Source organism: Dryas octopetala, chromosome 1 (assembly GCF_963921425.1).
Source record: "Dryas octopetala chromosome 1, drDryOcto1.1, whole genome shotgun sequence".
Classification (NCBI taxonomy): Eukaryota; Viridiplantae; Streptophyta; class Magnoliopsida; order Rosales; family Rosaceae; genus Dryas; species Dryas octopetala.
In genome coordinates this window covers 23,055,883-23,127,971 of record NC_141366.1, presented here as the reverse complement: position 1 = coordinate 23,127,971, position 72,089 = coordinate 23,055,883, and the positions used below count along the sequence as shown (strand labels likewise).

Below are 72,089 nucleotides of genomic sequence, written 5' to 3'. Positions count from 1 at the left end.
TTGCCCTCACCCATTTCCATTTCCAAAGTCCTTGCTCAGAAACCCTAGCATTACATTGAGCAAGCGAACCAGTAAGAAAAATGGGGAACTTCATGAACAAGGAGCCACCACCGCCTATGGTGCTGGTCCTACTTTTCAATTTTCCTTCTCTTGGATTTTTTTTTTTTCTAAATAATTTTGATAGGGGTTGGGTGTGGAGGGGGAGGGGTGGCCTAGGTCAGGGAATGGGGTGGGGGCTGGGTGGAGGGGGGAGGTGCGACGGGGAAGAGGGGAGACCGGGGCTGGGTGGGGGAAGAAGGAGGGTCGGGAGAAGGATGGTAGGGAAATTTTTTAGTTTTTAATTTTTTTATATATTTTCGTTTTATTTTTTAATATTATAAAATGTTTTTATTATTTTTTCTCCACGTGTCACTCTACGTCACCAAAAAAATCCAATCAACAAAGACACGTAAGCATTTAACGGAAAATTTGACGCAAAAACTAATGTTGCATGATTTATGAAAGTTGGTGGACGCGCTTGAAAATTTTTTTTGTTTGTGGACCATCATAAAATCACCCCTATAGTTCGTAGGGGTAAATTGTAATTGAACATTTTTTTTTTGTGGCCACTTTAGAAATTTGGCATAAATTCAATTTAAACACATAACTATATAAACTATTTCAACGGGGTCCATGAACTTTAAAATATTTCAAATATACACCCGATCTATTATCTAAATTAAAAAAATGAATTTCTGTCCATTGATTCGTTGAGAGATCAGTTAAATGACAACTTGGCTTTTGCTGACCGGGATTACTTGGCGACGTGACGCTATCTCAGCAAACATTTCCCGCCAAATGAGCGACACGAGCCCACAATTTAATAATAATAATAGAGAGAGAGAGAGAGTTTGTAGGCCCGTGTCAGGGGTTAGGTGGACCCGTGTCGCTCATTTCCCACCAAATGAGCGACACAGGTCCACCTAACTCCTGACACGGGTCCACAAACTCATTATCTCTTTCTCGCTCGTTGAACATAAGTGATGGATTTATATTCGAATTTGGGGGAAAACGTGATTTTTTTGGAAACTAAATGGTCAGGAGAGCGTTCGAAGAGCAGGAAATAGGTGATGGGTGTGTGGGCCCGTGTCAAGTGGACATGTGTTGCTCATTTGGCGGGAAATGTATGTTGAGTTAGTGCTACGTCGTCAATTAATCCCCGTTAGCAAAAACCAAGCTGACGTTTAACTGATCTCTCAATAAATTGATGGACGAAATTTCATTTTTCAATTTACATAATAAATCAGGTGTATATTTGAAATATTTGAAAATTCGTGGACTCCGTTGAAATAACATATATAATTATGTGTTTAAATTGAATTTATGCCTATAAATTTTGGTAACATTCTATGAAATGGTTTTTCATTTTCCGAAAACAAATACACCAACAAAATGTGTTTGGTTGCTGTTTTGTGAAAACAATATTTCAAGGACACGGGATACAACTTTAAATTATGGTGTAAGTTTCAAAAATGTCTAAGGGAATCGTTTTTCTCGATTCTCAATCTACATCTCTCATAACTTTGTTTTCACCATACCTAATTCTTGATTTTTTTCTGAAATAACTTCATTAAAAGAGCCTAAATGCCAAACAAAATACAGGGAAAAAAGACTAAGGGGATGACACCCATGCCCACAGTCAAATTGAAAGCAACAAACTAACAAAAAACTATGCTGAGAGCCAAGCAAAGGCAATCTCCCACCAAAATTAAGAGCACAAAGGGTGATTCATAGCAGTCACAAAGCCGTAAAAAACCTAATTCTTGATTGTTGATAGAATTCTTGTGGCTGACTTGGTTTTCGTACTGTCTCAAGTTGCTTACTAGTTGCCTCAAGACAAAAAAAATTAGAATAAAACTTAATTTATTAATTAAAGATAAAATCAAATTAAATACACAATTAAAGAAAGAAGACAAAATTAGAATCATACTTACACATAAAGAAAATTAAAATCTCGACTCTCACATAGGCCCACGAGTTGCTTAATTGTAGTTTCTACAATGAACACAACCATGCCACGATCCCTTTAGCTTTGATTTCAACATAATCACCAACTTGGCAACTTCTATAATCAAACTTGAATAAATTGAAACATAAATGCCATGACATTGTTAGTAGTTTTGACAAGTTGTTGCTAGGGCGTGATAATGTTCAGTATTTTTTGTCGCTGCTTCATGCAATTGAGGATTACTATGTTTTTTTAATAAAGAAATAAAAACTTCATAATAAACATTGTTTTGTACAAATATTCAAAACAAAGTATTTTGACCAAAAGAACTAAACAAAAATGGTCGTGTGCATCATCTCATCTGATAATAGCTCAAATATACACATCTGTTATTTATAAATTCTATTTATTAAGCATTTTTACCTGATAATTATTATTAATATATGCATGTTTTGTTAATCAGGTAATTTCTTAAAGAACATTGAAAAAGAGGAGTTCAGGGCCCTAATCGCCAAAATCTAAGAGGAGAAGATGCAATAGAAATTTAAGTCTCAAATTGGGTTTACCACTTTATGCATGGTTAATGGTTAGCATAATATTAATAAGGACTTGAATTAACAAAGCAAAAAGAAGAAAGAAAGGCTTAGGCCAGTGAGACTAAATGGAATTGTTAAGTTGCTTTGGTGAATCAAAGAGAAGAAAAGTCCATTTAGCCTTGAAAGCATGCGGTGGTCTTTCCTTTCCAAGGAAGGAGAAATTATTCTGTATAACCGATACATTGACATGTGATATAACAATAAGTATTAGTGACCACCTCATTTGTCAATAGGCACCCCCAAATTTATGGGTGCAAAAAATAAAGGCCTTTGGCCATATTTGTTGTAGTGTGCAAATACAATATAACACTACTTAAATTGTGCCCTACGATTCTTCATAAGGTAAAAATCATCAATTATAGAATCATAACTAATAGTATCAACAATATCCTTTTCATGTGGATAACCATACAATCAGCAAGAAACTCATCACATATCTTGTTTCGAAGTCTAGTTTTAATAATTTCCATGGATGAAAATGCTCGCTTTGTTGTTGCCGTTGAAATAGGAAGAGTCAACACAAGACGAATCAATCTCTCAATCAACCAGTATATTTTTCTTGTTGCAACAAGTTCTTGACATAATTCAGAAATAGAGGACACATTTTGAAAAGCTAAAAGTTCATGAACCTCATACCCATAATGTTCCAATTGTTCTCTTAAAGTAAACAATTCATGCTCACCAAAATCCCTAGGATAAAATTTCTCAGCCAAAGTGCATATTTTATCGATGTCAAATGATTTGAACCCATCACGAGGATCCAATGCTGAGCTAAGGCTAAAAAGTTCCATTGTTTCCTCAGTGAATCTGCTATCTAATTTCATCAACTGAAAATCTATTACAACATTAAATATATCAAAATGATAATAATGCTCAACTGTAATAAAATATTATTGCTGACAACTTCGACCTGTACCCTCCATATGGTGAACACTCAAATCTGGGACATCAATGCCATATTTCTCACAAAAAGATACCACATTCCTAATGAACTTATCCCAACCACTATTTCTCAAATTTTGAAGAATAAATTTTGAACTTGAAACTAAGTTCATAGCGTTCCAACAAGGGATCCCTCATTTAGTATTAAATGAGGAATCACCCTGTGGGGCCCACACGTGTCATTTTATGTCGATCGTAACAGTCCATTTTTTACATCACCATTAATAAATCATCCATGTAAAAAATCAGTCAAATCAGAGACCGTTAATATATCTAATTTTAATCAAACAAATAGACGAACAACAAGTTCGTCTATAAACACCTAAACTTTGACCGCTTAATCAAATGGGTAACCGGTTTTCGATTTAACTGATTTTTTGCAGAAATGATCTATCAATAGAGATGTAAAAAATAGACGGTTGATCCCTTATTGGAAGGCCCCTATATATATATATATATATATATATCCTCTTGGGAATTGTAGTATGCTATTGAAAATCTTATTTGTTTTCTTATATTATTTTCTTAGGTTTGATTTCCATCTATTTGATAAAGTAATTGTGTTAAAAAAAGACATATTGTGTTGTGATACAACATACAATAATTTATAAATGAATTTTAATTTTTGTAGAACTAATACATGACCCTTAATTTTTTCTACATTTTTTTTTCATATATAAAAATATCTTAATTTATTTAGTTAACTATATAAACAAACAAACACAAAATTGTTTACAGGAAAAAGCCATTATTAGGATAAAAATCAATGGAGTTTTGATTCCCAAATTGAGGGATCATGTCATTCCCACTAGGGCCAGCAAACACCATATGCTCTTATGCTGGGTTCCACACTCCATATATTGAGGCCTCCCCATTATATAAAAATCATATTGCTGACAATATATTGGATATCAAAATCAATACCAGAAGATCGATTATGGTGTTGTATCTACGTTGGTGCAAATTTAATGGCTTTACTTGTATATGCAAGAGAATTAAACCAATCAAATATTAGAAGATTATGATAATGCTTTATATATTTATATTCATAAACACTGAAATTCTCGTTGATTTGCTCTATAAATTGACCATTATTCAATATATTTACCAAGATCTAAATTACATAAATGGTAGTTACAAGTGAGTTATTGGTAGGGAAATATGAAAACTATGCATGGGATTCTATTAGCAAAATCAAAGTAGAAATAAATGGTTCAAAAAGTATATTAATGTGAGTTGGTTGGATGTCTGTGGTAGGGTGCCTCAAAAAATTGTTCCCCAATGACATGGATTTTCCATGTCAATTAAAGTAGTTAAATTTGTTAAATAAATCTCATAATTGTCTACCTTTTTAAAAATATTACAAAATTAAAATTAAAAAACAATTCATCCTGAAATTAGAAAAACCTAAAGTAACAATATATGTTTGAAAAAAAAACCACACGACTTCATCAAAGAGGAAAATCTTAATTTATCTAGGTGTACTTTATGAATACACAACGAAAGAAAATTTATATCGTGTTTCGGACACTAGTTTTTCTCTTCATAAAGCACTTTCTTGAAATCATTCTTTATATGCTTTTATATATATATATATATATATTTTTCTTTGAATGACTTTGTCGATTGCTTGCATATTATCTTGGTCGGATGATATCCTATTGGGAATTGTAGTACGCTATTGAAAATTTTATTTGTTTTTTAACATTATTTGATTTCCATCTATTTGATAAAGTAATTGTGTAAAAAAAAAAGACATATTGTGTTGTGTTGTGATACAAGTCATACAATATACAATAATCTATAGATGAATTTTAATTTTTGTGGAACTAATACATGCATGACTTTTAATTTTTTTCTACATTTTTTTATATAAAAACATCTTAATTTATTTAGTTTAATACAGAAATTAACAAACACCAAATTGTTTACGGGAAATAGCCATTATTAGGCCAAAAAGCATTGAGGTTTTGATCTCCAAATGGAAGGATCATGTCAACCCCACTAGGACCAGCAAACCCCATATGCTCTTGTGTTGGGTTCTCACACTCCATGAACCATTGAGGCCTCTGCATGGCCTCCATATGGTTCATCTCCGCAGTCTGCCTCTCCATAGCAGCCTGTTTCTCCATCATTGCCTGCATGTTGTTGTTCTCTCCACTCCTCAGCACGCCACGAACTGGTGCAGCTGCAGCCATTGTTAGTGGTGCCTGGACTTGGTTATGAGCCTCTTCATTGACCCTCTTCATCCTGCTATAAATCTCCTTCAAGGTCTGGTCAATCAGCCACCTGAGGTCATTCAAGTCCACCATGCTTAGGCCTAGGGACTTCCCAGTCAGACACTGGAACATCACTCTCATGATCTCCTTCTCCTGGTTGTCCTTTCGTTGTTTCTTCAGCTGCTCGTTGGACTTCTCAATCCTCTGCCTGAGGAAGCTTTCCTGATTGACCATCTTCTTCCTTTGTTCTATTTCAGGCATGGTCCTGAAATGCGCAAAGACGCATTGGACTCCCAGAGCGGATGGCCAAACCTCTGGTTGAGGGTCATAAGGGCTATAAATAATAGCACATGCCTCAACATCACAAAGAGTAGCGAGTTCCCTCACCTTCTTAATCAGGCCTGTCTTCCTTTTCTTGAAAGTGGCCTTCCTAGCAGAGTCGTTGGTGATGTAGGCTAGTTTCACCTTCTTTCTAGTCATGGCTCTCAGAAATGAAATGCAAACTAGGGAAGAAGAAGATCGAAGAAAGTCTTTTTTTTTGCTTTCTTACCCTCGATCAACATCCTATTCTATATATAGAGTAGCAAGGGACACCTAATGAATACTAGAAGATTACATACAGGAGGGAAAATAATATTGCTGACAATGCATGAGATATCAAAATCAATACCAAAAGATTATGGTGTTATATATGTTTGCAAATTTAATGACTTTACTTGTATATGCAAGAGAATTAAACCAATTAATATTAGAAGATTATGGTCGATCATGTTGTATATATATATATATATATATTTCTATTCACAAACACTGAAATTCTTGTTGATTTGCTCTATGAATTGACCATTATTCAATATGTTTACCAACGTCTAATCACATAAATGGTAATTACAAGTGAGTTATTGATAGGGTAAAATGAAATCTAGGCAGGGGATACTATTAGAATAATCAAAGTTGTAATACATGATTCATAAAATATAGCAATGTGAGTTAGTTAGATGTCTATGCTAAGGTGCCTCAATGACATGGATTTTTCATGTCAATTAAAGTATATAGTTAAATTAATTTGTTAAATAAATCTCCTAATTGTCTACCCTTTTCAAAAATCTTACAAAATTAAAATTAAATTACAAAAGAATAAGATTAAAAAAATTTCATCTCCAACTTAGAAAAACGGGAAAAATTTACAAACATGACACATACTTTGATGGTTATTTCATTTCAGGACATTAATTTAATTTGATTCGTATTAATGAAGAACGCATACTTTTATTTTGTGTCAATTAAGAACCATGTTTTATCTCAAGTTTGGCCCGATATTGGACCTATCAAAACTCCACCAAACGTATACTTGGTTTAAAGCTATGTATCTCCTCTTTACAACCATACAAAGATCACTCAAATTAAACATCTACAACTCTAGATAATTGGCCTAAAAGTAAGGTACCCGAAACTATCTAATCGGACCTCTGGAAAAAAAAATTTGAAAAATCGAACAGTTTCAAGTGCCCTATTTTGAGGCCGATTATCTAGAATTGTAAAGATCCGATTTGAGTGATCTTTATATAGTTATAAAGAGGAGATGCATATCTTTAAACCCAGTATAATTTTTCTGAATTTGGTGAAGTTTTGATGGGTCTAATGTCATGCCAAAGTTGAGATAAAAACATAAAAAAACATGGTCCTTAATTGACACAAAATGAAAGTATGTGTCATTCATTAACACAAATTAAAATTAATGTCGTGAAATGAAACAAATGTGTTCTGTTTGTAAATTTTTCTCTTTTGGTAATAACTAATATGTCTTTATTGGTCAATTTAAATTGGGGTAAAATAAAGAATTATATGTTAATTAAATTGTTGGGGCTATTAATTAATTAGTTGGGTATGAATAGCATCACCCACATTAAAATGGTCATAGTGCGGTGTCAATAAATTCAAGCTTAGGATAAAAGCATGGAGAGGCCTCACATAAATTTTAGGGTCATTTATACTTTACACCCCTCAAGTATAGGTTATTTTTCACTTTGATACCTGATGTTCAAAACGTTTCAATGTGAAACTTAAAGTTTTTAAAAATTGCATTGTGCTCCTTCCGTTAACTTTTTATGTTAATTTTAATTGTATATAGCATGTGTGAGATTCATTTACACTAATGAGAATAGTAAATTTACACTATGTGCAAAAAAAAAAAAAAAAAAAAAAAACCAAATTAAAAAATCTAGCTAAACTTTTATAAGTTAAAAAAATAAAAATCAATTAAAAAATAAAAAAATTGGAAAAACAAAAAACTGAGAACCAAAGAGATAAGAGAGCAGGGAGAGGTAGGAATAAACGAAATAATTTTTTATATTTAGTTTTAATATTATCTTTTAATCTTTTTTAATATATAATAATTTAACTGCCTTTTTCTAATTTCTTTTTTGTTTATTTGGTTTATTTTATTTGTCCTTGTGGCGTAAATTTAGTGTCTACATAAGTGTAAATGAATCTCACACATACTATATGCAGTTAAAACTAATAGAAAAGTTAACAGAAATGATACATTGCAATTTTCATAAACCTTAAGTTTTACATTGAAACGTTTTGAACATTAGGTAAATGAATCTCACACATACTATATATAGTTAAAATTAATAGAAAAGTTAACAGAATTGACACATTGCAATTTTTCATAAACCTTAAGTTTTACATTAAAACGTTTTGAAAAGACCTATACTTAAAGGGTGTAAAGTATAATTCACCCTACTCTAGTTGAAATGAGATTTGCAAACAAGACATGTCTGAAATCTAAGGTTAATCATTTATAAAAGCCCCATATGTTTATTGGATAATAAGCCATGGAGACGGTTATTGCTATTGGTGACTATAAAAGGAACCTGGCTTTTTCACGTCCTCTCCATTTCAGTCTGAAGGTAAGGTCCACTAATCAATTAGTCTCTCCGACAAGTATTCAGGAAATTCACCTAGTATATTTCTCTGATAATTTATGGAAAAAAAAAAAAAAAAAAAAAAAACCTACACGATCCTTCTGCTATAGTAAAATTATTCTGTAATTTACAGTCATGTGCCTATACAGTGTCCAGTTTTAATGCGCAATACATTTGGAACTAAGATGGTCAAAGCCGAACAAGGATTAAAAAGGGCAGCACTGACATTACAGAAATGAACAGGTCCCTCGTGAAGTACACCATGATCTTAAGGATGAGGTTGATACAACAGTTGCAAATTGTTTCTGATTTCCCATTTTCCCTCACTGAGCAAAAAAATTAATCCTTTCTGCAGCAGGGTTTGACACAACACTTATTTCCGTCCACAAATAAGTGGATGGTCTGGTCCTTGATATGCCTCTGAGCTGAACCAAATCTTGATCTTGACCATGCAGAATACAATATCTCTGCACTTTGTATGGAGAAACCATTATTGCTAAGATCCAGTAATCGCAAATTCTTTGCCATACCAATGGCAGTTGAAAGCTCTTGAATAAATTCGCACTCGGTAGACGAGGAATTTCTTTGGCATGAGCTTGTGCAGCTGTCATCAGGTACAGATGCAGCTTCAACTCTAACTTGATCATCTTCACTATCAGCAACTTCAAGCTGACTGCAGTCGGTGTTCACATAGCATGAACCCTGTTGAGCATGGTCAACCTCCTTGGATACAGATACCATCGGAGAAGATTCAGATATATTAAGGTTTGGCTGTGAGAGTCCTATGCTCCCGTTTGCTGCCATGTCATATTGTGCAGAGCACTGTTTATCAAGATTGGCATTATCAGCAAGATTGAGCTCTTCAAGAAAACTATTGCCTGCTTAAAACATTGAACCAACAATTCATAAGTTCATTTCTAGGGACTAATATTCACAACTAAAGTAGGCTTAGTGTGTGAACCTGATAATGACTGGACTATTCGAAGAATTCCAGCAACCCCAAGCTGACACTTTTGAAGGACCAAAACTTTCAGACGACATTGAGAATTCAAAAGCATTGATGATAATGCATTGCTACCCTGAGTTCAAAGTTTGAGTCAGGACAGTATATAAAAATCCCAAAATAAAATTAAGAAGAATAACATGGACTACCCTTTCTTTTTTTCTTGGTAAGATATCACAAAGAAATTTCCTCATAGAAGAAAATTCTTCCTTTAGCAGATTAGAAAAGAGACAAAAAATGACAACATTCTATTAAGAGAAGGGAAAATTGATAGTAATCAGGTATTCTAACAGCTAGATTACGTTTATCAGTGAATTTTTTAATTTGAATACACAGACATTACAATCACAGTTAACTGATCACCATCCAACTTCCACTATGGAATTTACTACTGGTACTAGGAGATAAAGGTGACCTAGAGACTTCAAGAGCTGCAAGCAACAACAAAATCACACAAGAAGCAAGTATGCATATGTGAAAAAATCTGTTCTAAATTACATTAGATATTCAGACCAAGAAAAAATTACATTACATCAGATATATACAATCACAAACGGAGTCCTCAACTGCTAGTTCAACCCTGTGAATATATCACTCTTTGCAAATATCGAAGGGTGAAAGGAATGTCAACTAAAATTATCAAGACAGATGAATAGGGGAAAAAAGGAAAGGAAAATTGGTCTGAAGGTAAAGGACCATCTAGAAAATATGTGAGACAAAGCCAACTAGACGGAATTGGCCATTTATGATGAAACCCAACGAATACAGGGTGAGGAATGACAATTCACGTTGAAAGTGACACATGCACAATGAAGGACCAAGGACATGTAAAGGTGGTGCGGCCAACAATATATAAAAAACAGAAGGCTAGGAGAGAGTGGAATGACATAAGAATCATGTGTAGCTGCAATTAAATAACCTCAGGAATATAAGGGTTACATATCCACATGAATGATCGAGATCAGCTATTGATTGAGACAACTTAAATGCATCTGTCTTTTAGAAGAAAGTTTAGAGGTATTGAAGCTGTAAAACAAACTAACTGAATGTATTATTTTTAAAAATGTCTGGTAAATTGTGATAAGATCTAACATGGCCACAAATCAAAATAGGTAACCACAATTATTTGCTTCCTCCAGTAATATACAGAGTTTCTTTCAAGTTACAACAAAACCAGCAACCAGTAAAAGCATAATAAGTACAACAAGGGAAATTTTCAAGTAAAGATGTCCTTACTTTAAGAAAAGTAAAAACATCCTCTTTGGACCTACAATTCAATGATCGGAACCGTCTATATTTTAGAACATCATTCAAAGGTCACCTTTGCAAAAACTCAGCCAGATCGAAAACTGTTTAGCCAGTTTATTATAGCAAACATCATTTCAATTTTATCTGACGGACTGTATTTGTCTGCACAGTTTAGATGACCAAACAATCACCGATTTGGCTGATTTTTTACAGGGATGACCCTTGAGAAGGAACCTAAAAAATGAACGATTCCGATCATAGAACTGCATTTCCAGGTGTTACACAGAGAATATGTTCTTACTTTTCTTAAAGTAAGGACATACTTACTTGAATGGGCCTGAGTATAACAATTAGAAAAATCCGAAGTAAAAAGAACAAACCTCCTGCATAATAGGATTTCCGGAAAGGTTCAGCTCAAGAATGCCACAAACCGTAGAAGAATCAGTGCTTAGTTTGAGAGCATAATGAGATGTCACTCCACAATATGATAAGTCAAGTTTTACAAATTCTTCATTCCCATTGAACAATGACTCAGTTAACAATAATGCCCCATCCTGCAAAACAATAAATAAATAAACATAATTGCGAAAAAAAAAAAAAAAACAGGAGAAATGTATCTAGTGACTTCTGGAGTCCAACAACAGTGAGAAGTTATAAAAATGACAGTTCACTCACAATTCCAATACCAGTTTCCCCAAGCATTAATACTGACAAGGGCAAGGTTTTAGCAAGCTGGCAAAGGCTATCAACTACAGGTTTGCTTAGCTTCAACCCATTCAGATTTAATCTTGAAAATCTACAAAAGTAAATGCAATTTGTATTTTACATCAGTTGAGAGTATCTCTGTAGCCTATGCATACCGAAACAAAAAATGGTTTAATCCAATTTAAACCGTTTCAGAGTTCCAAGCTTGACTAGTAAATTAGTAATGCCACTTCCAGAAATTGGGTTGTTATATCCTGTGGAAAAAGATGAAATGAGGTAACCAATTCTGTAAAAGTGAAGGGTATAAAGAATAATGTTGATTACCAGTATGATAAGTCAAACATACCTATGCAAAGTTGCTCAAGTACAGATCCAGCATTTAATGCATCAGCAACCTTTTGAATTGTTCTAGATGTGATAGAGCAGCGCTCTATATTCAAGCTGCAAAGGGCTATAAAGCAAGGAGCACAAAAGCAGCAGAAACATGGAGACAATTAAGCCTTGCCTTGAACAATTTGTGTCAAAAATATATATATATATATATTTACAAGAAAGAAGCTCATATGCTAATTCAAATTTATTGAGCTGCAAGGAAAGCACTTTACCTTTGCAATTTTCCAAGATAGTAGAAAGGCAAGAGGAACATGCGTCAGTGAGACGGTTTCCAGAGATATTGAGCACTTCCAATCGAGCAAATAGCAGAGGGCATTCACAAATCTGATGATTGGGTCAAAGAAAATGGCTATAGTAAGATTATTATAAAGACAGGAAAATAAAAAAGAGTCCAACTGTATTCATGCTAATAGTGAAATTTAATATGCAATTCCCAACTAAGATTGATCATCATTAAATATAAAACTACAAACTACATGTTCACATATAACTCGATCTAGCAGCTACCAAAAAGAAATATATCTTTGTATCATGAGTTAATCATTTTTCTTTCGAAGTTTTCCAATAAGAAGAGTAAGAAATAGGCAAGATAATGGGGGTTAGCACTACCCCTCCCTAATTCTTTCCACTACACAGGATGAACTTGAGCCAGGGACCTCCATTTTAAAGTTTGGAACTGGGAGGCACCAGTAGGCTACAAAGACTGGTGGTCTCAACATCAAACTGTCATCTTTAAATCTTTACTGAGTTACTGCACAAGCACCATGTGTGTACTTTGTATTAAATCTTACAGGTTTCTTGGCCAATTGTCGCAGATAACTACGAGTTAATAATTAGGTAGAATATGGAGTAAGCCAATATTTGAATAAGGGGGGCAATCACTTGGAAAGTTTTAAAACATCAAAATTATTAATGAATCAGTCTTTAACTAGTTACAGATAAATTTGTTGGTTTACCAAGTTCCCATCTTAGGGCTAGTTTGGTATTGCTGTGTGAAAAAACAGCTGTGAAGTAAAGTCAGCTGTAATGTAAAGCAGCTGAGTGTTTGGTAAAGTATGTTTTCAAAAGTGCTGTAAGTGCAAAAAACAATATCAAATTGTTTGATAAATGTTAATGTAAAAGTGCTGTGACTGTGAATAATTACGAAAATAGACATGATGCTAAAAGTGTCTTTCACTTATTTGTTTAGTAAAAATAACAAGTGTTTTACTTGTTTTTTAAATTTTTGGCTACAAATTTTTATTAGCATTAATTTTTCTAAGAACAACATTATTAAATAAGTATGTCTATTATTTTTTTAGGTATATTATAATTTTAATCGTGCAAATAAAATATTATAATTAATTATCACAATATACAATATAACTAACAATGAACATATTTTTTAATTTAAAATAAACAAATTAAAAATATAGAAATCAATGAGGATATTATGGGTAAAATAAAATATTCATTGTTGCTGTGATTCACTGCAGCTTTCAAAAAGCACCTAGAACCTGCTTTCTGTTTTTGTTGTGGAGAGTTGAGAATTGTGGGAAAAAACAGTTTTTAATTTTTTACCAAACACCAAAACTGATGTAAGTGATTGAGAATTGTCATCCACAGCAGCTTTTAGGTCTTCCACCGCAATCCCAAACGGGGCCTTAAGCTATTAGGATGTGGGGTAACAAATATTTGATACTTGAATACCCCCTCTCACATGTGTGCCTCTGCCCACCACTAAAGGGCCCAACTTGTGGAATTCAACTTATATCAAGAGGTTATAATTATAAAGGTTCGAACTCAAGATCTCCTGGTTTTATTTTATAAAAAAATAAGGGAGACTTCCATTTAGATCCTTTAGTTTTATAATATACTGACTAAAGTCTTATGGCTTTTAAAATTCTAACTAAAGTCCAATAATATTGTAACCATTCCATGTTACATAATATTTGTGCATTAGTTTCTATTTTTTTCACACATACCAGGCGCCTAGTGCTCGGCAGCCATTTTCGAGTGTTTGGCAATGCATTTTTACTTATTCCTCAAGCTCTAGTTTGTCGGCTTTATCCCAGAGTTAAAACCTAATATGTAGCTTTCACAAACCACATTTTATACCCTAGAAAGGTATGAGGTGAATCCGTACTCTATACTCTCAAAAAATAAAAAAAATGACATATTTATTTGACAAGACAATGGTCAAAGGGCTTTATTTAGAAAAAACAAGGACTTTATTTAGGGAAAAAAAAAAAGCCATAAGGTTTTTTTCTAAATAAGAAATATTAGGACTAAAATCTAATTTTTCCAAAAAATAATAATAATCTCCTGCTTTGCTACCATAATAAATTTTTTGATTTACCATTGTTTCTAAAAAAAAAAAAAAAAAACATATCAATTTTTTACATTCTAACAGCTATCCTGTGGTCCATTACCATTGTTGTACCCACCTCATAGGAGATTCAAAAATGAAAAATAAAATTTAACCCAATTACCTCTTTTAGCACATAATATAGCTATCTAGCAACAAACAAAAAAGGGAGGGGAGTCAAAGTCCAGTCATTTTAACAAAAACATAACACTTTAGGAAAAACATGTAGGTTGAGTCCTTCAAATAGGTCAAAATTAAGCTTTACATGAAAATTGTTGCAAAGTTGGTTACAAACCTGAAACAAAGCAGTTGGACCAAATAAGTTGCAATGCAGATCCAATGTTAACCCACCATATTTTTGGCCTGTTGATGTGAGTACTTGCTGCAGTTTCTCCATTGTACCATTTCCTGGGGAACACCAAGCCAATAAACAGCTAATACTACCCAAAATTACAGGACTAATTATTTAATAAATGCAAGGAGAACTAAAGAGAACAGCTTGAGTCTAGTTGAAACATGTAAAAGAAAAAGGTATAGCATGTACTTTCTAGTCCAGAAGCAACACTTGAGAATCTAAATAATCATAGGCTAAAAATCAGCTGCTAATACCTAACAAATTGTGAGAAAGGTCCAGCATTGCAAATGTTTTATGGGCATGCAGGGCATTCAACAATGGAGTAATTGATACTTTCTAGTCCAGAGGCAACACTTGAGAATCTAAATAATCATAGGCTAAAAATCAGCTGCTAATACCTAACAAATTGTGAGAAAGGTCCAGCATTGCAAATGTTTTATGGGCATGCAGGGCATTCAACAATGGAGTAATTGATACTTTCTAGTCCAGAGGCAACACTTGAGAATCTAAATAATCATAGGCTAAAAATCAGCTGCTAATACCTAACAAATTGTGAGAAAGGTCCAGCATTGCAAATGTTTTATGGGCATGCAGGGCATTCAACAATGGAGTAATTGATACTTTCTAGTCCAGAGGCAACACTTGAGAATCTAAATAATCATAGGCTAAAAATCAGCTGCTAATACCTAACAAATTGTGAGAAAGGTCCAGCATTGCAAATGTTTTATGGGCATGCAGGGCATTCAACAATGGAATAATTGATACTTTCTAGTCCAGAAGCAACACTTGAGAATCTAAATAATCATAGGCTAAAAATCAGCTGCTAATACCTAACAAATTGTGAGAAAGGTCCAGCATTGCAAATGTTTTATGGGCATGCAGGGCATTCAACAATGGAGTAATTGATAAATCTTGCAATTCACATTCAGACACCGTAATTTCATCATCTGAAACCTGGTAGACAAATAAACAAAAACCAAAATTAGTAAATACATTCAAGCCTTCATGCAAGAATATTCAATAATCATCCTGCAATAGGTTGTGGAATACAGAAGAAGGATATTAAATTTTTGCCTCACTAGACTTGCCTCCAGTCTTACCTCCAGATCATATAGCTTCTTAAGCAACTTCATATTTGGTGTCTCAGATAACCTGTAGCAGCAATCGGTGTATAGTTTTATCAAGCGCTTTTGAACCCATCCTGTGGCGGTAACATGGAAAGTTGGTTCAACCAAAAAGAAAGAAAACTTGTGATAATAATCCATTTATTGAGAGTATTATGTTATTTCTAGCAGAAGTTTGAAATGGAAATATAGAGTGAAGCCAACTATGATGTGCACGCAATGCGTATAAACTCCAATTGGAGATTGACTCAAAACTGCTCAGCAATCTGCATCATCACTTGTATGCTCAACATTTTAAAACTACCAAGAATTCAGAAATCCAAATCAGCTCCGAAAACTTGTTTTGGAGGAATTCTCTAAAAATTCAGCATCATTTTGAAAAGTTACCAGGGACAGAAAATGATTAAGAAAATAATTCAAAATGCAAGCATCTGGTTTCTTGAGTATTATGATTAAGTAGTTAATATGGATTTCTGAAGTAATGATTTCGCAATTTGAAAAATCCCATTAGACAGATTAATAACTCTTTTGTCTCTTTAAGCATAGTTACACTAGGTCTTTCCCAGCAACTATTGAAATTGGGAAGACAGCTTAATTTGTTTTAGTTGTTTATAATTAATTCTATACCTTTTAAATTAAATAGTCAATTCATAAAAAATTCTCATGCAGCTCACCATTCGTAATAGATGACAAGCAAGGATACTTGTTATAGTTGGAGCATCCAACTCAAAACTTATTGGGAATAGAAAGAAAGGCCCATAACTTATATATATGAAACTATGAAAGTATTTCAGATCAAGGATTAGTATGTCGATTACAATCACAAATAGTATATTTGTCAGCAAATTATAAATGTTATAAAATAAATAAATAAATAACTCATCTGACTATGTAATGTGTTTCATATGAATTTAATAATTATTTTGTAAGCCTAATTTATATGGACGAATCAAATTTTATTCAATTAAATATTGCCTTCAATCATTGAAATGACTTAATGCATTTTGAATTAATACTAAGTCAACCTTTAAAAAAAGTATAGGACACAGTACATAGCTAAAATAGTGAAAAGGTGAAATAGACATTTCATATAAATAAAGATTAATTAAAGTAATATAAACACCAAAATGGGGCATGCTTATGTCTTCTGGAAAACAACTTCAAAAGCACTCACTAAAAATATTTAAAGAACTACTGGCTATTTTCAGAGAAAGTCATGACTTATTTATACTTTTCCCAAAATGTTAATAATAATTGAGAAAATTTAGACATCAATTTGAAGTGTGATAGTAATAGTACAAACGGTGCACAAAATTGAAAAAATAATAACAATAATAACATCAACAACAAGCTAAGGCCAAAAAGAGCTCAATACAATAGGTGAATATACAAGTCCAAAATTTTCTGTGGTTCAACTGCTCTTGTGTGTTTTACATTTTTTTTTTTTTTTTTGGGGCAAAACTTGTGTGTTTTACTAGAATAATATTATGAAGCATTTTTTATTTTCATAGTAAAAACACTCAAAGGTAACTTTAAGAGCCTGGTCCCAAGTCCATGATAAAGGTGCCAATGTCCAAACACTCAGCATATAACCTAGCTGTGTCTTCTGGCATGAAAACCGGGTCATCATTTAGACATGCCAGGATATACTACCAGGGAATGCAAACTGGGTAGGCCTTCTAGTGACATGGCATGTATGTTGGCAAATCATGTACCCAAAAATTATGATTGTCTCAGGACATATGAAATGAGCTTCAGAATGTTCAAACACATACCATCAATGAAAGCTTCAACCAAGACTTTTCCCATATGCTCCTTAAGTGTTTCAACTGCTTCTAGGGATTCTATAACTCTTTCACCACATTTTATTTTCTGAATTATTGGAAGTAGTCCTAATAATGCACAATCCAAGTATTAGTATGATCAAAAGTTGTTTCTGAAGGAAACGAATACTTTAACACATGAGAGAGAGAGAGAGAGAGAGAGAGAGAGAGAGAGAGAGAGAGCATTAATATACAATGATGTCAAATGCTAAGGATGAAACTTAGAGAAGTTCTAGCATTTACATCACATTATAGAAAAGCATTATTTTAGTTGGCAAAGGAAAAACTCTGGTGCCTCCAAAAGATAGACACATGCAATGAACAAAAAGAGCACAAATAAGTTTCACAAATACGAAGGTTTAACAGTGTGTGCCACTTGGCAAGAATTTGTGGTGGACCACCAAGACAAAGTAGCCTACTCTTTAATTGGGAAATCATCACCTTTTGATTAATTCTGCAAGGTTACTATAGTGCCATCATATGTTCCACGTTACCTATAACTATACCATAAGCTTATTTCAAGCACATTTCTTACTAGTTTTCATCTTGGAGGATAGTCAAAATTATGAAAGACCAATTGAAATGCTTTCCTGCTTTACGTTTAAAAAATTAAATAAAAAGATAAAATAATAAAAATAAAAATAAAAAACATTTTAAATAAATATCTTTGTACGCAATGACATATCAACTGCAACTATTAACCAAGTCAGTTGTGCAGCAGTGAATCACCTTATATGCCAACATTTTAGTGTTGTAACTACTAGAAACTAGAAACATGATAAATTCAGCAAATTCCTACCCTCTGATCTTCTTTCCATGGGAAGTTGCAAGTAGTACAAGCATGCCAGTTCAACCTTCACAGATTCAATGCTTAACTTAGCAGAAGCCATAAAAGAGCCAGTATCCAAATGTATTAGGTCTTTTTCAATCTTGAATGTAATACATTGCTGCGATTAGTACAAGAGACCATATGTTAGTAAAATAATTCAACTGTTATAGTATTAATGACAACAAGATAGCAGAATCATATGCCACCAGATAGAATCATCTGCTTGCAAGTATAATGAGTAGCACTCACATTGTGTTTATCATCAGAGGTAAGCAACATAAGATGGGTAGCATCGTTCTTATGCAATAGATTTTCAGAGACACCGATATCACATTTAGAGCCACTACCAGCAATAGGACCTTTATCAGAGCTTGAAGCACGAAAACCTTTGCCTTTTTGAGTGACCCCATTAAGAGTCCTGGATTTGCATGAACTAGAGCTTTCTTCAATATTATCAGGATTGCAAGACCTTGTGGTACGATTTGAGGTAAAGGCTGAGACATCCTGCAAAACCCATAGGGTTGACAACTTAAACATAAACTACAACCTAAACATAAGGGTGAAAATATTGTCCAAGATTGTTTGAGACTAGTTTACCTGAAATTTACAAGCAGGGTTGGCTGTATTACGTTTACTCTTAACTGTAACCAAGTAAGAGATACAATTAAGTAATCTGATTTTTAACTGTGGTTATAATTTGAAGATCAAGTCAGTTAATGATTAAAACTTACATTCATTAGATGTAGCAACATCTTCTGATGGGAGTTTATTAGGCCATCTTTTTGAGCATTCTACCTCATCATGCATTTCATCTTCATCATCAGAAAGGACTACACGAACACGTTTACGGCCAACAAATGTCTGCTCACTGGCAGCCGATTTAGACAAACTTTTTGGTGAAACAGATATGTTGGTGGAAAGATTTTGTTGTCCTAAAGCTGATTTCACCTTGGGTGAAGCTTTGGTAGAGCGGATGAGAGAAATTAAGGGTACATCATCGTTCAACTCTTCCACACTGGCTAAAGATTGTGATCTCCTAGAATTGGATTTTCTTGTCTCTGGTGAACAGCATGCATTAGACATACTATCTGACAGACGACCACTCCCTTCTGTATCAGATTCAGAGCAGCGATCCTCTGCTACATTTTCTGTTTCAACCCCTCTATTTTTTGACTGCTTCAAATTGTCAATTTGAAGCTGCAATCTCCTACACAGACGTATCCTTCTTTAAAAAAAAACTTATGGCAGACATAAACTCCATGAAAATAATGATACTACCTAAAATCTTATAGTAAATGAATTAACCATTTGGTATTTAGTTTCCATAACATCCAGAATTCCACTTCAGCTTGTATAGTTATGGAGCTTGCATGGATTACCTAGCCTCTTCAACATTGTCAAATCTTATCATGTGGCTATAGTGCATATTCTCTAGCGCGGTAAGCTTTACAGATGGAAGGTTAGCCTCAATAGCAAGCCTGCAATACAGTACAAAATGAGTTCAACATAACAGTTGAAAGTAAGTGAATTTCTTTTTGGGTCACAAAAACAAGTTTGCAAGGATGCATTTAAAGGCAAATCCAAAAATGAAGTCTATTTTGCCTTTCCAGATAGAATAATTACTAATAGCTCTTAAGATGTACAAACTCAACTTTACCCAAAATAATTGGGGTTGGTTACATGAGCCTTTCACAAACAACTTGGGGTTCTCAACATGAACTCTCCTCCTCCATCTGGACCCCCATTCAAAGCCATACTCTACATTAAGTCAAATAAATATATCCACTCTCACAAATAAATTTAAATTTGTTTTTCTTTTGGATTTTTCCTTTTATCTTGGTTGCAAGGTATTAAATATTGGTATAAATGGAAATTTCGAGGGTTTGAAAATAAGGAAAAAATCAACGGAAATATTAAAAATATCGATATCGGTACAAATTCAAAAGAAATTATGGAAATAAGCATGGAAATTTTGAATGAAACTTAAAAAGTTTTTTTTTTTTTTTTTTTATGGGTCAATAAACTTAAGAGGATTTTTATTTGATCAATTATCTACCATTTTGACAAAATAATTTAGCAAAATGTAGGTGCATAGTAAGTGTGTATTAGTCAACATAAATCTAGTGTGGGCTGACTGACATTTTGCTTCAACTTTTCCATTCACCTAAGCCATCTCTTTTATTCATTAAATATTTTAACACTTATAATAAAGCAGCTGACTTGGTGTGGTGGTTGGGTAGTGACTTGCTTATTGATGGACCAAGTTCGATTCTTTCCAGGCTGGACAAATTGTGGCATCGGAAATCAAGAGACTGATGCGCAATAAATGACAGAAATTCGTGATAATTTTGGAAAAATCAAAGAAAAAACAAAATATTATAAAAAGAAAATGAAAAAAAAGTTGAAGAAAAATCGTAAGCTGTCATTGTATCGCCTCAAGAGAAATTGCCTAAATGTTCTTTTTGAGTAAATTAGTCAATGTGAAAATAAAGTGCCTAGGAATGCAATTTTAACTCATGTCTCACACTCTCTAGCATTGACTCTATTAGGACTGGCAAAAGCAAGTTGGTTCTGGTTTGGAAAACTAAGATGTAAAATTCAAATGAACTGCAAAAATAACACCAAACACAATGCATACAGTTCTTAGTGGCTAATAGAAGATGCCCATGTTACATATTGCATACAAATTATAAGATAGGTATGAAAATGAAATTCAAGGCTGATTGTGTGAGCTTCTTTCAGGTGTTGGATTGGCTTTATTCAAGTGTTGGATTGGCTAATTCAAGGCTGATTGTGTGAGCTTCATTCTTGAATGTTAGCTTGATTGAAGGCTAATTCCTAGAGCATAATACTAGGAGAATTGATGTATTTGTGTTCCATATAAACACCTATGTACTATGAAAAGATGATCTTGCTAGTTTTTCACACAGACCCACTTCATCTTATGCTTCATCATCTCACATATATCTTCTTTTTTTGTGAGAAACAAAATTTATTAAAACAAACATAATTACAAAGGATAAAGATAGTGGACAAGATATCCACCTATCTTAACAAAACAGCAACCACCCCCCAACCCTTGCCAACTATAAAAGTAAAGAAAAACACATATAGCAACCTAGCAACAACAACACAAGACCCGAAACAGCCCTACCCAACTGCAGTTTTCCAATCCAACAAAATGATAGAAACTGACAGCTCTCTAAATACTGATGAAACTGAACACCATAAAGATTCCCAAAATCTAACTTTATCCCAAGAAGACTCCACATTGTCCCCCTTAAAATCCTCAAAGAAGACTCCAAGAATGAAGAGATGTGAGGGGGTGAAAGGAGGTGAGTCTTCTCCCAAGAAGGCTCCACATCATCTCACATATATCTCTTAGCCCACCTATATCAATTTTTCTTACATGTCAGCATATTTCATTTTTTTATTCTTATGATCCATTTCCTTATTTATTCTTATTTCATTTTTTATTCTTATGATCCATTTCCTTATTTATTTACCCATCTTTTCATTCTTTACCCATTTATGAAACTGCTGACACTGATGCCCAAAGAGATGCCCAGAAACAAACCCTGTCCCACGAATAATTCACCTCCTCACATCCTCAAATATCTATCTATTCCTTCTAGCCAAAAACCCAAATAATAGCCTTCACTGTACATCTTCCCAGCACCAAACCCCTCTTTCTTCCTCCAAAAAACTTGTTCTTCTTCCAAAATAATGCCTCACATATAGCTGGAATCACCCAATACAGATTGGTCAAAGAATCATTGCTATCAGACAACACAAAAACAAATGATCTGAACTCTCACCATGTTTCTTTCACATCACAAACCAATGTTAAGAGAGACAAAAAGATCTTCTCCTTTGAACCATATCACAAGTTTTAACTTTCCCAAGCTAACACCCTTACCTTTTGGAGGTACTTTGGTCTTCCATATTTTAGAAAATGGAAGGAAATGAGAAAGAGTGGGATTATCCACCAGCTGCTCAAATAAGATTTAACAGAAAGATTTCCTGAAGCCTCCAACATCAACCTCCTCCTATCCATCCTAGATGGGACAAGCATAACATTCTTTAACAAAGATAGTAGAAATGTGAGTTCCCCAACTTCCTGATTGTTAATTTCTCCTAAACCCAAAATCCCAACTCAAAGGAAAAACGAAGAGTTTACACGAAATAGAAGAAATGTGATGTTGTGATAATCTATACAAGCGAGGAAAAAAATGGCACAAAGCAGTTTGCCCCACCCATCAATCTTCCCAAAACTCACACTTTCCCCGTTACCCAGCAAGTAAAAACGAGATTGGACCCTTGAGATGTGTCTTTCTGGGGGCATTGACTTGAATCCCAAATCACAATGTTGGAGTCCCACCCATTTTCTTGCAGCCCGTACTTGCTCTTAATGACAGCATGCCATAAGGAATTTCTCTCTAGCTGAAATCTCTATAACCATTTGCCAAACAACACCTCATTTCTTTTCAGCATGTTTCTCACCCCCACGCCCCCTTTCTCCTTCATTTGGGAACAGCACCTCCCATCTAATCAAATGATCTTTCCTTCCTCCATTCCTTCCCATAAAAAATCCCTCATCAACCTCTCTATTCTTGAAGCCACACTACTTGATATCTTGAATAGTGAGAGATAATAACTCAGTAAGATGCTCAAAATTGGTTGACCTAATGGTTGACCTAATTTTAGCCTCCCCCCCCCCCCCCCCTCCACTGGCTCTCTCTTGAAAAAAAGCCTTCTTCCAACATTCTATCCTCCTCTCCACCTCCACCATCGGATCCCAAAAACTCACAGGTCTTGGATTTCCACCAAGTAGCAACCCCAAATATTTCATCGGCCATCTCCCTACTCCACACCCAAAACTAGTTAGCTCTATTATTCAATTGTTTAGGCTTCTCCCATATGTAATTTCTTTTAAGAAAAAAAAAAAAAAAAAAAAAAGGAAAGGGGAAATTACATGGACAATAGCTTTTCTTTTGTCTCTCTTATAGGTTAAATTGAATCTACTCATCTCTCCCAGATCTCATTTCAATATGCGATTTGATTTACTTCGATCCCTATGGTGACATATTGAACAAGGCTCTATGACTAGTACAGAATTGAAAGACTCTAATTACCTACAATAGGCCCTTTGGAATTTAGCTAGCAAACATATTCACTAAGTCTCTTTGAAAGCTACTTTTGACTCTATTGGTAGGTTGAGAGTATATTCCCACATCGGGAATGTTAATTCTAACAACTAGCAAGTTGGGAGCCGTTGATATCTATTTTCCAACTTGCGAGGGAGTGTTGGTAATATAGGTTCATTACAGCCTGTTAGATTGGAATAATTCAAGTATTAGAGTGGCTTAATTCAAGGCGGATTGTGTTAGCGCAATTCATTTCTGTTAGCTTAATTCAAGGTTGATTTCCATGGGGCATAATACTAGGAGAATTGATATATTGGTGTTCCATATGAAAAACCTATGTACTCTATTCATAAGCTATGAAAAACATTATCTACCTCTTAGGCCCTGCTAGGTTCGCGGATTGGGGTTTGGGAATTAGTATGAGCTTTCATTCCCAAGTTTGGTAAGCAAGCTCTTGGGAATGTGTTACCTTTTACATGGGTATAAGATACCCATGAAGGGGGGATTTGAAACCCTAGGGCCCCCTAGGGTTCGCTACTCTCATCACTTGGGAAAGCATTAATTGTCGGTTCTTATTACCAAATTACCCCCACTATGAATTGATAATATCAAATTCTTTTTGTCATTCATGTAGGAATAATTTTTAAGCATAATAAATGCAAGTATTATTGGAAAAACAAGTTTTGATTCCTATTACTGCACAAACCCAAACATTGGAATGGTAATATTTTGTTTGTCGCCATCCCAACACTTACAAACACTGGAATGGGAATAATTCTCGTCCCCCTGGAATGAGCAAGGGTATGACATTCCCAAAGAACTCATTCTGCGAACCAAATGGGACCATATTCTTTATAATTATTTTCAACATGTTGTATAAACAAAAACTACAACTTAATTCTTATGTGAACTTACAGTTTTATATTTTATTGTAATAAATAGTCAAATACTATGAGATAGAGCCAGACATATGAACAGCACAATAAAGCTATGTTGGCCACATGCTCAAAGAGCTTATGAATGCAGCACCTCTTAGAGAATCCATGGTAATTAAAGAAGTTCCTCCTCACACCATGTGATTCTCCAATTCCAATAAGAATGTCCACTAGAGAAACATACCTGTAGCTCTCTTTAAATGCATGCAATGCTCCTTTCCAATCACCACCACTGTCCAAAACATCACCTAAATTAATTTTTGTTAACGCCTGCCCCTGTGCATTACCATCTCCGAGTAAGCATCTACCAAACAGAAAAAGTACAGTAGACCCATCAACATGATCCACATGCATTAATGAAATCCAGATATTTCCTAATAGGACCAGCACCATCTTCAGTTAATTGGTATAGCATGCACCGAGCTTAACAAAGTCTACTAACAATTATAAGCATGTTTCTAAGTCTATTCTATTTCCTTGTCATAGACAATAAAATGCAAATCATTTTCTGTAATGTTATAGAACAAACACCACCTTACCTCCAAGTTACCAATTGACTTGTATATTTCCCAACTCTTCTTGTACCATTTATAGGCTTTCTTAAAATTTCCTAGGTTCTGGTATGATTCTCCAATAACCAAAAAAGAATCACTGAGCTTTTCTTTGTCACAAAGCTCACTTGCTATTATCTTCTTCTTTTTTGCAAATTCACGGAGCTGAAAAATAAAATTTCACAATAATGACAAGCACAACTTTTAATCACATATGAAGAATAAATTTGCAGTTCAAAATAACCATTACTGCATTCAACTTTGAAGGAATACAGAATTCTGATCAAATGATAAAAATTTGTTTTTTGAAACAAAAGTTGATGCTGTATATAATCAATATGATGCTCATTAGGATTTGCACCATCTTCATAATCATCCTAAAAACCTCCCTACATGCATTAAATAACTAGGACAAGATTCACCACCTGACACCACCGAATCCTTCCAACCAAAAAATAAAGTAGCATGGAAATGACTCATTAAAGTTTTTCAAAAAAAAAATTGATAAGAAGCATACTTTCATTAAATTAAAAGAAAAAAAAAAAAAAAGGGAAGTACATGACAGAGGACAAGGTGTCGACTGAGAAACAAAATCTGCTGATCAACACCCAAGAATAAATATATCCACCAAAGACCATCAAGAAAATTAGCAAAAAACACTCTAAGATGCAGCCACTGCCCAATCAGAAAAATTAACAGAAAAGGAAAAGTCCCTGAACTCTGAAGCTATAGATGCCCATAAGGATGCCCAAAACTGAACCCTCTCCCACAACTGATCCACCTCCCGACCCCTAACATCATCAAATATCCTTCTATTTCTCTCCCCCCAAACTGCCCAAAAAGTAGCGTGATGAGCACATCTTCCTAAGACCATACCCCTCTTCCGCCCAAAAATCTTATACCTATCACATGACAAAGCATTACATGAAGCTTGTGCAAATCAGATGGAAAGAAAACACCCAACCAAGCTAGTGTTGCACACTCATCCTCTGAGTTGAAATAATGACAAAACACTTGATAAAACACACTCTTGAAACCCATACCCTAACCCAATCAGTCTAGTGGAGAAAACATATCGAGATAAATATGTACCTTCAGCCAGGCAAGGATCGTCCTTGATTTCTCAATGAGACAATCAAGAGAAGCAATTTGCTTCAGCAGACACTTCCTCTCACGCGGTGTGCCTCTTGCAAAAACCATGTCTCTTGTTAGCTTCTTGAAATTCTGCTCTTCTTTCTTCAACTCATCCATTACTTTAATGGCTTCGTTTACAATTACAATATTTTGATCAATTTGACTGATTAAAGCATCCTCATCTTCCATTGATTGTGCCAGAACAAGTGCTTTTTGGTAGCAAAGGAGTGCCTCCTCATACTTCTGAACACGGTAATGCAATTCACCAAGATTGATGTACCCCTTTGCCTCCCCTTGACAATGCCCAATTCTTTTACATATCATAATGTCCTTCTCAATGTGTTCTCGTGCATTATCCCACATCCTTAGGTTCATGTAAACATTTCCAAGGTTGTGATGGAGCCTGCTGCGCCCATCATCATCTGCCATTACCTCTTCTTCATCACAGATCTCTAATCCTTTAGTTAAGATTTTCAGAGCCTCATCCAGATTATCAAGATCTATTTCAAGCATGCCTATGTTGTTATACGCATCAATATATTCCTTGAGGAAAGAACAATTATTATTAGGTGGGTTCTCCTTGATAGTTTTTGCAAGCTTCATAGCAGTCTTGAAATACTTTTTGGCATTCCGAACCGAGTAATGGTCATCCTCAGATTTTAAAAACATTTCATGGTAGGTACGACCTAATTGCGTATTAGCCCTTTGCTGTTCAACAAGGTCATTGGCATCCTCTGCAAGCTCTAAATGTTTTTTCTGCAACAAAGACAATAGATAAAGACTCAATTTTTCCTCTCAGAACTACAACAACTTATACATCCAGAGATATTTAATGACTTTATCAATAGAGCACTGTAGAAAAAAGAGATGCCAAAGAATTTGTTCACCTAATATTAAAACTATACAAGGTACTGAAATGTCAATGGTCCTTTGCTAAGACTATGCAACACAAAAGAATTTTAACGCAAGGCATTAACCAGATCTTCTTTATTTCTGATCAATTGAAAAATTCAAAAAATCAAATGTGTGTCTAACAGATTAAGCCACATTTCCTCAAAAATATTCATTTCTGTAATTTCAAGCATTTCCTAAGCAACCAAACAGATGCTAAAGTTGAAGCCTTCTATTTTCTTTAGACCCCAATATAAAATAACCCTCCACTGAACTCATCATTTCTGTCAATATTTATAATTTTACTCAAATCCCTCGTTTTATTTCCCAATTCCACGATGGAAAAAATCCACAAATTTATCGGCACTCAACAGCCACAAAATCCCCAATATTCCACATTCTTAAATACCAAAACTTAAAAAAAAAAACAAAACAAAAAAAAATTTAAAATAAAAAGATCCCACCATTGGAACCGCAGCAAATGAAAATTGAATCAAACTCAAAATCCGAAAATCCAAAGATACCTTCCTTAAAAAATAAAAATAAAATATTAAAATTAAGGGCCAAAATACCTGATAAAGAAGGGCGTGTTTGAAATCCTCAAGGCGAAGGTAGACCTCACCGAGAGACTGACAGGTGGGGAGGCAATGCTTTGGGGACAAGTACTTGATGGAGACTTCGTAGTCGATGCGGAACCACTTGAGGGCCTCCACGTACTCGCCTCTGTTCTTCAACATGTCGCCGACGACGTTTGCCCAGCGAGCCTCCTCCTGATGGTTCCCCGTGGCCTTCGCGCTCCGGTACGCCTTCTTCGCCGCGCTCAGCTTCGCTTCGTCCCTAGCCATTGCTGACTCTGCTTCGTCTGAGATTGAGATTGAGATTTTGGGAAATCTGCGAGTTTTAGTTTGGGGGCTTTTGGACATGGGAGGGTTCCAGCCTATTCCCGCCAAAACGTGAGAAGAGTGTGCTGGGCCGGGCCGGGCTACGCGTTAAAATTTTTTTTGATGGAAACATAGTTAACACGGCTTACTTATAGCAACAAAACTTTACTTTCACTCAATTAACTTTTCCACGATGCTCACTTTCAGTGATCATCAATTTTATTCGAATTTTGGTCAAATATATATTTTACAAGTTACAATCACCTAATTTTCATGTGCATATATTTGATGCAAATTTAAATATAATTGACGAATAAAACTAAAGTTTGTAACAAAAAAAAGTTGGTGAATGATAGAATTAAAGTTCGCAAACTCAAGTGAGTCTCGAGGTAAAGTTCTCGTATTGTTGGCATAATTAACTCATTTAATATTAAGAACTGTCAAAACACCGATTAGGGTTTTTTTTTTCATGTAAGGCCAAATGACATACTCAATTGATAACACAACTCACACACCTTGACACAATCTCAAGCAGACTAGTTTTTCGAAAAGCACATGCAGTCTCATAACATTTTACTTTGAAAACTTATAAAATTAAGACGATGCCATTAATTTCAAGTGCATGTGAAAAGTTTTTAATATGATCAAAACAAAGATGGCGGGTTCCAATAAATAAAATGTTTTTTTACACTTTACCTATTTGAACTTTTCACTTGTTTGAACTTTACCACCTAAAAATAAATTGTGCCAATGTACCACCTATATTAAATTTGTTTTGCAATGTACTACATGAGCCTGTTTCTATCGAAACATCCATTAAAAAAAATCATGTGTCGTGCACGTGCCCGTGCCCCCTTTTACAGGGGTTTTTTCGTCATTTTTTGCCCAATCGAAATATGAAATGGGTATGGATGATTTCTTTATTCAACACTATTGCTTTTCCAAAGAATCTCAATTGTTCTCTTAAGGGTTTCAAGGGAATCTCAACTTTTTTCTGGGATCTAGGTCAAAAATTCATTAATTAGTAGTGCAATTTGGGTGGATTTTGTGTCTTTTTGTAGACAGAGAACAGACTCAGATATGATGGGGACCCTCCATACTATAGTAAGTTGATCTCAATCCCTTTTATATGGTCCTTGTATTCGATGTGGGTGGTGTCGGCTTTGGTTCCTGATTTTAAACCATCTGCCTATTTATATTAGGGTTTAGCGCATAAAATGTGTTTTTTACTTCCAATGCATAGTTGTATGCTGGGTTATTTAGAATTGTTTAATCTGTTATGTGCATGTGTGAATGCAAGTTGTGGGTTTCTTTATTATTGTGTTTTGGACTGTTACCCTTTATTTTACTCTTTTGTACTATTTATGGAAGTGTATTGATTATATATAGTGTATGTGTTGTTGGAAAATTTGAATGTAGAGTACTGTAGAATGAGATTTGTGTATGGAATATAGTGTTTACTGTGTTGAATGTTGTCTTCTACTACATATATAACTAAGTGGATTAATTATAATGGTTTATGAGATTGATTATAGTGTTTTTCTTGTACTATAAATGATAACCTATATTATATGAAAAAAAAAAAAAAAAAAACTCTCTTTACACAACCCAAACCCATCACTCCTAAACCCCAACTACAACCTTTGAGACACACCCCCCTCCTCCTATAACCTCATTTCTTCATTTTTCATCCACTAAACCCTGAATTTTTTCTCTTTGTTCTATATAGGTAATCATATTGTAGAAAAATTTACTAGTTTTGAAAAATTAAGCCTTCACTCGTTCCTTATTCGTTTTCAAATGAGGTATGATAGTAAATTTTTGTGTTTTTTGAAGAAAAAAAAATTGTGTTCTTCATTTTCTTTTCGCGGTTCATTTGGAGAACCAGTGCCGAATGTTTTTAAAATGTTCGATAGATTCACACAGAATGAAAATCACAAATAATTATTAAAAAATAATATTGCGCGGTTAACTGTTGAATACCTTTCATAACATTCGGCAGTCATCTACCGAACTATTTACTTATATTCGTCAGAAACCCACCAAATGAAATTCTGATATTTTCTAGAAGTGATCTCATTTTGTATGCATCTACCAAATGTTCTTGTATTTATTCAGCAGCAATTTGCTGAACAGAGACACTTTGTTCAACTATCCACCAGTCTAACTGCATAACCGCCTCCAAAGGTTTAGAGGATCAAAACCCTAGGTCAACACTATTGTGACCTCTTACTCTCAGGTCATCCTAACAATTCAAATATCATAATAACATACCAAAACCACGCCACATTTGGCAATCATAAACAATGCATATTTATCATGCATCAATATCTATTAACATAATACATGCAATAAAAAAGGTTTTTAGTAGGGTGTGAGTTTTCCCTACCTGAAATTCTTCGCGCAGCTTTATACCAACAAGTATATATCCAACTTATAGCTCCTCTTACTTCACTGGATTCGTTAATTAGGAAACTGTAGTACTCATTATATATTAGTTAAACTTCTACCAAGAATTAAAGACTAATTAAAACTAGAACCTTAATAAAAAATTAACAAACTGAGTCCAAGATCAGGAAGCCTTACCAAAGGAAGATAATTAATCTAAGTGAAAGAGTGAAATGGGTTTGTGGGTGAAGAAATGAAGTTGTGGGTTAGAAAGTAAGGTTTCGGGTGAGAGAAATGAGAGAGAGCGTTTATATGGACAACCACTGAGCACTTGTCAAAAGGGCTGAGCTCCTGGTGGAGCTTGCTGAGCCCTCGGTGAGGCTTTCCACAATCTTCCACCGAGCTTCACAATACTCTCCTCGCTTCTCCATTCTTCTCCAGCCTCCTACTTCGCCAGCTGCCTAGCCATCTGTCATTGATGACTGGCATCATTTCAGCCACTTGATCAAATATGATCAATGATTAGGATTAAGCCACTTCAACCATTTTTAACTTCTTTACACTTTTCTAACTTCAAACACTCGTCAAAAATATTTTTCGGACACCCAAAAATGTCTTGAAAAATGTTACTGACTCGTAACAATGAATACTAATTTCCTATGGACTCAAAACCAACTTTTGATCTCTAGAATTTATAACAAAAATCCCAATATTTCAAAAAGAAGTTCAAAACAATCTCTGAAAAACAAATAACTCAAGACTAAAATGCGAAAAGAAATTACGGGGTCTCATAGTTGGGGCCGAGATTGTGACTGAATACTCACGTGACTATACTAATGAATTCACAAGAAACAAGGTATCCATTTGTGTATTTGGAAATGATGTTGTATATAGTGGTAGTTGATATATGTGAATAATATAAATTATATGTGTAGATATTTCATTCGAGAGAAACATTGGTTAACTAGGCACGTGCACAAGGAAAAAAGAACAACATAGTCATTGTCATTATGAGGTCTAATGCAACAGGGGTGAGGAAGAAGAAAGATATAGTATTATTCTTTAGTTGTGAACAAAGTGGTCACCATAGGTTAACCAAGTCTAATGCAGATGGACAAAAGTCTGATGCCAATAGTCGAATGGTAAAACATCCTAAAGATATTAGGGACTCTACTACGAAGAGATGTGGATGCGTATTCTCATTAAAGGGTGTGCACACTGGTAAGGAGGATGAATGAACAGTAAATGTCGTATGTGGAGTGCATAACCATAGGATTTTGGATTATAGTGAAGGACATTCATTTTGTGGGATGATTATCCGAAGGAGAGAGAGTTTTCTATTGATGGAAATGTCCAAGAGTTTGGTGAAACCGAAGGATATTTTGACCATCTTAGCGGAAAGGGATGAATCGAATGCAACAACAATCAAAACAGAGAATAAATGGATCTTAGTTGTAGTGGCTTTTGCTCTCTTTGCTCCATACCACTCACCAATGACATATAATCTTCAATTTCCCTACAAACCAAAACAAAACAAATTAATATATTAAACGAGATAGTGTAACTCTAATGGTTAAGAGCATATATTTTAAAAACTTAGACAAATTAAGAAAGCTTACCGAAAGTGGAAGTGGATTCAATGGAGATATCTTAGCACTGCAAAACAGTGGAGACTCTAACAGTGATCATTCCCTCTCCATCAAAGCTACTTTGAGCAGCACCATTAGTCTCCCTCCTTTGAACAAGCATGCCCCTGGACGACGTTCTTGGTTACTTCGAGCTCATGGTTGCAAGCAAATCAGTCCTTTAGACTAATCATTCTCACCCTAAACCCTACGTACCATTTTTAAAAATTTCTTCACTGCAGTGACAATAGATTTTGACCGGGCATTCCATATTTTGTTCACTGCGGCAGCGACAATAGTTCTTCGCTTGACCTTCCATATTTTATATATCCCTCATTGATCATCCTGCATGGTTGAAATGAAATGAATTGAAATTAAAAACCAATAATTTCAAATAAAAAACAAAAGTAAAAAATAGCAAACTTGCACCTTGGATAGAAGTCCATACGGTGCATGCGCATGCAAATGTTCATATGTTTCATTTGCCATGACAATGCCAAAGACATCTCTCTATTCCTGAATGGTTAAAGTGTATTCCTCCATCCTATAACTAATTTTATTCATCATTCATTTATGATCAAATTCAACCATTTTATATTTAACAAGTTAGCTTATTGTTTTGCCTTTATGCATGATGTCATATCTTGAATGCATAACCCATATTGAGGGATTAGAAGCGGATCCGTCCACCAATCTATATGAAGTTTGACCGACCATTCTTACATAATTGAATGAGAAATATACCAAATTGGGTATATTCTCTTATGGGTAGTGGTTGCCTGTTAAAGAAAAATCACAACTTATTGATACATCAATACCTCCACAAATTATCAAATTCAAAAAATTCAAAAACTATGAATGAGAGAAGAAACATACTAATTAGGTCTTTGGGGTGACATAGGAAGACTCTAGCAAGTCGTATGAGGCAACCGTCTCCAAGTTCATTATAAACCCACTGTCGCAAAATCACATTAGACCCACACATGCTTACTCACTCACATACGCAAAAGCTTTGTTCATTGTAGAGATTTTAGTAAGGCTCACGCAATATCTCTCTGGATTCATCACGTTTGTTTCATCAAGAATGTGGAAGTCACTTAGGGCTTAGAGTAGAAGGTGCAACACAAAACCCCACACCTGCCTACACCTTAAGCCCAAATCTCATAAGGTTCAAACCAAAATTAACCAATGCTAAAAGCACTATATCCTTAAAATCATTTATCTGTGACTGTCATTCAATCAAAATTCACTAACAATTTAATTCAAAATAAAATAAAACCTTACCTTTGTCTCAATTTTTCCCAGTTGCACATAGAAGAGTTCCTTTATATTTACTCTTTAAGAATGTGGCATCATGAATTTGATGCGCAAAATTCGTCACGCGATCAACTCAGCCTCTGACAGAGAACACTAAGCATAAGGAGGCACCAGTGTGATACCGGCTAAGGACCCTCCGACGCTTAAGTCAATAAACACACATTCTTTCAGAATATTCTAGAGAGTTAGGATTGCATATCATACATGAGGGCTATGGTGCCCTATTTATAGTGATTATGGTCGAGGTCTTCTAGTCCTTGTTTAATTAGGATTCATGATAGCTTGCCACCTAAGTTTAACTTAGCATAGGGTCATGACTTCTTGTTCAAGTAGAACACGCCTTCTCTTAAGCTATCATTTGCACGAGCTAAGCCTTCTAGCCAAGAAGCTCATCTACTCTATCCTAATTGCCTGCGGATCTCACCACCTGGGACCCTATGGGTCTTCAAGTGTCATCTTGGGCCAACAACACTGGTACTGGGCCATCTCCAGAGAAACCTATCTTCCCCAAGGCGTCCCTTGGGGTGTGGGCCTATGAGATGCCCTTTAAAATGAAGCCTTGAGCTTAGATCATTGAAGCTTGGGCCTTTCTTGAGTCCCAAGGCTAAGCTATCCTTGGCCTCGCAAGTTCACCACACCAAAGCCCATTCAGGCCTTGTGCCTTTATGATATCGAGCATTCATATCCATGGGGGCTAATCCATGGTCCACCACAGGCTATTAACCCGTGTCTTAAGCCGAGGTTAGTATAACCTCGCTTCTTTGGGTCACCAAGCCTCATTGGCTTTGGCCCATTAGTCGCCAAGCCCATAGTTGAGCCTTGGTCCCTGGGTCTCTAGTCTATTCTTGGGCCTCACCCTATTCACTAGATCTTTCGGGCCTATGAACACGTTTATAATCTCTTGGACTTCTTTTCTTAGCTCATGTTTAGGCAAACAACGATTCAGACTCCATTTAAGCCTCATCACTTCCATTTCTACAATGCGTAGTTTTGCTGGATCAATATGGGTATTAACAATGAAAAAGCAATAGCAAGTACCAAGGGAACCCAACTATGCAAGCACCAAAACATAGGAAAAACCTCCTAAACTGATTGTCCAATGGATTGAACTCAAGAAAGCAATGTGAACCAAGATTTGTTGACTTCACAACCTTAGCATACCAACATAACTGATTGTATGAGTTTGAGTCAAATAGTGCGCCTTAAATTTAGCCAACTCTTTGTCAAACCATGCACGGTAGTATGTCACATCCATCCTATAATATTGCTTCATTTGATTAATAATGTCTTTTAATTTAATTAACCTTGAATTTTTACGAATTTGGTCGTTAAAAACTGAACATATTAAAGTACTGTTCATCATACCATTTTTTGAGTCACGAAAGAGGCTACAGCTAGTATGAACATTTTCCAATTTTCTAATGTAGACAAAATTATTTGAAAAGGCTATACTTATACACACACCATGGATATCCATCAGATTTGTGCTTACAGCAGACCGCAATGACACGTTTTTTTATCATTAGCTACATACTTAAATTTGAAACCAACTTCTATAGCATACTTGAGCAACTTAAGACAGTAGGAGTACCAGCCATATGATATGAATCAGAAGATAGGAATCACGCATGTCGACTTATGTCATCTAGAATTTATGAGACATGCTATTCTCTCCCGATTTTGTAATCAACTGGTGGTGCGGATGGTGGTAAAGAAACTCTGAAAGCCACGAAACGTCGTCATTTTCGACCTTTCCAATTAAGGTACTGCTTGTTGCATTCTATTTCTGTTTAGTTTTACCATTAAGCAATCAAACACAGCCCCAAAGTTGGAAAACCTTGAAATTTACATCCTTTATAAATCGTAGTGTCTATTATCAAACTTTGTTCTTGTTTTGTCTTACCTTGTATTCTCTTTTCTTGATGTATGTCACTCAAAAATGTACATGTACTTTATACTTTGTGTATCAGTGTTTGTGTGTGTGTGTGTGTATGGGAAATGAACATTAATTTCACCAAAAAGGTTGTTTTGACTATTGTAACAATTAAGGTTGGTTAACATTTTTTGACAAAAAAAGGTTGGTTATCATTTGATGATAATTCAAAATTCTAGTACTAAGAAACGTGACTCGTGAGAACTAGCTTGAAAGTCCAGCCCACCTTATCATAAAATCCTAGGTCCGAACCTGATCACAACCATCCAAATGGTATTTCAAGCGTGTAATGCCTCAACTTTGAAAAGTATAATGATAAAATATGCATGTGGTTCCATACTTATTGCTTTCTACAGAAGTGGCATATTTCCATGCTCGATCCATCCTAGTAGTTCCACTACTACTCGTCATTTGAAATCTAACACTTAATATCATATAATTAAGGATTAAATATAAAAATAGTCCATAAACTTTACAGTACATCGCAATTTGGTCCACTAACTATATAAAGTGTCAATTTAGTTCACGAACTTTTTAAGTTGTACAAAAGCAGTACAAACGTTAACTTCCATCGAAAAATTTAACGGAAACTGGTCATGTGCACAACAAGTTACCACATTTTCAGGGGCATTTCAATCCGTTCATCACATTTTCATGTGATCAATTCCGTTAATTTTCGGATGAAAGTTAACGTTTGTACTGCTTTGGTAAAACTTGAAAAATTCGTGAACCAAATTGACTTTTTTTTATAGTTGGCCAAATTAAGAATCAATGTAAAGTTCGTGGACTATTTTTGTATTTAACCCTATAATTAATTGTATAACAGCTTAAGTGTATAGCTTATACAATAAACATGCTAACAACAGTAAGGTTATATAGTATTTAATTGTAAAACTTTAATTAAAAAAAGGCATGTCCAACACTCCAACATAAAAATATACCATAAACAATAAAGCTTTTTTTAAAAAATAAATAACAAATCTATAATAAAATAAAATAAATAAATAACAAACCTATAATCAAACAATAAACTATATAAGAGGAAATTACAGATTTAGTCCAGTTATTTTATACCTAGTTCAATTTTGGTCCACAATTTTTTTTAAGTTCTATTTTGGTCCATTAATTGTCCCACTTGTTCAGTAAAGGTCCAGATTTGTTTTCTCAAATTTGGTCTGCCTTTTACCCTATTAAATCTCACCCAAATTCAGCAAACATATACTTGTTTCAAAGTTATGCATTTTTTCTTTACAACCATATAAAGATCATTCAAATTAGAGTTCTAAAACTTAAGATAATTGACCCCAAAGTAGGGTACCCGAAACTGCCAATTTTTCAAACTTCACCTAATCTCAATTCTCTTAGATTCTAATACTCCAAATTTGTTTTTATGACTAATAAATGATGAAATATAACTTATACTCCAATTATAATTCAAGAAAACACAACCCAAATGACTTAAAGTCACAAATCTGGACTTTTATTGAACAAATAAAACAATTAGTGGACTAAAACAGAACTTAAAAAAGATCGTGGACCAAAATTGAACTAGGTATAAAATAAGTGGACCAAATCTGTAATTTCCTCAACTATATAAATACAAGTATTATCAGATTTAAAAAAAAACACACACAAAACCATCATACATTCTCTTATTTATTAATATTAGAATGTTAATTTCTATTAAATGATAATGTAGAATTGAGAATTTTTAAGAGTAAATAAAAAATTCTTAAAAAAAAAAAAAACTAGTAAAATGCCCCAAATTAAATGTGTTTATGTTTAATGTTTTTTAAAACCACTAGTTGTATAATTGTAGTCTTGTAGTACAAAGTTGGAGCCCGTACCCAAAACCAGCTGATCAATAAGTCCCAACACCCAATAAATCATCTCCTGCCTTCTCTTCTGTCGTTCTAACTTCTATCCCTTTTGCACAAACACCAGTGACCAGACGGGAGAGAGAGACAGAGAGACAGAGACAGGGACCGAAAAAGAGGAGGAGGCTCACCTTCACAAAGCTCGATCACAGCTGCTGATTGATGTTCCTGCTCAAAGTGTGGGTGTCGAAACTCTCATAATTTGGTGCAATTTATTAAGAGTTTTTGTTTGGGGTTGAATGGTAGATGAGATTCCTTTTGGGTTTTCTGTAGGCTGTGTATTCACAGTGTCGACAATAAGGGCTGAGATGTAAAGGTATGTCATTTCTTCTTATTCAATTATTGGGTTTTGATAAACAAATGTTAATTCATTGATTAGGTTTCTGAATTAGTAGATGGGTATGGAAAATTAGGGTTAATTTGGCTTAATTTCTCATTCTTCCCCCTCTTTTTTTTTTTTTTTCAATTTTTTGGTCTGATTTTCGGTGATTTCGGTACAATATCGGGGATTTCCGATATTTACCAAAATTATCGTCGATATCCGGGATACGGGTGAAGATTTTGCTTCACCCCCTATCGGTATCGCCGACTCCAAATAGCAACATTTAGGAATGTCGGCCGATATTTTGAACACTTTAGATACCCAGATATATATATATATATATGTGTGTGTGTGTGTGTGTGTATTTATGCGAATATATTTTTTTTATGGCTCAACTATGAACCAGTTGTGTGGTCGGCATTCTGTGCAGATTGAACTACTATTGCTCAGTATTAATAAAACACATGGGGCTGTGCTATTTAATTAGCTCAAAAAATAAGTATTATATTCTTTAGTATTACACAGTGGGTTTAATATGGATGTTGAAGTGATTGATGTGGAAGGGATGGGGCATCGTGGAATGGCAGATGATGGTGATGCTGAACGTAGTGAAGATGGGGAAGTGAATAATGCTGAAAATTCTGAGGCTCATGATGAGGATGGGATTTCCGAGCCATACATGGGAATGGAATTTAATTCGGAAGATGCTGCCAAGACCTTCTATGACGAATATGCCAGACGTTTGGGTTTTAGCTGTAAAGTTGGTCAATCTAGTCGCTCTAAACCTGATGGGACAACCATTTCTCGGGAGTTTGTATGTGGCCGAGAGGGTTTAAAAAGAAGGCATGCTGATAGTTGTGACGCAATGCTTAGGATAGAGTTGAAGGGTCAAGACAAGTGGGTATCAACCAAATTTGTGAAGGAGCATAGCCATGCATTAATGAGTCCTAGTAAAGTGCATTACCTTCGGCCTCGCCGACATTTTGCTGGTGCTGCGAAGAACGCGTCTGAAACTTATCAAGGGGTAGAGATTGTTCCCAGTGGTGTTATGTATGTCTCCATGGATGGAAACCGTGCCTCTGTAGAGAAAAACCGTGTAGTTAGGAATATTCCATCTGCAGAATCAATTCGGTCAGTCAAGAATGCTGCAACAATGAATTATGCTGTTAGGCCTTGTAGTCAAAGGAGGACACTAGGGAGGGATGCACAGAATTTGCTCGAGTATTTCAAGAAAATGCAGGCGGAGAACCCTGGTTTCTTTTATGCAATACAACTTGATGACGATAATCACATGGCTAACGTGTTCTGGGCAGATGCTAGGTCAAGAACAGCTTACTGTCATTTTGGTGATGCTGTTACCCTAGATACTACGTACAGAGTCAATCAGTATAGAGTGCCATTTGCTCCATTTACAGGAGTGAACCATCATGGTCAAACGGTTTTGTTTGGTTGTGCATTACTTCTAGATGATTCAGAAGCATCTTTTATTTGGTTGTTCAAGACATTCCTTACAGCAATGAATGATTGCCCTCCTGCGTCTATTATGACTGATCAAGACAAAGCCATACAGACAGCAGTTTCTCAGGTGTTTCCAGAAGTCCGCCACTGCATTAGCAAGTGGCATGTTTTAAGAGAAGGTCAGGAAAGGTTGGCTCATGTATGTCATGCACATCCCAATTTTCAGGTGGAACTTTATAATTGTATCAATTTGACTGAAACTATCGAGGAGTTTGAATTGTCTTGGGATTCTATCCTTGATAAATATGACCTTAGGAGAAATGATTGGCTTCAATCGTTATATAGTGCTCGTGCTCAATGGGTGCCTGTGTATTTCCGAGATTCCTTTTTTGCTGCTATATCTCCTAATCAAGGGTACGATGGTTCTTTTTTTGAAGGCTATGTAAATCAACAGACCATGTTACCAATGTTCTTTAGGCAGTATGAAAGAGCCTTAGAGAACTGGTTTGAAAGGGAAATAGAAGCAGACTTTGATACAATTTGCACAACGCCGGTATTGAGAACACCATCACCCATGGAGAAACAGGCAGCCAATCTTTATACAAGAAAAATTTTTGCAAAATTCCAAGAAGAGCTAGTTGAGACTTTTGTGTATACAGCAAATAGGATTGAAGGTGATGGAGCTATTAGCACATTCAGGGTTGCAAAATTTGAGGATGACCACAAGGCATACATCGTTACATTAAACTATCCTGAGATGAGAGCTAACTGTAGTTGTCAAATGTTTGAGTATTCAGGCATTCTCTGTAGACATGTTTTGACAGTCTTTACCGTAACAAATGTTCTTACATTGCCATCCCATTACATTTTGAAACGATGGACAAGAAATGCAAAGAATGGAACTAGAATAGATGAACGTAGTAGTGAGTTACATGGCCAAGAGTCTCTGACTTTACGATACAACAATCTGTGTCGGGAAGCCATTAGATATGCGGAGGATGGGGCAACCACTACAGAAACTTATAATGCAGCAATGACTGCTCTTAGAGATAGTGGGAAGAAGGTTTCCGTTGTGAAGAAAAATGTAGCTAAAGTTGCACCTCCTAGTTCTCAGGTTAGTGGGACTGGCTATGATGACAAGAAAAACTCTATATCAACTTCAGATATGACCCCTTTGTTGTGGCCACGACAAGATGAAGTAATGAAGCGATTTAATCTTAATGATGCTGGTGCACCTGCTCAAACTGTTTCTGATCTGAATTTGCCACGAATGGCCCCTGTGTCTCTTCACCGGGATGATGGTACTCCTGAGAACATGGTATGGGAAGGGATTCTTTGCTTTAATTATGTTCTTCCATATATCGTTTTGTTCTGAGTGCAAGTTAATGGTATTGATCTGGGCTTTTCTGTAGGTGGTCCTCCCGTGTCTAAAGTCAATGACTTGGGTCATGGAGAATAAGAATTCAACACCAGGAAATAGAGTAGCTGTCATTAACCTGAAGGTACGTGTATGACAAAGTGAAACCATAAAACAAGTTGTGATTTTTGTATCATCAAATTAGCTCAAGTTGGCAGTGCTGTAGCCCAGATATCACTGTATTTGTGCATGAAATCTTTATAATTTTTTTGAGGTTATTTAGGTCATTTTGTAGATATCTGATTTGTTCTACTTAATTGTGACCTATAGGATTGGGCTAGTGGAATGCTGTGCTTTAAACTCCCACAGCATAGTTTACAGAGCAAGAGTGTTTTTTTCCCTTCTCTTATTTTTTAAACTTCACTTATAACCTCTGCAGTTGCAAGATTATAGCAGGACTCCATCAGCAGAATCAGAGGTTAAGTTTCAGCTTTCAAGGGTATCATTGGAGCCAATGTTAAGGTCTATGGCCTACATCAGTGACCAGCTCTCAACACCAGCTAATAAGGTTGCTGTTATAAATTTGAAGGTACGAGAATCAAAATTTCAAACCTGTCTCTCAGACTTGCCCCAACTGTTTGATGAGCTATTTTTCTTATGCTTACGTTGTTTGTGTTTATTCTAAATTCCTTTTCCCCCCTTTTGGGTATAGCCAAGGGTTTTGCATTGGAACAACCCTTTGTGTTATTAGTTAAATATACTTAATGCACTCAGAATTGGGTCTTCTGCAACCGGAATGATAGTTTGTTCAAAATTCCGTAGATTGCATTAAAAATGTTTGGCCAGCTTTATCTCTCATTTAAATAATAGTGTCGGCTCATTTTGATGCCCTTGGAAAGACATTTTCAGGGCCTTTCTGTGTTCTGTGTTGTTTCTGTTAGAATATAAAACAATCAACATAATTTATCATGGTATCAAAGAAAGAATCCACATGTTGGGCTCTAGTGGCATAGAGAAGATCCAAATGTGAGGGGGTGTTAGAAAATAAAAAATTGTGTAAGGGAGCTTCGGAGAGCATTGATCATCTTTTTCTTCATAATCCAGTGGTTTTGAGACTGCTGTATAATCTGTTTCATGTTGCTAGCTTAAGTTGAGTGCTGTCCTCTTCCCGCAATTCTTTATTGAAGAGAGTTATTGTGCTTTTGGTGGAGGGGAGAAGGCAAAGTTCTTGTGAAGATGCAGTGTGTTAGTGATTTACAGGTGATATGGATGGATTTTAGGCCTTGATTTTTTTCCGGGTTCCGTGACTGGCCTTTCTTTATAATATGGATTGGGAAGCTGCCTTTTCTTAGGCTTTTTGTCTGTAGTTTGGCTGGTTACTTTTCTGTTTTCTGTTGGGATGGGTTCTGTTTTGTTATTTGTTGTGTTCTTGATTTTCTGTTTCTGGCGGTTTGAAGGTTGCTTCTTTTGTGGACTGCTGGCCCATTTTGATTGCACTTCCCATTTAATTTTATTCGTTCTGTTTCTTACAAACATTTTTGGAGTGGGCGGTGTTTTTCCTCCCTACAATAGAAAATAAAATAATTTTTATCAATATCAAAGAATCTCAACAAGGATTTTCCCATCTTATGCAATTCCTTCTTTGTTAGATTGTGCCAATTATGGCATGGATGGTTAAAATGGCTGTAAAATATTTCTACATATATCTGTACTTCAGAGGAAAAAAAAGGGTCAATGAAAAATTTTCATGTGTCTCCATTGTGTCAATTATGGGGAAGCTGTTGCAATGATTTGTTGGACATGGTTGCAGATAGGTCAGTGGAGCCATACTACAATTGTTGTATTGGAATACATGAAGTCGTTGCCTATTTCATTGGTTGTACAACATTGGTGTTAGTGGAGTGGAACATAAACTAGTACATCACAAGATGCAATAAGAAGATATAAGAAATACACCATTTAATTAGAGACTTCATAGGAATGGATGGAGTGGGAGATACATGAGGATGAAATGGGAACTGCAACATATAATTTTTTACGTTTTGCACCTTTTGAAACCCCAAAACCTACTAGTTTCCCAAACCCTTTTCTCCTATTAATCTTGATTCTAGCACTACCAAATCTTTGAAAAAGTTTCCGCCTAGAAAAACTCTGCAAACCTTTTTTTTTTCTCTCTCTCTCTCTCTCTCTCTCTCTCTCACACACACACACACACACACACACTCACTCATCAAATCCCTTTGAAAACATGAAATTTAATCCTTATTGATAACTTTTGTTGGTTTACCATTGTTCCTAAAGGCTTAAGCTATTAGGATGTGGACCAACAAATGTTTATATTCCAAACCTCCCCCTCTATGTGGGACTCCTCCCACCATTAAATAGCACAACAATTTAGAATTCAATTTATATTGAGAGGTTGAAATTACGAGGATACTCTGATACTGTGATAAGTTTGTTGGTTTACCATAGTTCCCATAAAGCTTGAACTGTTAGGATGTGGGATAACTGTTTATGTTCTGACACTTATTAATTTGAAGTTCTCAAATCAACCCTCTTAAATATAAATCTTACAACTAAAAGCCGTAAGCCCACGTATGTTTATTATTATTACTTTTTTGGATAGGAAATCAAAATTTTACAGAAAGAGGGAAACAAAGTACAAAAGGAGATGGACAAGAAGGCCATCTGAATCATACCACCGAGAAGAAAACATACCAAGCCATGCGTAGACCAAAACCAAACCAACCAAAATAATACAAGTAGTCACACTTGGTACAGAACCCCAGACCAGTCAAAATGAATGGCACCTACGCTGATTTGAGGAAATTTTCCTTTTCTATTTGGAAAGAGAGGCTTTCCCCATGTTTTAAACTTTCAAGTTCCTGAATTATTTTATTTCAGCAGAGAGCTCCCATGGTCTTTCAATCAACTGCTCTTGCATTTATTATCTCTCAATCCCGTTGGTCCTTAGTATTTTTTTTCCTTCTCAAATCATCAAAAGGGTTTATTTTCTTTTTCTAAATTTAAATTTATCACTTTATACTATTCTCTATCTGCAAACATGTTGTTATATGCTTTTACTATGAAGAAAATGCATTTTGGATTTTGTTTCTTTTTTTTTTTTTTTTTTTTTTTTCTGGGTTAAGGAAGAAGATAATTCAAAATTTCAGTAGCATGAACTTCACTCATAATAGGGATTCTCTCTCTCTCTCTCTCTCTCTCTCTCTCTCTCTCTCTCTCCCCCTCGTATAACATGTTGTTATAAGATTTTGTTAGCTCTTCAAGGGGTGGTGAGATAAGGCTCCAAAAATATGTTTATGTCATTGTACTAAAGAGTTCTATGGTTTTCTTATCTGACTGTTGGTACATAAGGAGTTTATCATCCTAGGATTAAGTCATTGGTGGGATCAAGTGAGCTCAGATCTGGAGAACAGGGATGGGGCTATCTGTGAAATACTAAACTGGAAGTGAGGAATTTGACTTTGAATACCTGTCAGCTAGGCATCAACATTATTTTATTTCGAGTGACTTTCTGCTGGTTCTTGTTCTGCTAGCAGTAGTTAATATGTTTGCATGTGCATATATGCATCGTGGTGCCTGTTTGCTCCATGCAGAAATTCATTATATACTTCATGTAGGAAACATTTAATTTAGGATAATTTATTTATTATATCTAGCTGATTGTATGATACAGAGTGCATCCTTGTCCCGTTCTTTCCAAAGGAGGAAAACAAATCTGTATGCTTTTCTTTCATATATATTTTGTTTTAATTAGATGATAGGAGTGGAAATCCCTTTGATCTGAGAGAATGGAAATCTCCATGATTGAGAAGGGTTCTGTTGTCCCTTTTACTTTTAATTGTTTGATAGATTAATATGACTTTTGTCCCAATTTCTTCAGCTTCAAGACACAGAGACAACTTCAGGGGAGTCAGAGGTTAAGTTTCAAGTGTCTAGGGATACATTAGGTGCCATGCTAAGATCAATGGCCTATATCCGTGAGCAGCTTTCAAGTGCTGTAAGCATTCTCTACCAATTCTCATTTTGATATTTATCATTTTCAGTGTATCGGCTACATTTATTCTGTTTTAAGGATTACAAAAATGTTCTGAAATGTTTATGTTCCCTAGTAAATGACTACTAGAATCAACATTTAGTGTGCGCTTACAAGTAGCTTACAAACCAAATTGTTTCCAAAACATTTAGGATGCACAATGGAAAGAGCATAACATTTATAAGCCCAAAGTGAAGAGAAAACCTATCCAATCATAGAAATAGTTCTGTGGTTTCCTTTTACTTGATGAACATCTTGCATGCGTATTCTCCCAATCTCATTGCTACTATGGAATTGGGGGCGAGGCATTATATTGAACCAAAGTATTTTACATTTTGACTGCAGGAGCACTATGCCTATGAATCATGTGGCAATATCTTTTTGATAGGTAACATAAAATTGTTTTAAATAAAGGAAAATGAATTAAACTAAAGCGAATATTCTTAAAATGTTTGGGTTTTATAGTTAAATGACCCAAATTGAAAATCACTATGGAAAAATGACTTCTTTTTTTCAAAAGTTAGAAAACTAACCCTTTCTGCATTGTAGATAGGCGACAATACATTCATCTCAACCATCTCAACCCACAGCTCGACACATGTAATACGAGTATAATGGTACTATCCTTGCAAAAAGGGGTTAACTTCTAACCTTTGAAAAAATGAGCAATTTTTGCATAGTGATTTTTATTTTAGGTTATTTCACTATAAACCCAAATGTTTTGACAATGATACCCAAAAGATTCTAAAATCTTATGCTTTCCCATAGAAAATCCACTTTCTCCACCTTAGTTTAGCATCAAAGATTCGTGTGCAACCCGACAGTGTATTTATGGTCTAGTACTACAATATATAATGATTATGCTTACTCCCATCACATTAATTATAAAAACCATAGGAAATACATGAAAATCATTCTCAAGGAGCTGCTCAAGTTCCTTGAGTCGCATAATACAATGAACGATGACAGACGAGGTAAACTATTGAAACGTTGAAGATACAGTTACTGGTGAGTCGAATATATCATAATTAGTAGACTTTTCATGCAATGAGGAACCATAGCAAAGAAGTTTCTTAGAGAAGGAAAAATGAGACGACAGTGAGAAGAGATGATAGATTTGTGTGTGTGTGAGAGAGAGAGAGAGGTGAATGGGAAAACAAAAACAAAAACCTGACCATACGGGTGCTGTGTTTTCTCTCCTGTAGGGGTGAACGGGAAAAGATTTCATGAATAGACAAACCAATACATAGAATTCGTGGTGCATTTATCTTGGATAAGACAATATTACAGCCCTCTGTTATGGAATTCTGATTCTCCCTTATATCTGTGCATTATACTAAATGAATGGATTGCTTGTGCATGCTTGAAATATGCGTACACAGAGAATGTAGTGTATCTTTGAGGACATAGAATGTCCAGTTGGTATTTTTTAATTTTTTTTATCTTGAAATATGCAGCTGTAGAACTACCCTTTCAGTTGTCTTTTTGGATGGTGCAAAACAGGAATGTGCATAGTAGAGATAGATTCATAGAGTTGATAAATTTACTACACGTGTAGATATATACCTTGCATATAGTGGTGTTTTTTCCTTCCCCTTATTAATTTAATGGACTTGGATTGCTGTTTTGCAACTATTTCAAGTAGGAAATTTCATGGAAATCTTATTCATCTTTCTCCATATATTGATCTTATGTTGAGTGATTACTCGTTGGTTCTGTTTTTACTGTCTTATTCATGGAAAAGTTTAAATTGGCAGGCTGAGGTCCAGTCAGAGTCTCTATCAAAAAAGCAGCGAAAGTAGGGGCATTGTATTAGTTTATACTTACCACACTGTAACCCTTAGGTGCATCTTCATGGGGAAAGGTGACCACACAGCAAGTTCGTGATGCTTGCAGTTGCTACATTTATCTTTGCATAGCCCTCCTTTCCTTTATGTGTAAGCTTGTTGTCAACATATTTGTACATGTATCGAATCAAATTTGAGAAACCAAAGCATCAGACAGATTTGATAGGACACCCAGAATTAGAGAGTAACATTGTTTGAACTGCTTGTTCAAGATTATCTTCAATAGGAATTGGTAGGGTTATTTCTGATAGCCGTAAGCTGGTATGGCAATTTCTTTCTGATGCAGTTCCCAGCTATTGGCACCATTTCAGAGTCATATGATAAAGGGAACTAAAAGCTGATTGGTGAAATTTGATCCACATCTTTTGTTTTGTTTCTTTTTTCCCTCTGGGTGGTATAATATCATAGAAAATGGTTTCTTTATCATGGAATGAATTTCATCACCCCTTGTGATTATGTCATAAGTTCTTTTTAAGTTTTCTTCTACTTGTAGGTTCAATAGGTTTAGTATTAACAAGTGGCTTGACTTAATTTAGTGAGTTTGATTTCCCTCAAGTAGCGTAGCTTTGTCATAAATCCTGGGATCCTTGTCTTGTTTTAAAAATTAAAAGCAAATGGATGAGGAAAACACTAGATAATTGTCAAAAATGTTTGTAAGTACTTGAGGAGGACTGAGGACCTCTTTGGGTACCTCTTCCTTGTCTAGGAGGAGAAGAATTACAAGTGGATTTGGTCCATATAATGTAGGGGTGGGTTCGGTACGGTTATCGAACCGGAAACCCCAAACCGGTGTACCGACTGAACCCCCTAGTTGCCCATTTTGGTTACCGAGTTTGGTATTGAAATGTCGGTAAAATGACACTCGGTTGGATCGGCATACTTGGTCGGCACGATTCGAATTGGGCCCTGATAGAATCGTGCCCTGACCGGCGACAATGAGGGAGATGCAACATAGGCGAGCGGTGACAGAGATCGGAAAAGGAGCGTAGAGAAAGGGAGAAGAGAGAGAGAGATTGCATAGAGGAGAGAGAGCGATCACAAAGAGAGAGGAGAGAGGATTGCAAAGAGGGAGAAAATAGAGAAAGAGAGAGAATGAGTGAGAAAGATAGAGAGAGGCGGTTGAGTAAGAGTGATCGCCGAAAGGAATGAGAGGGAGAGATCACAGAAAGGGAGAAGAGAGGGAAAGAGAGATAAAGAGAGAGTTTGTGTTTTTTAACTTTTAGTGAGTTTGGTTGTTTTAAGGTAAAACTTTTAACTTTTAAGCTTTGGATTGTGTTTTAGGGTTTGGTTGTTTTAATTTTAACTTTTAACTTCTAACTAATAAATAATAATATATAAACTAATTGTACACCCCTAGGCCCTAGTCTTCAATGGCTTATCATTTATTAAAAAAATAATTGTACATAATACAAAATAATATCATTCCTCTTAATCATTATATTTTATATTCTTAGAAAAAAAATGTAGTATAGTTTGGGGTTTGGACTTTGGAGTTTTGGAGTTTTTACTTTTTAAGTTTTTAATATATTACATATGTTTTAAAACATATTTTATAATTTATTTAATACATTTCTATACCCTAAATTTAAAATTCTTTTCTATATAATTTGTGTAATACATTTCTATACATATCTATAATTTATATAAAATATTTATATAGACTATAGTTATTAGTTATATATCAACTATGAATTATTGAATTATTATCAATACTAAACATTTCTATAGATTATAGTTATTAGTTTTAGACTAAACATTTATATAGACCATAGTTATTAGTTATAGACTATATCATATTATACCATACTAAACATTTTTATAGACTATAGTTATTAGTTATATACCAAGTTATCAACTATGAATTATTAAATTATTATCAATTATAGTCTTAGGGTATGTGCATGGTATATTAGTATAGGATATAAGCCTTATAAGATATATATAGGATTTAAAAATTTTTAAATACACAATAGGGTTTAGGGTATGAGATATAGGAATAGGATATAAGATTTAGAATACACCCATTTTTTTTCTTTTTGCACACCATTTTCTCCTACACACTTTTTACCAATTTTTAAAATATAAAATTTCTTTTTGACACACCCCTCTTATGACCAAAATACCACAATCTCACTGATATGTCTAAATTTCTCCTTACACACCCTCTCAACCCAAACACTACACACTCCCACAAACACATCTACACTACACACCCTGCCTACCCCACCCCACCCCACAACCAACCAACCAACACACATCTCACATTGCACACACTCAGCCTCACACCTCACCGGCAACCCAGCCCACCATTGCCGACACCCACCTCCGACTTCATCACCTCCATCATCGCCGTCGTCATCGTCGTCGTGAACGCCATTAGTGGTCTCATCACATTTCTGCCACCCATATCCCTACCATAGCCATTGGAAGTGAGTATGTCCTAACCTAAATTTTTTTATTTAAATGTAAATCTAATACTTTTTTTTATCTAATTTCAATTAGTTAATCCATCCCAATACCGTTTTCATCAGTTTAAAATGATTTGGAGTGAGGATTTTCGGGTTTTTTTGTTTTTTTGATTTCGCAGCTCGTTCGGCACTGGTATGCTGAACGAATTCATTTCATTCGGCAGTTAGCTATCGAATGAAATCAATTGGTTCGACAGTACTTTACCAAACGAATCCAAAAATTCAGTTTTAAATATTTTGGTTTGACAGGTGACTGTCGAACAATATATATTGGTTCGACAACCATCTGCCGAACAGTTGATAATTGTTTGACGAGCAACTGCCGAACCACCTGTGTTGATTTTTTTATTTTTTTTGCTTTTGAAAAATCTTATATTTGTTAAAACAATTTTCAATTTCTTGTTTGAAAATATAGGTATGAATAGAAGAAGAGGAAGACGTGGTGCATCTTCGTCTAGAGGGGAAGTCCCCGATGTTGCCGATGATGTCGATGTTGGACATGTGCACTAAACACGACCCATAGCTTCTGGGCGAAAAAGGCTAGTAGAAGCACGAGCTAGTCGTGAAGCAGATCCTGAAGAAGCTGAGGTTCAGGTTGAGGATTATAATGAGAATAATCTCAACGAGCTTGCTGACCTTTTCCCTGTTGAGGAGTTATAGAACTCACGTAGCTGCTGCCATTTGGAATAACGAGGTATGATCTTTAACAATTGGTATTATATGCTTGTGTAACTTGCAGTAATAATGAGTGAATTTTTTTTGTTATGTTTGAATTAGGAACGAGATCCTTTAAGGTGCATGTCCAAAACCACCAAGCTTGGTGAGTGAAAGTTGTGGGCCAGAACAGATAATGACCGGTTGAAAGGATATGTCATTAATTATGGGTTGACATCACTGGTTCAGTATTCTTACCGTACAGTTGATAAAGTGTTGGTGTCCGCTTTTGTTGAGAGGTGGCATCCGGAGACTAATACATTCCACCTGCCTTTTGGTGAGATGACCATCACACTAGATGACGTAGCCAACATTTTAGGCATTCCGATTGGTGATGCACCAGTGGCTACACTTATTGAGGATAACATTGATTCTGAATATCTACTAATTGCATTTTTAGGAGTTAGTAGGGATCAGGCATCAGAGCAGTTGATAGATTTTGGTGGTGAGTATGTACGATTAGAGTGATTACGTACGTGCTTTAGTGATGTCACTGATAGCGACTCTGAGCATGAAATCCAGTGTGCAGCCCAAGCGTATTTGTTGTATTTATTGGGTTGTACCCTTTTTGTAGATAAGATTGGCACAAGGGTACAAGTCCAATATCTCAGACTGCTCACTAACCTTGATACCGTTAACCATTATGCATGGGGCGCTGGATGCTTAGCTTGGTTGTTTAGGCAGTTTGGATTTGCCTCTTAAGCTGGTGTTAAGAAAATTGGCGGTTATATGACACTTTTAGAGGCTTGGGTGTACGAGCACATGCAGACCATTCAGTCCATCATATGATATGAATTATTCTGAGAATTCACCTCGTGCGGTCTGTTGGACTCCAAGGCGGGATAGTGAAAGTGATCTTGAAGCGGTTCAGTCACAATATTATTACCACCAGAACATCTATGCCACTCAAAGTATTTGTGTTCAGGTAACTTACTTAGCAAATATTGTATTTCGGTTTTTCCAGCCTTCTCTTTCACCCTATGGCGGTGTCTGACATTGTATATTGTTTTGATTGTTGTTGTATTCGAATAATCTCTTTCCTTTAAGATGATCAAAATCTGCTTTGGTTTCTCTAAACTCTTAGACATATCCACCAATAAAGATATCTCTGTTTCAAATAATCTCCCCACAAATGAATGTCCTTCACCAGTAACTAAAACTTTATGGTTATGCACTCCACATACCACACTTAGCTTCCATTCATACTCATTACCAGTTTGCACACACTTTAATGAGAAGGGGCATCCACATCTTTTTGTAATAGAGTCCCTACCATCCTTAGGATGCTTTACTATACAACTATCGGCATCATACTTGGATGACCTATGGAGACCACTTCGTTCGCAACTAAGGAACACTCTAGCTTTCTTCTTCCCCACCCCTGCTGCATTGGACCTCATAATGACAATGACTATGTTGTTCATTCTTCCTTATGCACGTGCCCAATTAACCAATGCATCCCTCGAATGAAATATTTACACATATAATTTACATTATTCACATTTCAACTATATTTACAACATATATTTTCCAAATAAAAAATTGATACCTCGTTTGTTGTGAATTCATTACTATAGTCACGTGAGTCTTCAGTCAAAACCTTGGCCTCGACCTCGGCCCCAATGTAGTCCTCAACCTTGTTGTTTCAAGTAGAAGCACCACCATATTACTCATATTGTTCATCGTCCTACACACAAAACATGGAAATGATGTTAAAACAGTGTGTTCGGTAGAAGGTTACCGAAAAAAATGAATCTGTTCAGTAGTAATCTGCCGAACCAATAACCTTCGTTCGACAGTTGACTACCGAACAAGATCAATTTTACATAAATAAAAAAATTCATTCGACAGATGTCTTCCGAACATATGTAAAACTTTCGGTAGATTACTGTCGAAATTTGTAAGTTTATTCGGCGAACAGTCACCGAATGGATTTTTTTAAATTTTTTTTCTAATTTTCATTCGGCAGGTAACCACCGAATATATTAGTTTTGTTCAGTACTCATTTATCGAACAATTGAGAAAAGTTCAGTACTGGTTCGCCGAACGAACTGCGAACATAAAATAGAAAACACGAAAAAAAAAAAAAACACAAAAAATTACTATTATACCTCGTCTGAAGGCGAATAAGGGACAAGTGAAAGCTCTATTCATGAAAACTAATATGTATTTCTACAATATTATTTCCTATATGTAACCAAGAGAGAAAACTTAGGATTTAATGGAGGAAAGATGAAGAAATGAGGTTATGAGAGGAGGGGGTGTGCAATGAGAGTTTTAGGATTATTGTGGTTGGAGTTTAAGAGTGTTAGGTTGGGTGTATAAGAGTGTTGGGTTGGCTGTGTAAGGAGAGTTTTTTTTTTTTCAAATAATAAAGGTTGTCCTTTTTGGTCATTTCTCTTTGTGTCAAGTAGGTAAATTCACAAATTAAGTTGTTAGGGGTATGCAAAAAGAAAAAAAAAAAGTTGTGCAAATAGCAACTCTCTTAGTTTATAGTTATATGGTATAAATTGTTTAGCATATGGTATAATATTAGGGTTTATGGTATATTTAATTAGTTTTTATATAAAAATATATTATATAAATTATTAATTATAGGGTTTAGGGTTTATAAATTTATAAATTTATATATTTTTTATATAAATTATAGAAATGTATATAAATGTATTATAAAAATGTATTTTAGGGTATAGAAAAGTATAAAAATGTAATATTTAAATTAAATGTTATATATACTCGGTTCGGTTCGGTTCGGTAAACCAATGATTCTAGGATCTGAGAACTGAAACTGGAACCAAACATACCGGTTCGGTTGGCAAACCGATATCTCGGTACGGTTCCTCTCTTGTACGGTTATTCTCGGCATCAGTTGGAGCGGTTTCGGGTATGGTCTCAGTTTTTCGATCAAACTAACCAAACCTTAATATAATGCATTGTCAAAGCAATGGAAGAAAAGTACAAACTACTTTGGATATTGACTTCGGGATACGTCTTTACTGTGGATGGAGGCACAAATAGCTAGTGTAAGAAAAGTACTACAATAAGTTCCAACTTGAGTATTTGGTCCATATAATCGGATCGGTAACCAAACTGACGGGGTTCACCGACATTCGATCCGATATGCATCGAAAGACAATTTTGGATGCCAACACCAATCTGATGAGCGACAGTCGGTGGCATCGACTTTTCGGTCGAAATCAGAATTAAATGGGCTTTTCGAATATAGCTAAAATGGGCCAATTTGGCCCCAAAGTTGAAGTTTTTTTAAGGGCTTAGGCCTAAAATGACAAATTTTTTGAAGAAAACCAGGACTCATTTTAGTCATTTTTCCTTACCAAAATCCAAATGGTCCAAAGTGACAATTTCAAAAAGAAAGCACAATAAGAATTGAGAAAGGTAGAAAATAGTCAAAGACTCAAAGCACAATGTGTCAATGACTCATAACTTGTCATTTCATTTTGGGCCACAAGTCACAAGTCACAATAATGTTCCATTTCATTTCTCTTTGAAAAACCAGAATTCATAATTCACATAACCATTTTATCTCACAAAGTAAAATCAAATAATCAATGATTAACCATTGGTCCATTTCACAAACTGAAAAAAAAAAAAAAAAAAGAATCATAAGTTCATAAGAATAATAACCATTTGGTCCATTTTAGTATTTCATAAAGCACAAACTTAACCATTTCACAACCTAAAATCATAGTAAAAAATCCAGCACCAAATCACTTTCACAGTTTCACACTACCTTACAAGCTTACTAATACCTTACATACAGGTAACAAGCTTACATTAATATAACATTACTTAACCAAATAACAAAACCAAAACCTTAGAGGCTTAAAGCCTTAAACAGTTTAAAAATTAAACACTTAAACAGTTAAACAACCTTAAAGGCTTTAAGTAATTACTAATTATTACATAACTCAAATAAAATAACAAACCACAAACAAATTAAGTAACTAACGAAATAATAAATATGAGTTCATAAACTAAATAAAAGCAATATAAATCCATAATTCAGAAACCAAGGAAAACATGAGTTCATGAATTTGATACCAACAGACAACAGTCCAAGTTGTCCAACACACTTCACTGCCATAGGCATTGGTAGCATGGCAGATTCATTGGCAGTCTGGCAGACTTGGCAGTGGCACTCTCAACTTCTGGAACCTCGACTTAATACTGAACCTACATAGAAAGATGGCAAAAAAAAACAACAAAATACATAAGAACAAGTTGAACAACTTCCAAAAAAAAAAAAACATAAACAAAACACAAAATTAAACAAAAACATAGTAATATATGCTTCCATTTCTTTATGTTCCTTGTAGAAAAGGTCTTCATCAATTGGTTCCTTGTAGAAGTCAAAATCCTCTGCCCTAAGCCAATCACTAGTACACACAAGTGCCTCTACCATTTCAGGAGTCAAAGAATCCCTAAAAGGATCCACAACCCTCTTGCCTAGGCTAAATGCATTCTCACTAGTAGCAACTGTTGAACTTGAATCCTTGGCAATTTTTGAAAGGATTAGATATTTTGATTGACTACATTTCCACCAATCCAACAACTTGAAACTTTGGTTCAATGGGGACTCAAAAGGATCAGATAGGTATTTATCCACTTCATTGGATATCTCCATAAGTTGCTTCTCCTTCTTTTATTGCATAAGTTCCCTTACCAACAAAGCATTAGCATTATCACAATCAGCCTCAACGTCAACACTTCTTGGACATCATACATTTGAGTCTCAACGCTAGTACCACTACCAGCCCCCCTATACTCCTTATACAATGTATGCAAGCATTTTTTTCTCAATCCACAAATCTCCTCTATTTCACTAGGAGTTGATCCTAGATTTTCTAAAACTTATTTTCACCATTTGGAGTCTAGGGTTTAGTACATTGGCAACAAAAACTAACAGGTTCACCTTCTCAAAGCTCCCCCAATACTTGTCAAATTTCAACAGCATAGAAGTTGCCACACCTTGCAAAACAGGATCTCTATCATCTTTTTTCTTCTTCTCTATTTCCACATGAATTCCAATCATTTGATTGAAAAGTACATCCGATGTACTGGTTTTGGTTGCACTCAATTTCAAGGTTGTATTTTAAAATTTCTTGAGAAAATGCACAAAGGATTGTGCCTTTGCCCAATCAGTTTCTATAGGAGGCCTCACTCTCTTCATAAACTTCTCCCCTCCCGGAACTCTCTTGTCCTTACTCACCTTCTCCTTCTCTTGAAAATAGGCAACAAAAGGTGCAGACTCCTCACCCATCCTATTAAACACTATCTTATACCTTATTGCACTTTCAAGCATCTTATAAGTGGAATTCCACCTTGTTGTTACATCCAAGGGCACTGTTGCCATCTTATCCTTCTTTAATAAGATGACAAAATCCTTAAACTTGTCCAACCTGGCAGGGGATGAGTGAAGGTACTTGACACAGTTCCTAATCCCCTCAATTGATCCCCCAAGCTCCTTCAATCCATCCTTAACAATTGAGTTAAGGATGTGACAAGCACACCTCAAGTGCAAGAACTCCCCATCAAACAAAAGTGTTTGCAATTTCTTAAACCTCTTTTTCATGAAATCAACAGCCAAATCATTTGAAAAAGTATTATCTACTGAAATTGTAAAGACCTTGTCTATTTCCCAATTGTTCAAGCACCCTTCTAAGGCCTTCCACAGTGGTGAGCTTAAGCTTGAGAGTGAGAGTGGGAGGAAACTCTCAGTTTGTCTACAATAGGCCGGAGTAATGAGAGTGAGGGTGAGTGAGAGCTTGAGTTGAGGGCGAGGGGAGGGTCCAGCTGAGAGTGAGAGTGTGTGAGTTTTTATTTAAGTGGGCCCCACCAGCATGCGAAAAGATAATGAAGGGCTTTTGAGAAATTCAAAAAGCTGAAGCTGAGTCTGGAATTTTGACAGAAGCTAGGGGCAAATCAGTACATGCGGAGGGATGGAATAAAGTGGCCGACAGTCCACTATTCACCACAGCAGCTGTCTGCCACTTGCCAGGACGCGCGCTTGACGCACACGGGTGGCCACGATCTTCTGCCTGTTGCAGATCAACGGTCACCAATAAAGCCCGGTTTCAATTTTAAAAAAATAAAATCCTAGCCAGCAACACGTGGCAGTGTCTGGAGGCTCATATGAGTGTATCCGTTGGAGATCAACGGCTACAATTAATTGACTGTTATAATGTAATTAAAAATACAAAAAAAAATTTGAAAAAATATTTAAAAATTCTAAAAAATTTATAATGGCTATTTCATCACTTTTCCTATAAATTGAGCATTCACACCTCATTTTTTCACACATCTATCTATCCAATTCATTCATTTTATCAATCTATTCAAATCACCTTACTTTTCCTATAAAATTCTTTTTTTCCAATCGTGGAATGCAAAGAGAAAGAATTGGTCCAATGAAGAAGAGGTAGCGCTTGTTGAAGCTTGGATAGAAAATTCGGAAGATTGTGAAATCGGATCCAATCAAAGAAACATGGAATTTGGAATAAAGTGGACAATCAATTTATTCAGAGATATCCTCTCGCCGTGAGGAATGGGCGACAAATTGGGGCGGTCATGGCTCACTTCAAGAAAATAGGACAAGCCACCTCGAAATATCATAAATGTATCTTGGCGGCCGAACGATCACGCACTAGCGGGCAAAATTAAAATTGATACGGTGAGTTTTGTTAATTAAACTCAAATATTTTTGTTAATTAAATTCACATATTTTCGTTTGATCAATATGTGTGTATTCTATTTCAAATTGTGTGTACTTTATTTTTGCTAGTTAAACTCAAATATATTTGATAATTAAATTCACATATTTATGATTGATCAATATGTGTGTACTTTATTTTTGCTAGTTAAACTCAAATATATTTGATAATTAAATTCACATATTTATGATTGATCAATATGTGTGTACTATATTTCAAATTGTGTGTACTTTATTTTTACTAGTTAAACTCAAATATATTTGATAATTAAATTCACATATTTATGTTTGATCAATATGTATGTACTATATTTCAAATTGTGTATACTTTTTTTTTATAGTTAATTCACATATGTGTGTACCATTTATAATTCATTAATTTGTTTTCATATTACTAAGTGAACTTTGCCAACGCACGATACCAAGCAACAAACTCAGGAAATCGTCCTTTTGCTTGGCACCATTGTTTTGCTAAGATACAACACTTTGTGAAGTGGCAACATGCACAAACCGACACCCCCACTGAAGAAGATACAGAAGCTGAAGTGGTTCAATTGAGCGCGGATGAGGATGCCCCGGCTTTTCAACCACTTAGCGGTAGTCGCCCGAGGCCACCTGGCAGAAACAACTCCAAGAGGGCCAAGCAAGTTGATACTAACGATGATGACCTTGCCGATAGTATCAGGTTTCTTTGCGAAGGGCAGAAGAACATAGCTGCTTCACGCGACCGATTGATCAAAGAGCACACCGATTTTAAACAAAAGCAGCAAGATTATGAGGTCATGGGCAAGGACCTCACCACCATGCATGGAGAACAATGAGCGTTTTGGGAGGCACGACAACGTGAAATTTTGGCGAGGTGGAATGCAAGTGCTGCTAACGAGGCCAATCAGGGCACGTCAAGCTCGGGAGGGTACTTCCCCAACACTGACTTTTCACAATATGACTAATGTGTCATTGTTTTTCCAACCATGTTTGTCGTGTACTTTATGTATGCATTTTATTATGAATTAAAATAAAATACCCTTTTATTAAATATGTCTCGGATTCCTTTACTTTTCCAAGATGATAAGATAGCCTATTATGACTGATGATAAGATTCTGATTCGTTTAACTTTCCAAGATGATAAGATTCTGATTCATTTAACTTTCCAAGATGATAAGATTTTGATTCGTTTAACTGTCCAAGATGATAAGATTCTGATTCGTTTACATTATCACACCTAGTCTATAAATTTCACCATGTAGTGCCTTCACCAATTCACCCTGTTTAGTAATCGCAGAAAATTCGTTTACACTCTACTTCAGAATGTCTACCCCCAACGATTATTATTCAGATGAAGAGATGTTTCAGGCACAACTAGACATGTACGATGACCAGCTCGCAAATATGACAGCGTGTGCCATGACTGCTTACCGACGATATACACAACGAAGTCAAAGAAGGCCAATACATGGAGGCACATCCCAACCACGACGATATATCTCTCGAGACCAACAACTAGGCCATGGTCTTATTATGAGCAACTATTTCGACCCTGGAGCAAGATATACTGAAGAGATGTTCCGACGGCGCTATCGGATGAAGAAATCACTGTTCCTAAAGATGATGCAAGATGTGTGCAACAAAGATGACTACTTCCAACAAAGACAAGACGCTGCTGGAAGATGGGGCTGCACGCCAGAGCAAAAGCTGACTTCGGTCATGAGAATGCTTTCCGCTGGGTACTCGGCTGATGCCCCAGACGAGGGCTTCCAAATTGCCCAAACCACAGTGCTGGAGTCATTCAAGAAGTTCATAAGAGTTATTCCGGAGGTGTACGGAGCGGAATACCTCTGCACACCAACAGTGGCTGATCTCCAACGGCTATTGCGTAAGGCTAAAAAAAGAGGATTCCTAGGTATGCTAGGGAGTCTAGATTGCATGCATTGGGAATGGAAAAATTGCCCAATAGGACAACAAGGGGCATATCAAGGCCATTATCACACCCCAACTGTGATATTAGAGGCAGTTTCCGGGTACGACACGTGGATTTGGCATGCTAATTTTGGTTTTCCAGGGAGCAACAATGACATCAACGTATTGGATGGCTCACACCTTTTTGATGATGAGGAGCAGATGCGAAACCATCAGATCAAGTATAAGGTTAATGGCAATGACTACATAATGGGGTATTATCTAGTGGACCGGATCTACCCCAAATGAGCCACGCTTATACAAACAATAACGAATCCGGTAGGAGAGGCAAGTCAGCTATTTGCAAGATATCAAGAGTCCTACCGGAAAGATGTCGAGAGGGCGTTCGGGATTCTGAGGGCTAGATGGGAGATTCTAAAAAAGCCCGCCAGAGGATGGAAAGCCAATGATCTGGGCTATATTATGAAGACATGCATAATTTTGCACAACATGATCATTGAGGACGAGCGTCCAGAGAACGAGGACGATGAATCAGACGATGACATTGACCACGTTCAAAAAAGTATCTCCCGGGCTGTGGCACGGTATGACACTAAACCATATGATGGAGGCCAAAGTTATCAGCCAATTCTTTTAGAGCAACGGCTTTCCCGGGTTAGGTTGATACGGTCAACAGCACTCCACCAGCAACTGAAGAATGATTTGAACCAGCACCTTTGGACGCAAGAAGGAAGTCGTGGCCAATCACGACGCCGACGCTGGCGATGAACGCCGAAATGTTGAAGATGTCTCCAATACCATTGTGTGTTTGTTTGTGTTTGTGTTTGTGGCTGTCGTTTTGTATTTGTTTGTGTTTATTTTTTGTTTTATTTGTTTATGTTTATTTGTGTTTGTTTGTGTTTGTCTTAAATTTTCTTGTTTTATGTTGGTGAAATGAAATAAAGGTATTGTTTTCTTGTTTTATGTTGGTCAAATGAAATAAAGATATTAAAATAAAGGTATTGGTGGAGACAAAATATATATAGAATTTATATTTTAGGTAATAAAATTATAAATTCAAATATAGTCAATATTGATCTTATATTAAAGAGCTCTTTAAAATAAAACTAATGCCGGTATAATTTTTATAAATATTTAAGCTATAAATTATAACTTAACTATAACTTAATCTAACTTAGGCTTAATTTAATTAAATACAATTACATTACTCTCACTCTCACTCTCAGGACAAAAAATCACTTTTCAGGCCAAAAACTCACTTTTCAGACCATGTCTTACTCTCACTCTCACTCTCACTCTCACCACTGTGGATGACCTAAGGTCTTTCCTATCTCATCACCTTTGTGAGATGTGATTTTGGTGAAATTTATGATCCTTTTATGCAACTTCCACTCACTGTCCAAGAAATTGGCAGTGACTACCATGTATTTGATATTTTAAATCGAGGTCCAACTATCGGTTGTGATACTCACCCTAACATCACCTATCACACTCATTATCTTTGCCTTCTCCACTAAGAATAAATCCTTCACTCCAGCAGCAATCTTCTTCCTATTTGGTCTCTTAAATCTAAGTTAAAGCTCACCTACTCACCCAATACAACCCTTGCCCTCAACAACCCTTAAAGGCACCTCATCCTTGATAACGTACTCAACAAACTTCAAATCACACCTTTTTTGATTAAAAGTGTGTGGCACCAAATTCCCTCCCATTATTTCTTGTGTCAACACACTCTGACCTCTACCACCCTTTTCATATAGACGAGATTTTTCATATTTTCTCTCTAGGTGAGCCCTAATTCCAGTTGTCCCATTAATCTTAGAATGGGCTTGCATCTCCTCTTTACAATAATTGCATATAGCATTGTCTTTCCCAACCCCATCAACAAGTTTTTGGTTTTCTTGCAGTGTTCCCAAACAATAGATTTTGAGGCTTTCCTCTTCCCTCCCACAGTAGTATTACTGTTACTTAGTTCAGTTTGTTCTTGGTTATTTTGAGATGACAATTATGGTTCTGTTTGAGGTATTGAGTGAGGTTTTATTTGGGATATTTGTGTTTAGGGGACAGGTTGTCTAACTGAGCTACTAAGGCCACACTGTATACTATTTGATTGGCTAGAACTATTTGCTTCCATATCCATCTATCAGAAATAGAATAAAGCTAATTAAGTAATTAAGCAAGCTATCCATACAAAGTTACAAACAAGCTAATACTCAAACCAAAGCAACACAACAGTAGACTCAGTAGTTATAGTACAACACACACACAAATACTTGATAGAACATATATGCTTTTTATTTACCATCAAAAGATTAAAAGATGACATTTTTCGAAAGATGGCATGTACAAACAGAAACATCAAACAATCAAACATGCGGGGACTTTTTATTCCTTAATCAAGATGCTAATTGCTAAATGTAGGGACTTAATCAAACAAAAAGATAATTAATTAATCAAACAGAAATATAATTAATTAATTAAACATAAACTTAATTAATTAAAAACAGAGTAATGGCCTAATCCTTAATCAAGATGGTAAATCCTAAATGTACTAATGTAGGGAGGGACTTACAAAGTGGGGGAGGATTATAAATTAACAAATTCGAAGTTATCACTAATCGATCTCAGGCTTCTCAAGTTCTCAGCTCCAATTTCAAAGTGATCTCAGCTCTAATATGCAGCCTGCAATGTATAAATAAAGAAATTCATGTTAGGTTGACCGAAATTTGGAAGATTGAACCTTTTCCCCAATTTTTTTTAAAACGAAAAACAAAATCAAAACCCTAATTCTTAAACACAGACTGAGATTTCCTACAGTCCTACTTATACTGTGATTTCGGGCTTTGGGGTGTCGATCGAAGGGTGAGAGGACTCCGGGGAGGTGTTGGTGGTGGTCGGCGGTGAGTTAGGTCTCGGGTGGTGGTGAGAGAGAGAGAGAGAGAGAGGTTTCTGAGAGTTATTGAGAAAGAGAGGCGAGAAAGGAGAAAGACTGAGAGATTGAGAGGCTGAATTGACTAGTTGAGAGTTTGAGAATCGAGAGAGGAGGGAGGCTGAGAGGTTTCAGAATTTCGAGAGATTGAGAGAGTGTGAGCAAGGAGTAAAATTTCGGTTTCGAGGAAATTTTTAATGGAAATTTCGATTAAAATTTCGATTTCGATAAAATTGGACAAAAATGATGAAAATTGCTATTAAAATATGAAAATTTTGAATGAAACTTGACCATATGTTTATTTAACATATTATCTACTACATTGATAAAAAAACATTGAAGAAATCAAATAATATAGTAGATTTCATGTGATATGTGATGAATATAATGCGCGCTGGAGACAATACTGTTAAAAAAATACTTCACTAATTAATAATTACATAATAAAATTACATGAATAAATCACCAATGTGGCAACGGAAAGTAGCAAGCTTACTCAAAGAGACTTGGAAATTGTCTTCGATAGTTAAATTAAGCCTAATTGGGTTAAAATAGAACCAATCTGATGGCAGCAACGGCGATAACAGTTTACCTAAAATTTCAATTTTACAAATTATCGAAATTGGAAAACCAAACATTAAAGAAATGAAACTTCATGATAAGGGGATAAATTTCTTTTTCATAATTTATGTTTACAACTAAACGAAACACCAAAATGACCAAATCAAACTCCAAATAAAATTTCAAACCTTTTTTTTTTTTTCCAATTGCCGAAAGACTCTAAATCTCAATCTACCTTAAAATTTAAAAAAAAAAAAAATTCTTTCCTTTTTTTTTTCTTTTCTCTTCTTTTTTTTTTCTTTCCTTTTCTTTTTTTTCCTTTTCCTTTCTTTTCTCTTCTTTTTTTCTTTCCTTTTTTTTTTTTTTTTTCCTTTTCCTTTCTTTTCTCTTCTTTTTTTTCTTTTTTTTTCCTCTTCTTCCCACGTGACTTCCTCGTCTTCTTCCAGTTCCAGTGGGCAATGGCCTTCGTCTTCGTCTTCTTCCAGTTCCAGTGGGCAGTGGCCTTCCTCTTTTTTTTTTCTTCTGCCTTCATAATCTCTCTTCCCTCTCCCTCCTCCCTTCCTAATCTCTTTCTTCCCTCTCCCTCCGACAACGGCGCGGCTCTCCAACACCCTCTCCGATCTCTTCTCTCCCTCCAGCGACGGTGCTCTCCTCCTCTCTTCCTCTGGTCTCTGCCTCCCCTCTTTCTCTCCGGCCTCTACATCGAAAATTTCGCCGAAATTTCGAGGATTTCGGAAAATTTCGGCGAAATTTTTCTAAATTTATTTGGTATGGTGTTAAAATTTCCATACCCCTTAAAAATGATATTTTATTCCTTGAGTGTGAGTGACTGAGTGAGTGTTCGATTTAGATTTTTTAGGTTTAGGGGGTATTGGGTGTGGTATGGTGCATGATAAACATATGCACCCTAAATTGAATGGTCCATAATTTGCCAGGTAATAAAAAATAAAAAATAATTAAATATATATATGTTTGTCGGTTTGTCGGTGAAGGGGTTTCCATATCCCCAATCGTGCTCGACTCTGACGCCTATAAGTCCATCGGAATTTCGACCAATAATCGAATTCATTCCGAAACCCAGAAAACAACCACAATCACACGGTTCGTCTCGGTTGGTATTTCGGTTTTTGGGAATAAAATCCCACTTCTTAATGCATTGTAAAAGCAGTTTTGCCAATTTTAGATCTAATCAGACACCAACATGAGGCTTTTCAACTACATGGTTAAGAAGAGAGAGTACCTAAGGGCTAAGGCTACAATGTGAACATAAAAAACAAGAAAGACATTATCACTCGATCCAAATTGGAACCGGTTTTTGCATCTGATAATGTTGCTGCAGATTGCTTATTCTTTTTATAGGCTAGTAGTTTATTATTCTCTTTCATTTTGCATATTTTTATATAAATTTTAAAGTAGAATCAAGTTTTCAAGTCTTAAATGAATATACAAATCCTAGTTCCTCTTCCTTCAATACTCTTCACTTGTCATGGAATATTGAAACTGACTCGGTAAAACAGTTTGGATTTGGGATTAGCTTTTTTTATTGATAAAAGGATGAAGCACTTAGCATTGGACAATGCTTATTCTAAAAATTAAAACCGAAACAGAGGACATTTCGTGCCACAGTACCACTTCAAGCAATGCCTAAGGCTTAAGTATGACTATAGTGGAATGAATAAATTTCATCAAGGTTGACAATCCCTTCTTGTAGTCTTAGGTCTCGTTTGATGCTCAATATTGGATTTAATATGTTAACTAACTTATAAATTTTGTCCAAGTTAAGGAAGAAGATGGATTAGTCAAAAAAGGTTGATATCCCAACATTTTAAGAGATGAGAAGAGATAAGCTTTCTTTATGACTAATCAATCTTTTTCCTTCAACTTGCACAAAAATTAGAAGTTAGTCTCTATTTATTCTTTCCATAAACCTTAAATTTTGTGAGTTAACATATTTAATCCAATCTTAGGCACCAAATGTGGCTTATTTCAAAAGTTCTCTTTTAGTTTCTTATACTTGTAGGTCCAGTAGGTTTAGTATTAGCAAGTGGTTTCACTTAATTTAGTGAGTATGAATTCCTAAAGTGGGGTAGTTTCATCATAAATCTTGGCCGGGATCCTTCATCCCTGAGTTTGAATGGTATTGATGCTCCATAATTTTTTTGGAATTGTGGCTTAAAAATATTTTTTGTAGCTTAAAAATAAATTAGAAATTTGGGTTTATAACTAAAAAATGTTGTATGTTGTGGCTTATTAATAAAGTATTCTTAGTAAAACGTAATATAGTTGTCAAAAATGTCTCTAAGTACTTAAAAAGGACTGATAGACCTCTTCCTTGTCTATGGAGGAGGAGAATTATAAGTGAATGGATTCACCAATGTAGACTACTTTCAATCTAATATCGATAATAGGAAATCCACTTCTGGATATGTCTTTACTTTGGATAGAGGCACAATTAGCTAGTGTAAGAAAAATACTACGTACAATAAGTTCCACTATTGAGGCTAAGTATATTGCTCTTGGAAAGCAGTGAAGGAAGCAGCATTTTTGAATAAAGGCCTAGCTTAAGCCAAGAAACTAACTTATCATAAATCCAAGAACATATATAGAGTATTTGGTCATATAATCCATTGTAAAAGTAACTGAAGAAAATAATAAGGGAACATAAAAGAGAATTTAAAGTATTTTATAGGTTTAGGGTTTACTTGGAGCTAGGTTACTCTTAAGTATCCCTATTTTATATTAAAAAGGACTATAATAAATAGCAATTACAAAGTAACCCCATATACATCGTTGTGGATAGCCACATAATTTACATGATTTATAAGATTGATTAAATATTGGTTAGGATGATTCATGAATTTAGAATTAAAAAAGACGATTTGGATCATTCAACTATATCCTTTTGTATAATTTCTTCTAAGAAAACTACCTACTTTTGTGATGTTATTGTCACATTTATATTGTGGCTATATATGTGTTTGTACCATGAATTTCAAAGGCTTTAAATTCAGCCCAAAAGAAATACTAGCCCAAAGTCAAGGCCCATATGGGATGTTTCTGGCGAATAAGAAATGCCTTGGTGAAAGAGTTTCTTTTCAGCTACACCAAGCTGAAAAGATTTTGAGATAGGGCCAATAATGCAAAGACACGTAGGTTCATAAAGCTGTCAAAAGCTGGATAGCAGCTATCACAAGGGATAAGCATAAGATCCCAGACATGTTCAGAGCCCTACACATGGGGATAATCCAAAGGAAGGCTACTTAGGGTTTCAAGTCCCCAGTCCGAGTATAAATATCAAAGCTACAGCAAGGGTTCGCTCTCTCCAACAACTCACAGAAAAACCTAGACCAGCCTCTGAAAATTTTCTACAAGATGATTTGAATCATCCACTTTTCTGCTTTTTGTTACTGTTTACGGCTTGATCTTATTTCCTTTATTGCAACTTCGCTTGTTATTGCACATTTAATAGCTCTATTTATTACTCTCATTTATTTCCTGAATTTAATGTATTCCTTCATTTGAGAAATTAATCAAGGAAACATTTACTTTTCCAATCATTAAGTATTTATCATTAGTCTATCTTCATTTCTTTCCCTGAATGTTGCGATTTTTATTTATGATCTGTGATTCCAGTTGACTTAATTTGTTGTCAGATATGGATCTCCATAATATTTAGTTTACTTATTTGTTTTATTTCATTCATCATGAACAACATGAACACATCTTGACTTTGACAAAGGCTTTTAGCATTTAAAGTCCTCGAATGCCCAGGCATAGAAAAGAACCAACTGCAGTCGTTTGATCCCCTTTTATTTTTATTTTATTTCATTATATTTTAATTATTTTTGCAATTGTTCCAAGTACGATCCATCACTTGGTGACACGCCTCTCTCGCATAGATAAATGAATGCTATGGATCAAATCTAAGCCCAACCCATGAGCGAAGCATTTTTAACATTACAATATGGATATAAATTGCATTACCATTAGCACATCTTTAAAATGAAAATAAGAATAAAGTATTTTAAAGTTCCAACCCTTGAACACCTATTAAAGAAGTAATTAAATTTTATTATAATTAAAAATGATTCAACGATTTTGCAACTAATTAAAAAAGCTTGGATATTGGAAGAAACTAACAATATGTAATTTGAAAAGTTTGAATTTGAAATGGTTCAGTGGCTAAAAAAAAATAAAAAAATTTAAATGGTTCAAAAAGAATTTTAGTTAAAGGTGACTCATAAATATATGCCTTGAAGCGAATCATTATGTAATACTTAGGCATTATCTATTGTGTAAAACTTGTCATCCAATTATCTCTCATGAATGGTTCTTATAATTGATTAAAAACTCATAGAATATGTTGTCTTTCTATTTCTTTAATAATCTTTAAAAAAACGTGCAACTCTCTACCCAATAAGGGTTTATATTGTTTTTTTGTCATGCATGTTGTTGTTATTATTCTTACCACTATTAGCAAAAAAAAAATCATAATTTCACCATTATTTATTTTTGTATTGAAAAATTATTTATACTTAAAAAGTAAATTTTAACAATTTCACCACCGTTTAAACCGTCTAGTATAAAAAAAAAAAAAAGAGAACCGTATGTCGAGCGCTTAGCCATGTACAAACACAGAGTGGAATGACATAAACACCAAATAAAGTTAATAAACGTTTGGGATTAATGCTAATTTGGTCCCCAGACCCCTAATTTGGAAAATTTAGTCCCCATATTATTTTTAATTTTGCCAATTGAGGTTGTTAAGTCAATTTACACACTTTCTATCCAATCTTCGTTTGCATAAAACCATGTGTGAATCACGTACCCTCAAATTTTAGAGCAGAATAGTCACTCTAAACTATATCATAACTCCACGCGCGTTTCAGCCCTTAGTCCCTAGACTTTTTTTAATTTTGTCAATTCAATTTACACACTTTCCGTCCAAAGTTTCGTTTGCATAGAACCATGCATGTGTCAATCACGTATCCTCATTTTTTAGGGCATGATGGTCACTCTAAACTATACCATAACTCAATGTGCGTTTCAACCCTAGACATGTTTATTTGATTTCAATCTAAATTGATTGAACAACCTCAATTGGCAAAATTGAAAAAGTCTGGAGACTAAATTTTCCAAATTAGAAGTTTGGGGACCAAACTGATACAAGTATAATAATCTGGAGACCAAATTGGCATTAATCCCTAAACGTTTACATATTGTGAATCTAAAGTGACCAATTTTATTAATAAAAATTTTATCATTTATTGAAAAGTAAAGCTAAGGGCTTGTTTGGAAGTGCTTCTGTAGAAGCGTTTTTGCTCAGTAGAGCTTTTGTTAGAAATTCATAGATTTTTTTGAAAAAAATTCAAGTGCTTCTTGTTAATATACTTGGATTTACTTGGAAGCGCTTTCTAAGGAAGGAGGTGCTTCACCCGGAAGAGCTTCTAAGTGCTTTTAGAACGCAAAAGCGTTTCTTATTTTTTTTTCGCCAAACATAAGCAAAAACGCTTTTGACTATTTAAAAACACTTTTAAGCCTAAAAGCACTGCCAAACAAGCTTTAAAACTACAAATAAAATTACAATTACAATTACAATTAAATTTAGATAGAGAATGCACTACCCTTTCATCTTCTAGAATGATCTTATCTTTTCAATTATTTATTTCAAAAAACTTAAAATAAAGTTAGAAAATATACTCCTTTTAATTTCATTTTGTACGATCATTTTTAGATTTTTGGTTTATATGCACATTTTAATTATGGCACTAATACTATTTAAGTTGTGCAAATATGATCGTAAGAACATATTATATGTTTTTTAGCAAACAAAATTTTTTTTATGATTTGTTTTATGAATGATTTTAATTATATAAAGTCATTGAAAATTTTCACTATTTTTTATGTTGCGGAGGAGAATTTGAACCTGGGACTTTTTAGTATTAGAAAGAGAAATACACAAGACTAATAATTAGTTGGTAAAAAAGTTCACTATTTAACTCTATCTAACTCGATGAAAGTGTGTATAATTCTATAAAGGAAAGTGCTAGGGTGCCTCAAGAATTTGTGCCTCAATGACATGGATTTCCATGTGAATTAAAATACTTGCCACATCAGATATTGCATAACCTATTTTACCCTTTTTTTAATTTTCTTTATCTTAACACCAAATAAACAAAAAACAATCTTCCTCATCTTCCTCACTTATCAATCCAAACACTATATGTTATCCCTTATCTTCTCAATTTTCCCTTTATTTCCACAACTCATCATTAAATTGGCACCTCATTAGCAGTGCAACACCGGCGAATAAATAAATGCTAAAGATGATTATATTGAACAAAGCTACTCCAAAGATTGAACAACAATTTCTGATAAAAAAAAAAAAAAAAGAACAACAACAAATATATTGCAACAAAGAAGATCCACTAGCAATAAATGCCCATTTATCTGTCTTCTCTTCTCAAGTTTGGATGTATTTTTGAGTGGTATATGAGATTCTTTGATGATATTCAATGCATATATGGGATCCCAAGTGTACTAGATCAATAGTTTTTAAATATAATCATCTTCGGCAAAATCTGTTTTTACATCATATATTTTGGAGTAGCTTTGGAGGCATCCTCATTATCAGTCGAACACTGGCGACCTCCTTTGCTGGCGCCGAAGAGCCTAATTGCTGGAAAACCTCCACCATAAAGGAACCAAACTATAGACTCATACATAAAAATTATTCAAACTCCAAACTAACTATAAACTATAGACTCAGCACATTGAATTCTATAATCTAAGCATCAATCCCAATTTTTGGCATGGTAATTTTAAGATAGTGGAAGACAAATGCAAAAACAAATGTTTTTTTTTTTTTTTTTTTTGTAGAATGAATTTAATGAAAAATGATTAAGAAAGTGCTTATTTGACGTATTTGAATAATTATTTTGATTTCGTTGATGTAAATAGGGAGACTCCATAGGCTTGCCGGCGGTGGAGGTTGCCAGTGTTGAACTGTAGGTGAGATGCCCATGGGAGGGATGAGGCTGTTGGGTTGGAGGTGGGAATGGAAATTTAGAGTGTTTGGTTACATGTTTTAGTAATTTAAGGGGTAAATAGGTATTTAACAAAAAATTATTTGACAAATAATAATATGATTTGGCAATAAATAATGATGTGTACGTATTACTTAAATTTGCCACATCAGATTGAGGCACAAAATTAAAACACAAAATTGAGGCCCAAAATCATTTCTCTTCTATAAATTGAATACTCCCCCACAAAAGAATCAAATTATATGCCAACTTAAAAAAAGATAAAAAGTCCAAGTTACATTTAATCATTAACTAGATTTTAATATGAACTTGTTTTTTTTTTTTAATCTAGGAAATAAGGATTCAAATTTGATGGCTCTTTAATTTTGTGGGTAGTCTAGGCCAATAATTAATCAGTAATTTTATTTAGAGTCAATTACCAAGTTACCTTTCCAAGTTTGATGCCATCTTCAATCTCTCCAATAGGTTTTCAATTTTTTTAATGTAGTACAAAGTTCATTCAATTTAAGACAATGTGGCCCAAGCCACACTTTTGTCCAGTTTGACCGTTTGGTCTAATGTTAGTGGGCCCGCCTATATGCTAACACGGACTCAACACAAAACACGTACAAGGGATTTTTAATGTTGGGTGAACATTAAATCTTAATGTTGTCTTCTACCTACATCCTTTCCTCTCACAACAATCAGAGAAATCACGATCGTCTTCTTCTTCCTCTAAGCGACGCAGACAAGATTTGGGTTAAATATACGTAAACTGCTTTCATAACATCGACGCATACAATAAATCACGATCATCTTCGTCTTCTCCCTTTGGTACTTTAAGCGACGCAATGAGCATAACCCCCAGTACGTGTTTTGTATTGAGTATGTGTCACATATAGGCAGTCCCACAATGTTAGACCAAATAGTCAAACAGGACGAAGTGTGGCATAGGCCACATTGTCTTAAATTGAATGAATTTTATATTACATTGAAAAAATTGAAACCTTATGGGGGAATTGAAGATGACATCAAACTTTGTAACTTTGTAATTGACCTTTTTATTTATTTTAAACAAGTAAAAAATATTTTTTTCTTCAATCTATACATGAAAATTAGATTAATTACACAAACACCCCTAGCTTTAGCGTGATTTTACAAATTAAACTCCCTGCACTTTTAAAATCCACATGACACCCCTCAGGTTTGGTGTACTTAATAGGCTTTTTAGCAAGATACCTACCTGAATTTTGACTCGATTTGCATGTTACCACCTAAATTAAAAATTGAAGCAAGTTGCCCCATGAATTAAATTTTGTTTGCAAGTTACCACCTCCATCCAAATCCTCATGGGTTTTTTGGTCTTTTCATAGAAAAGAACTTGGGTGGGGAAGCTTATGCCACCTCACCATGCTGAGTGGTAAGGCCCAACCAATTATAAGTGGCCACATGTACAACTATTTTTTTATTTCTCTTTTCCTATTTTTACAAATTTTGAAAATTAATTAAAAATAGTTCCGGACTCACAAAAATACACAAAAAATTCTTACGGACTCGTCTTGACTAATAGAATTTACTATGGAGTCAAATTATCAATTTGACCTCTAAGAGTTTCCAGAAAATTTAGGAAGTCAGCTTTTGCCACCTCACCATGCTGAGTGGTAAGGCTCAACCAATTACAAGTGGCCACATGTACAACTATTTTTTTATTTCTCTTTTCCTATTTTTACAAACTTTGAAAATTAATTAAAAATAGTTCCGGACTCACAAAAATACACAGAAAATTCTTACGGACTCGTCTTGACTAATATAATTTACTATGGAGTCAAATTATCAATTTGACCTCTGAGAGTTTCCAGAAAATTTAGGAAGTCCAAATTTATTTCTAAAAAATTAAAATACTCTGAATTCTTTAAAAATTTATAGGATAATCTCATAAACACTTGCTACCCAAAAGACCGAGAAGTCTTAGAGGAAAATAAATTCAAACTCCGGAATGTTAATTTTTATGAAAGTTAGTGTTATTAGGGTAGCAAGTGTTCACGAGAAAGGTAGTGTTAGTTTTTAGAAGACCAATGGTGCATACTTTGTATTTTTAGGAGTTCGGGAGATTATTCTATGAATTTTTAAAGAATCCAAAGTATTTTAAGTTTTTAGAAATAAATTTGAACTTCCTAAATTTTCTGAAAACTCTCAAAGGGCAAATTGATAATTTGACTCCATAGTAAATTACTATTAGTCAAGACGAGTCCGTAAGAATTTTCCGTGTATTTTTCTGAATCCGAAACTATTTTTAATTAATTTTTAAAGTTTGTAAAAATTGAAAAAGAGAAATAAAAAAATGGTTGTACATGTGGCCACTTGTAATTGATTGGGCCTTGCCACTCAGAATGGTGAGGTGGCAAAAGCTTCCCCACCAAAGTTCTTTTTTATGAAAGACCAAAAAATCCATGAGGATTTGAATGGAGGTAGTAACTTACAAACAAAATTTAATTTAGGGGAAAACTTACTTCAATTTTTAATTTAGGTAATAACACGCAAATCAAATCAAACTTCAGGTGAGTATCTTGCTAAAAAGCCTACTTAATATATAGCCCGGATTGAGGACACTCGCGGTGGAGGGAGGGAGAGGCAGTAGTAAATAGTAATGAACCAAGTCTCATCACTTAGTTTTGGGCCTCATGGCTCTCTCTATTTCTCAGCTAATCGTCCCATTTCTCTTCGCTTCAACCTCCACTTCCAATTCCATACTACCAGGTATTACTCTCTGGGCTGCTCTTCTTTTTCTGGGTTCTCACTTCTCTGCTGTCTCATCTTTTAGCTTTTGCTGTATTGTTTCACTTGATTCTCTCGTTTTCCAATCTTATTTTGCCAATGGAAAGATGGGTTTGTTTGCCATACGAATGAAGAAGGCACTGGAAGTTTTGTTTTAACTGATGACTGTAACTGTTAGACAAGTGTTTGTCTTATTGTTTGACTGAACTTGATAGGATCATATGCAAATGGGTCTATATATAATTTTTTTTATTTGTTTCTTTTTCCTCTTTTATAAGCCAAATAGGTGAGTTTTAACTTTGTTTTGTGACATATGGGTATGGTGGAACAGAGCTTCAGCATCCCACATTATTGGTTATCCCCGCATTGGACCGAATAGGGAGCTCAAGTTTGCCTTGGAATCTTTCTGGGATGGGAAGACTGGTGCCGAGGAATTACAAAGGGTGGCTGCGGGTCTTAGGTCATCCATTTGGAAGCAGCTGGCTGATGCGGGTATTGAGTATATTCCAAGCAACACCTTCTCATACTATGATCACATGTTAGATGCCACAGCCATGCTTGGGGCTGTACCCCCTAGATATGGTTGGAAACAAAGTGAGATTTGTTTCGAGACTTACTTTTCCATGGCTAGGGGAAATGCCCGTGTTCCTGCTATGGAAATGACCAAGTGGTTTGACACCAACTAGTAAGTGAATTATGCGGCTCATGTTTCAAGTGGTTTTATAAGATTGGTTTGGGTTTTTTTTCA

General features: G+C 35.1%; 5 protein-coding genes across 9 annotated transcripts in view; 3 read left to right on the top strand and 2 right to left on the bottom strand.

Moving 5' to 3' along the window:
• Positions 1-5,453: 5,453 nt before the first annotated feature.
• On the bottom strand, positions 5,454-6,224 carry LOC147299230 (agamous-like MADS-box protein AGL80). Of its 2 annotated transcripts, XM_086229459.1 has the most exons (2): positions 5,697-6,224; positions 5,454-5,603 (listed from the first exon to the last, which is right to left on the bottom strand). In XM_086229459.1, the coding sequence occupies exons 1-2, from the start codon at positions 6,222-6,224 to the stop codon at positions 5,454-5,456; spliced, it is 678 nt and encodes a 225-aa protein (XP_086085585.1). The 2 variants fall into 2 exon arrangements, with proteins under 2 accessions (XP_086085585.1, XP_086085584.1); XM_086229458.1 differs by having other exon boundaries at positions 5,454-6,224.
• Positions 6,225-8,802: 2,578 nt separating this feature from the next.
• Positions 8,803-28,004, bottom strand: TSK (tetratricopeptide repeat (TPR)-containing protein). 2 transcript variants are annotated; one of them, XM_086229114.1, is made up of 21 exons: positions 27,732-28,004; positions 26,227-27,024; positions 25,123-25,299; positions 24,768-24,859; positions 19,881-19,979; positions 19,405-19,708; positions 19,233-19,362; positions 19,099-19,142; positions 18,751-19,005; positions 18,472-18,619; positions 17,625-17,741; positions 15,826-15,926; positions 15,556-15,679; positions 14,666-14,778; positions 12,236-12,347; positions 11,977-12,081; positions 11,818-11,884; positions 11,601-11,721; positions 11,306-11,479; positions 9,636-9,753; positions 8,803-9,552 (listed from the first exon to the last, which is right to left on the bottom strand). In XM_086229114.1, the coding sequence occupies exons 1-21, from the start codon at positions 28,002-28,004 to the stop codon at positions 9,014-9,016; spliced, it is 4,011 nt and encodes a 1,336-aa protein (XP_086085240.1). In that variant the 3' UTR covers positions 8,803-9,013. The 2 variants fall into 2 exon arrangements, with proteins under 2 accessions (XP_086085240.1, XP_086085239.1); XM_086229113.1 differs by having other exon boundaries at positions 19,233-19,708.
• Positions 28,005-37,183: 9,179 nt separating this feature from the next.
• Positions 37,184-46,647, top strand: FRS3 (FAR1-related sequence 3). Of its 2 annotated transcripts, XM_086246392.1 has the most exons (7): positions 37,184-37,359; positions 37,454-37,496; positions 37,933-40,278; positions 40,373-40,462; positions 40,757-40,906; positions 44,222-44,338; positions 46,132-46,647. In XM_086246392.1, exons 3-7 carry the CDS (start codon positions 38,038-38,040, stop codon positions 46,174-46,176), a joined length of 2,643 nt encoding a protein of 880 aa, XP_086102518.1. In that variant the 5' UTR covers positions 37,184-37,359; positions 37,454-37,496; positions 37,933-38,037; the 3' UTR covers positions 46,177-46,647. The 2 variants fall into 2 exon arrangements, with proteins under 2 accessions (XP_086102518.1, XP_086102513.1); XM_086246387.1 differs by having other exon boundaries at positions 37,184-37,496.
• A 10,795-nt stretch (positions 46,648-57,442) lies between these two features.
• On the top strand, positions 57,443-58,339 carry LOC147299227 (uncharacterized). Its single transcript, XM_086229775.1, has one exon. The coding sequence runs from the start codon at positions 57,443-57,445 to the stop codon at positions 58,337-58,339; it is 897 nt and encodes a 298-aa protein (XP_086085901.1).
• Positions 58,340-71,183: 12,844 nt separating this feature from the next.
• The window catches only part of MS3 (methionine synthase 3), a 5,681-nt gene continuing 4,775 nt past the window's right edge, over positions 71,184-72,089 (top strand). For both annotated transcript variants that reach the window (XM_086234178.1, XM_086234173.1), the window contains exons 1-2: positions 71,184-71,323; positions 71,673-72,026. In XM_086234178.1, coding sequence (XP_086090304.1) covers positions 71,214-71,323; positions 71,673-72,026 — 464 coding nt within the window. In that variant the 5' untranslated portion in view covers positions 71,184-71,213. The remainder of the gene's footprint in view (positions 71,324-71,672; positions 72,027-72,089) is intronic.

What these genes read in the sequence shown, in the direction of transcription:
- TSK (XM_086229113.1), bottom strand. Translation starts at nt 28,004, where the DNA reads ATGGCTAGGGACGAAGCGAAGCTGAGCGCGGCGAAGAAGGCGTACCGG. An exon ending in AACACGCCCTTCTTTATCAG is followed by an intron (nt 27,025 to 27,731) that starts GTATTTTGGCCC and finishes TCTTTGTTGCAG; the next exon opens with AAAAAACATTTAGAGCTTGC. An exon ending in GCATTTAAAGAGAGCTACAG is followed by an intron (nt 19,980 to 24,767) that starts GTATGTTTCTCT and finishes ACTGTATTGCAG; the next exon opens with GCTTGCTATTGAGGCTAACC.
- LOC147299227 (XM_086229775.1), top strand. Translation starts at nt 57,443, where the DNA reads ATGTCTACCCCCAACGATTATTATTCAGATGAAGAGATGTTTCAGGCA.
- FRS3 (XM_086246392.1), top strand. Translation starts at nt 38,038, where the DNA reads ATGGATGTTGAAGTGATTGATGTGGAAGGGATGGGGCATCGTGGAATG. An exon ending in TAGCTGTCATTAACCTGAAG is followed by an intron (nt 40,463 to 40,756) that starts GTACGTGTATGA and finishes TAACCTCTGCAG; the next exon opens with TTGCAAGATTATAGCAGGAC. An exon ending in GTGAGCAGCTTTCAAGTGCT is followed by an intron (nt 44,339 to 46,131) that starts GTAAGCATTCTC and finishes TTAAATTGGCAG; the next exon opens with GCTGAGGTCCAGTCAGAGTC.
- LOC147299230 (XM_086229458.1), bottom strand. Translation starts at nt 6,224, where the DNA reads ATGACTAGAAAGAAGGTGAAACTAGCCTACATCACCAACGACTCTGCT.